Below are 72,089 nucleotides of genomic sequence, written 5' to 3' on the forward strand. Positions count from 1 at the left end.
CAGCGGGCATGCGCAGCGCGCATGCCCGCGCCCGCGCGTGACTGCCGCGTCCTCTACCGCGACAGCGCGGACGTACCTGTTCGTACCTGTGCGCTAGCGTACGTTCGTATCAAACGTCGCGGGGTGCAAATCGGTTCGTAACAACCGTACTCCAATACATTGCAGGCTAATGGGCCTTGGCCGGGATCACAGAAAACTTCGTATCACCCCGAAATTCGTACGAGCCGTGATCGTATCACCGAGGTTTTACTGTATCTCAAAGCTTCGATGGTTTATTTGCATGAAGAACTTATATTCTCCTATTCGAGACAACCACCTAACTCCACTAATCAAACAGTTAAATAATTTAACTTTCTTAACTACTGTCCCAAATGACGTTTTTAACCATCTTAAGATGCCTGCGGCTACAGAAGTAATAGTGAAAGCGCCGAACAAATATCGCATTTGCCTGATTTTTGAGGATTTTGGACACATTTTTGAAACACCCGGTATACACCACTGAAAAAATATTCCCAATTTTTCGTTCCTCATTCTAAGTAGCGCCTGCCTGTGAAAGCGTGCTTGCGTGCTCTGGTGTTGAACGAAAACTGCTGACCCGCCCAAACTCTGCAGTTGTATCTGACGTCACTATTCATATCACGTCAGGGACAGAAAGCCCGTGCGTGAACGGGCAAATACGCATGGACGTCTTTCTTGCGTTGCGTTATGTCGGCCGAAAAAATCCGAGCACCCGAAAGTCCAACTTGGACTGTGAAAAACAAAAACAAAAACAAAAAAAAAACACGCGGGCCGATTCTGCATATTGTGCATTACCGGGGACCCAAGGCCTGGTATTGATTCATTTCCCAATAAAAGGGTAGAATGCGTGCTAGACAGCGGCCGGAATGTGTGGCGCAGGGGCGTAGCCAGAAATTTTTTCTAAGGGGGGGGGGGAGGGTAGGAGGGGATATCAACCATACTTCATGCACGTTCGTTCGCGCGTTTGTATGTGCGCGTCAGTCTAATATACATACGCGAAATTGAAAATTTTTGAGAAGGTGGGGGCTTGAGCCCCCCCCCCCCCTTCCCTGTCTACGCCAGTGGTGTGGCGCGACAATGACGTATATTTAAGTGTCATACTTTATCACCCCTAAACCCACCTGTACTCAGTAAACATACACCGAACTCGCGCGAGGGGAAACACGCGAAAGAAGTGCGAGGCGCACGCAGGGCGAAAAGAGAAGACTACGTGTACGGGGAGGGAATGTGGAATGTGAAATACAAGACTAAGTGAGCGTCTTTTTTATACACGGTCTTTAATGCCATACGCAAACATCACTATTCCCACAACACGTGTAGAAAACTGCCGACATAGCAGAAGAAACAAGCGCGATGAACTTAACGCTACGTATACCTCTGGGCTCATTTTCGCATCAGGGAAGTCCCGCTTAATTGCTATCGTTTTTGTCTGCCAGGGAGATGCTTACTAGTTAAGATGAAGAAGAAGATGTTTAATGGCAAGAAGGACTATAGTTAATTATGCTGTACTGAAATGTGCCTGTAGATGCCTTTGCGTACACTCTTTCCATGGCTAAAGGAGCGCCAGAACAGATACTGTGTATCGAGTAGAGGAAACATCTATGGTACGATACCGTGGGAAACCTAAGCCCCGACAGCGCCGGCGGCTACAAGCCCAGGAGCAGGCCCAGGCCCCGCACCGAGACTGTATGAACGAGCCACGCCTATAGCCCCTAGGGGCAACTCAGTGTTCATTTCTTAAATATGTCGTTGTTCAGTAGAGCCGCATTAACGAAAGGCGCACGCAACGAAAACACCATTATTATAGAACCCGTGCAAACGAAGTCGAAAAAGCCGGTAGAAGCAAAGCGGTCAAAAGAATTCTAGCAAGGCATTTATTTAGAACTCTTAATGTTGTAAACACTTACGCATTTAAACACTGGTAAATAATTTAGCAGTTACGTCCGAAAGCTAGTCAGCGACAACAAAGAAAACATCATCGTCCGAACCGAAACGTGGTGCATTAATAGGGAAAACAGAATGTATTGGAAAACTAAAAAAAAAAAAAAAACTAAGTTTAGTAGTCTTACCGGCCGTATATATTGCAGCAAACATTCGCAAATACTAATTAGATTAACGAGCATGTTGTCACACGCGCACAGCTGAACATGAACAGATCTCGCTCTATATGACCGGTAACTCTCGATGCATCGGCATCGGCATGACGAACAGCACCGACAGGGCTGAGCAAACGCATCGCTTCGACTCTCGCGTCAGGGCGGCTCCCAAATTTCGAGATTACGCAACTACAAACACTATAGCAGCGCGTGAAGACAGCGCATGACGCGGATGATGCGCTCAGCATATACGAGCAAACGTAAACGCACCCGGAGCCCTGTTGGTCAAGTGTTCTACAACACGCTGCACACTTGAAACGACGCCGGCAATTGCTTAATGTAGTATAGGGGTAAATGGGGCGATGGCGTCCGCGCTTATGAAATACGTGTTTTCCTTTACGTGTGCGCACCTACACACTCAAAAGCAATAGCACGAGTGCTTCCATGCAATGGGCAAATAAGCCCTGGCGGTATGAAAGAAAACCAAGCAATGAAGCAGTTATGCATTTCTTTTTGAACAGTGTGTCATCTCGTTTCCCGTGAAGCTCGGATGATTCGCGGTGACATTATTATTATTATTATTATTATTATTATTATTATTATTATTATTATTATTATTATTATTATTATTATTATTATTATTATTATTATTATTATTATATAATATGAAATATGATAATATAGAAAATTACAGACCAATTTCTATTTTGCCTATACTCTCCCATATACTAGAAAAATTTCTTCTTGAATGTATGACGTCCTTCCTACAAAATTTTCGGTACTAACACTCCGGCAATTTGGATTCATTGCAAATCGCAGTACTATAACATTATTAGAAGAGTTAAGCGATGAAATATATTCGGCTCTAGACAAAAACCTCTTTTGCTGTGCTTTGTTCTTGGACTTGGCAAAAGCGTTCGAAACTGTGGACCATGCTATTTTATTAGAAAAGCTATTTCGTTTGGGCTTCAGAGGACCTTTCTATGATGTGCTCCATAATTATCTGCAAGACAGGTCACAGGTGGTAAAGGGAAGTAGAGAAGTAATTAGCAATAGAAAATATGTTACCGCCGGGGTGCCACAAGGATCGTTGTTGTCACCATTGTTATTCAATTTATTTATGAATGACTTTCCCTCAGGAATTTGTAAAGCGAATGTGTATCAGTATGCAGATGATACGGTGCTATTAAAACGTCACACACGTTATGAAGGAGCTATTCATGCTCTCCAGAGTGCTATTCATAAGGCAATGCTATTGTTTGAAGAAAACTGCTTAATTGTTAATGAAAAGAAAACCAAACTCATTTGCTTTCGAATCCCTCTAAAAATACATAAAATAGATATGCCTATTTTTCTGCATGCTGAACACTGCATTCCATGCAAATGTACTGCAGTGGAAAATGTTGAGACATTCAGATACTTGGGTGTCATTTTTCACAATGGTATGTCTTGGCAACATCACATGGCATTTATATGTTCCAAATTGAGAAGTGTTGCATGTCTGCTTTTTAACATAAACATCTTTGTGCCTCTGCCATTGAAGAAAATGATAGTTCATGCGCTAGCACATAGTGTTCTGAGATAAGGTATTACAATTTTCGCATTTTGTCCAGAGCGCTGGAAAACACGTATAGACAGTTTACTTCGTAATATTCTAAAAGGTGTTGTTTACGGCAGTAAGTTAGATGCCAATACTATTTTTCATGATTTAGGATTTTGTATGTTCCAGGATTTATTTACCAGAACGGTTATTTTGAGATACAATTGGTGTGATGATTTCAAAGTTCCGTATGTTGCGCGTCGACCACTGAGAAAAAAAAAGCGTTTTATTGTACCGAGGTCTTCTACCAGATATGGAGAAGCGTGCAGAAATGTATATATCCCTAAAATCTTCAATGAACTACCGCAAGAGTTTTTTTTCGGCTACATAAAAAAAGCAGTTGAAGAAATTATTCTGTGAGCTGTGAAATTACATTAGGAATGGTCTACTTCTATGTTATATATGCTCTTGTCCCCTATTTGTTCCATTTTTATTTGCTGCCAGTAAACAAGCACTGGTGTCTATTATCCGTCTGTTCGTTGGCAAAAAAAAAAAAGTTATTTTGTGACCTCGCAACCACATCGCTGTGTCCGGCTCTGCCGGGCCTAGTCACACAAGTCTTCGGAGACTTTGACAGGCCCGTTTCTTAGTACTTTTTATGGATGTGTACAATAAAGTATTATTATTATTATTATTATTATTATTATTATTATTATTATTATTATTATTATTATTATTATTATTATTATTATTATTATTATTTGCGGTGATAACATGCCGGATACCTCTGTGATCACGCGAACTAAACAGACATCACGAGAGAAACTGAGACCGAAATGACACAATCGATTGCTTAATATGTCCTAACGTTCTTTCCATCTTCAAATGTCATCAGTCGTCATCTCATACAAACACCACGGACTGTAGAGGGCAGCAAAATTATTATCAGCTGTGCTGCCGTTATCACCTGTTTGCGAGCCACGACAAGCTGGTCGCACCGCCGAGCTTGAACAGACAAGTTGCGGAACCCTGACCGCCTTCACGCATCCGCAGGCATTCTCGATGATGCTGAGGTCGGCGCTATGAAGTACATGTATATGCGCTCTGGAGATGGTTCCGAACAGCCTTGGTCATGCATATTTATTTCTGCTCTATAGTTCTTATCACTGTGTGCCCATTTTAATTAAAACAGCATCTTAGATGGTTAGGTTAGGTTTGGGTTGGGCTATGCGTGGCCGGGTTAGGTTGAACGTGTTTAGGTTATGTCAGGTTAAGTTGGGTGACCTACCAGACAACAGGCGTCTGATCTACAACTTGCCTGAAGTTCTCGTCGGTTTTGGAGCTTAGTCAAGGATGACGTCAAGGTCTCCCTGTGTTCTGCTTTGTAAGACAGCGAATAGCCCTTACTAGCAGCGCTTTTTAACGACATGCTTCAGTTGGTTCCCGATAGAATCACAATGAGGTTTGCAACCACAGCAAAGCAGCGACGTATGGGGCTCTCGTGCGGTATTCCACAAGACACTGCGAACACCAATTTGAAAACTGTTGCAATCGCTAAATGCCCGTGTCCATTGCTGGGAATTCCCGTTGCAGGGACGCTTCACGCGGACTGGCGAGAGGAATGACAGTATTCGAAAGCTGGTAGCTCTTTCTCCGAACCCACTTCGAACTCTTGCAGGCAATTCAATGGACCGATACCGAATGAGGTGCACTGTTTCTTATTTTTTTTTTTGTTTTTACAGGCTGGCGCCATAACGAGGAGCAGGGCTTCATTATTCGGAAACGCTATTAATTACCGTGTGGTTTAGATAACACTCTCAACAATTGTTAAGTATAGGGATTCCAATAAAGAAAAAAGAACAAAACTCCACCAAATGTAAGCTTTCAGGTGCGGCGGACGTTCATATAGGCTAATATCGCGCTTAAGTAGAGGACTATAACTATCGAACTCTTTAATTAATTACATTATGGCACACATTTAAAATTGTAACCGGTGAATTCTGAAGGCGTAGCCATTTTGAGCTAATTTTCAAGGAGACGCCAGTTTCAAGATATGACTTCTCAAAGTGCGCGAACAAATGCGCGGGCGTTCCAGTTACCTTTGTCTTTCAGTGTACAAAACCACATTGCGTCACAAAAATACTTGGAAGAGCATTGCGTTTGTGCCGCTAGTTCGATGGCGCGTGTCTCGAAATCCGTTTTACCCTCAGATTTCATTGCAAGTAGATACGCCTTGTAAGCTCACCGGCTACAATTCGTAAAATACACGGTGTGCTTTAAAGAACTATAATTAATGAAGAAGTTAACGAAGCTTAGGTAATTGACTACTAGTTCGTGTTATCTTAAAAAAATATATGGACATCCGCCACGCCTTACAATTTACTTATGAAGGAACTTGTTTTTGTTATTTTTAAATCCCGGCCGCGGCGGCCACATTTCGAAGGACGCGAAATGCTTGAGACCCGTGTATTTAGATTTAGGTGCTCGTTAAATAACACCACGCGGTCGAAATTTCCGGAGCCCTTCACTACGGCGTCCCTCATAATAATATCGTGGTCTTTGAACGTAAAACCCTAACAATTATATATACAGAAAGAAGCTTGCTTTTTTTCTCTCGCTCGGGCACCCTATGTTTGAGAAGTTTTGAAAGTGTTTGCCGAACTGGTTGGTGGGGAAATGCTCTCGTATGCTATCCTTGTCATGTGGTGCCATGTGATTATATGGCGCTATATATGAGAAGTGACAGGCATATGGAATGTAAGAGTATTGGACTAAAGTGACTGACAGACTGTCGAAGTTCTCTGAAAACATTGAAGAATACAACAGAATAGAACAGAAGGCGGAGGGAGTAACGTGCGGTCGTCAAAAACATGTCAACCATAGTTCATTTCGACCATACTCTTTGATCTAGACCGACACGCACTATGTATGAACGACCGTGACCTTCAGAGAGCTTAATAAAGCAACAACTAAGGAAAGTAGACGAGATAATGGCCACTTTAGACCTCGCATAAGACACTAGCAAGAGAACAAAAACACAGAGCCAAGTTCGTGTGGGCTAAGCCGTTAGAAGACGAACGTTTCGGGGGCGCAATGACCGAACCGTCTCTACATGAAGGCGCACGGAGCACGCCGAAAGAGTGAACGGAAAAGCCAGTCACATCGGACGCACCGTGCGTTACGAATGGGCTATCCCTCAGCCACCTCTCGCTTTCGAGCATACGCGCGTATTGCGTTCACTTGTTGACCTCCCACACGACTAGGTTCCACCCCTGAATGCACGCAGCCGCTCACGTAGGCAGCCTTCCGCCGAAACATTACGACACCACTGTAGCTGGTGGGGAGAGAGGGAAAGTATGGACCAGTGAATGATGGCGGGAGAGGGCAGCAGCTGGAGTAAATAACCGGGCAGGCCCGATATGCCCAACTGGAAGGGTTTCGTTGTCAGTTGGAGCGGACGCCCCCGGCGAGCCAAGGTCCACTCGGGGAAGCGCCCCGCGCGGACCAGTTTAAAAAGACGGTGTGAGTGACGTCACAGGGGGCGCGCAATTTTGGAGTCTTCATTTATTGTTTGACCCTCACTCATTCGCATCAGACTTGGAAACGAGTAGCGAATTCTCGGAGGCCTCCTCTATCAGCGACGGAAACGAGAGAACGAAAGATGGAGAGAAAGTGAAAGAAAGAAGAGGCAGCACGGAGAGAGTGAGAGGAGCGGTCCTATATTATCCGACGTTTCCGCTCAGCCTGCTCTAAAGTGTAAGAAATATTGCAAACACGGCGGAGCAGTGTCCACCCCGCTGCACGCCATGAATACGCACCAAACGGCGCGAGCGTTATTATTGTTATGCGCCGTTCTATATTCATTCACCGGCATTGCCAGCGCGGTGGCCGGTGTAGAGACAACATCAACGACGACGACGACGACCGCAGCATCTCCGACAAAGAGACTCGAGGCTGATTTTGCTGAAGTGACCAAGGTGCTGGCCTCCAAGTTTCTGCCCACCGTGTCGGACCTGATTGGAAGCCCAGACCTCAGCGTTGCCTGTTCGTCGAGTGTTGTGAAGCTCCTGCTCGGATTAAAGAACAAGGATGCCTGGGCCATGAAAAGTAAGAGATGCAAGAAAAAAAAAAGAAGCATGCCGATCTATGCATAGCCCTTTCACTGGGACAAAGAACCTGCGACATATTGGGACGTATTTACTAGATGGTTAGATGTGGTGCCGTTGCGATTTGCTTCCACCTTGGTGGAGGGTGGGAGAGGGTACGATGGAAAAAGGAGGAGGGAAGAGAGGTTGGGTTTGAACCCGCTCTATTTTTTGCTGTAGCTCCTCAATATGACCTGGTGGATTACTACAGTGTAGCCAGCACGTCAGTCACTGTCCCCGTACCACTCTAAACAAGAAAAATGAGAGCTAACAGACAATAACGCCAAGGAAAGTACAGGGGGTGTTATCTGTTATCTAGCCATGACGGCGAGTGTGGAACACTCTTTTTCTGCCTTTTTGGCGTCACGTAGCACGTGGTCTTTTGACGAGCATTATTGCATTATTGGCATTATTGTCTGTTAGTTCTCATTAATATTGTGTCTAACAAAGATAAACGAGCCCTTGAAAAATAATCTGCTTTCCTTCATTCATAGCGAGGGTCTCGTCCTGGCAGACTTAATGCCTTCAGGTAGTATGCGAGGGATTATTGGTCAGCTGCCAGCTCGTAAAAAGATCACGTGCTACGTGACGCCAACAGGCAAAAAAAGAGTGTCCCACACTCGCCGCCATGGCTGCGACTGGCGCTGACTAACACTCCTAGGTTTAAATCAACATATATACCCCAGAAGTGGACGGAGGATGACCGCCACCGTAGCTCAGTGGTAGAGCATCGGACGCGTTATCCGAAGGTCCGCAGGTTCGGTCCCTGCCGGTGGCAAGTCATCTTTCGTCCACTTTACTTTCTTCACATTTATATTCTAATACTACAGTAACACACCCCCTGTACTTTCCTTGGCGTTATTGTCTGTAGCTCTCATTAAATTGTGTCTAACAAAGATAAACGAGCCCTTGAAAAATAATCTGCTTTCCTTCTAAACAAGAAAGATTTTCATAGTTGCTACCCTTCTGTTGCTAACTGCTTGTCATATATGGTACAACTGTGTTAGTAATGGCAGCGTTAGTAACTGTTACTAACAATGGTAGTAACCGTTACTAATGGTGCTTATGTACCGGCTCATAAACCTTGTAACCGTTATGAACGTACCTGAATGAGCACTACTAAAAAGAAAAAAAAAGTTATCTTCTGTCAGCCTCTGGGCCACAATTATACGGCTTGCATTTAAAGGCATGAAGACGAAAAAAAAAACGCGCTGAATTCACTTTTCCTTTTATTCATGAGTTAGTAACACATATTGGTCCTATTTTCCAAAATTACCATTGTTGTGTTTGCCAATTTCTGTAAATTACTGTATCAACGCAGGTGCGCAGCGAGGTGCTACAAATGTGTTAGTCCAAAATAATAATAAAAAAAACGCTACAGTTTAATTAATGGTGCAAAGAGATTACCGTCATTGAGCAAGCTGGACCACGGGCAACATGAGGTAGTATACATTGCTAAGTTACCTGGACTCCTGCTGTAAAGCCACATTACTGGCCATTTTGGGCATTGGAAGCTTTCCTTCATGCGGCACTAAAAAGAGGACACAAAAAGCCCGATGAGTGTGATTCCAACGAAGCAGCAGCATTGTTTCGTGTGACACACGAGTGCGTTCCAAACATACTGCATTAACCGCATTTTAATGACGTGCGTTGTCGACACCTTAGTACATCGCTAAGATGCTCGCTTGCCTATTTAAAGGGACTGTCTACCGTCCTTCATGGCTTTTCTGTTTTGTACCGCAATCGAAAGCATACAGTCTGAAGTGTCCAGCCTTGCAGTGTGGTTTCTCTGGGAAGTGAGTAGAAAGTTTTAAAACAGAATTTTTCGATCTGCGTTTGGTCTTCTTCTGTTGGTGTGAAACATGCCCATAACACTGGTTGGTGGACGCGATGACGATTGTACCGCCGGTAAAAATTAAACTGAAAGCACATGCGATTTCTGTAGGATTACTTTATTTTCGCTGAACACTAATGTAATGAATATAACAGCTGTTTCCAGCGCGCTAGCCATTAAATGAAGGCCTTATTATACAATTACAGAACACTTGTTTTGCCGTAATCACAGTCTATGCGTTTATTTTAGCGCTGCTTCCGCAATCCAAGCTAAGTTGATTAATCAAAAAGAGACGATAAATGCACGCCTTCACGGCACAGCAGATGTGAGACATCCTAGCAACAATACAGTGGCACGGGTACGACCAGCACGGAGGACCACATGGCATAGCGCATGAGTTGAAGCAGACGAAATCGAAGGCGGCGCTGCAAGGAGCGCCACCGGGCGCCTTTTTGGGCGCGTGAGAAAAAAAAAAAGCAAAAAATTACTCTCTAACGCAACCAAAAGATATTTCAAGTGCGTAAAATACAATTTCAAGTTATACATGTGAGTTTTTAAGCAAAATGAGTCTACCTGCGAGGATTTCTTGTCCTACCAGTAGATTGAACCACATCGCCGTTGGGTGACGCTAGCGGTCATTCTTTCATGATTTTCAACATCAAATTAAAAATATGGGACAAAAGCATGCTCGTTGCCGCCGATATGACGATCTTCTCATTTGCACCACAATAAGAAATTTTTTTCCGAGCGGTAGACAGTCTCTTTTTAAGGGGCAACGATGCAAGTTGCACTTAGGTCGCAACTTGAGCGTGCGAACCTCTTTATAGACGTACTCACTATGAATGAATGAATGAGCTTAATTAAAGTATTTCATTAATTATTTATTTTGTGCAGTAAGAACCTTGTAGGGCTATAATCAGGGGCGTAGCAAGAAATTATTTTTGAGGGGGTGCGGGGGTTCAATCATGCTTTACGTATGTACGTGTGGGCGTTTGTATGTGTGCGTGTATAAAACTGAAAATGGCTATAATGGAAGGGAATACAAACACATAAACAGATTTAATATACGTACAGAAGCTAAACAAATATTTTTTCTCAAGTATATTAGATAAATACAAACAAATGCACATAAAATAGATATGTGCACTCAATGTGACATTTTGTTTCATGGCGGTTGTCACAGGGTTTGTTAAAAGTGGCTTAAGAGGAGGGAAATAATAACGTAATAAGGGAAATCCACGATAGGGGGGGTTAGCATGCCCGAGAACATAATGACGCCGATAATAATAATAATAATTGCTGGTTGTTTACGCGCTAAAACCACGATGTGATTATGAGACACGCCGTAGTGGAGGGCACCGAAAATTTCGACCACCTGGGGTTTCTGAAAGTGCAGCTAAATCTAAGAACACGGGCCTCTGGCACTTTCGACTCCGTAGAGAATGCGACCACCGCAGCTGGGATCGAACCCGCGACCTACGGGGCAGCAGCCGAGCACTGTAACCGCTGTACCACTGCGGCGGCCTGTCAGCGTTGGTCTGGCTGACCATATGATGAGCGACGGGACGCGATGTCTGAGGCATGTTGCCGAAGCGCTCTGAAAGGCCGCGTAATAGCACGCATACAGGTTTTAACGCATTATTGACTAAGACATGCACTGCTACAGAAGAAATTTTGAATTCTTTTTGTGCTGCGAATATTGTGGCTGAATCAGCCGATGCTTAATGTCTGGAAAGCTGCGTTTGTACCCGCTTTCAATACACTAATGGGCTTGTAGTGCTTATGAAGATGACGTGTAGCGTCATAGTGCTGCTGGGAATGCAACGTCTGTCCTTGACGATCAGCAAAGTTGGTCAGTTTTCCACATTCCGTAGCCCATCCCGACAGGTTGTAGATTATTATTATTATTATTATTATTATATTATTATTATTATTATTATTATTATTATTATTATTATTATTATTATTATTATTATTATTTTGCAAACTATTGTGATGCAAATCTTTTCCATGGGAGATAAAGCAATGACAAGGCAGTTAATTAAACATTAAACATGTGAAATTAATAAAACTAGTCGCTGTTGGACGATTTCCTCTCGTATTGCGCGGTATTCGCCCCAGGCCGCTATTGCATAGGTCTATGCCTTGCAAAATCAACGTCAACGTTTAATGTTACAAGAAATTGACAGAGTGTGTAATAGTGGACTCAGGCTTTAGCAAACCGAGTAATAGCGGGCTGGCGCAAATGGCGCGCAATGCGACGATAAATCGTTCAACGGCAAGCAGGCGCGCGCTTCGCAGCCAGTCGCCCTTGCCGCTTTCAACGCCACCGTATTCTAGTTACTCTATAACATACACCCATAGCTACAGGTACCTAGAGCGCTATCACTACACACGAAGACGGCCAACTGTGTTTCTTCGTCAGTTACTCTATAACATACACCCATAGCTACAGGTACCTGGAGCGCTACCACTACACACGAAGACGGCCAACTGTGCTGCTTCGTTAGTTACTCTATAACATACACTCATAGCTACAGGTACATAGAGCGCTATCACGACACACGAAGACGGGAAACTGTGCTTGTTCGTTTTCGCTCAGTCCGAGTTCTGATTTCTTCCTTGCTGTCACACGATGGCACGCAAGCTATAAAAACCGTCACAATAGTTGCGCTCTTAGCGTACAAACTTTTGTGCTAAGAAATTGCGCACGAAGGGCGCAGCTTCGTAAATTCTGGACCATGGGGCGAAAGTGGCGAAGTGCCATCTGCTACCATGGATTCTTGGGTGCTTATGCTTCGACATCTGCGTCGCGATGCCCGTTATTGCGTTGCCTCTCAAGGAGCGGGCTGCTAACGGCAGCAACGAAAACAGGAAACGCAAAAGGAACAAACAGATAAATATAAATAGAGGCTCCGGTGTGCAAGTTGTTTATGAATTCAAGAGTGCGCATCATACTCGCTTTCGTGGGGCGTGTATGGGCGTAATGATAATGTTAATTGCGACTTATGTACCTCTAAAGCGAAGCACGTGGCCAGGAAGCTAGAAAGCGTCGACGTTCCACCTGGCAATTAGGCGGCATGCTTTCCAAACGAAAAAAAAAAAAATGCGATTTCAGCTGTTCCACTCTTGAGAGGTGAGAGGGTGGCGATGGAACGTAATGAGAGGGGAGAGGGAAGACGAGGAAAGAATGCCTTCTGCTCAGCTGCCAGCTCGTTTGCTACGTGCTGCTATGGCTGCGACTGGCGCTGACTAACACTCCTGGGTGGATTACTATCAGTGTCGCAGCAAGTCAGCTACAGTCACCCCCTGTAACTAGCTCTCCTAACGATAAACGCCACTCTAAACAAGAAATTTTCATAGTTGCTACCCTTCTGTTGCTAACTGCTTGTCATATATGGTACAACTGTGTTAGTAATGGCTGCGTTAGTAACTGTTACTAACAATGGTAGTAACCGTTACTAATGGTGCTTATGTACCGGCTCATAAACCTTGTAACCGTTATGAACGTACCTGAATGACCACTACTAAAAAGAAAAAAAAAAGTTATCTTCTGTAGCCTCTGAGCCACAATTATACGGCTTGCATTTAAAGGCATGACGACGAGAAAAAAAAAAAAAACGCGCTGAATTCACTTTTCCTTTTATTCATGAGTTAGTAACACATATTGGTCCTATTTTCCAAAATTACCATTGTTGTGTTTGCCACTTTTCTGTAAATTACTGTATCAACGCAGGTGCGCAGCGAGGTGCTACAAATGTGTTAGTAAAAAACGCTACAGTTAATTATGGTGCAAAGAGATTACCGTCATTGAGCAAGCTGGACCACGGGGCAACATGAGGTAGTATACATTGCTAAGTTACCTGGACTGCTGCTGTAAAGCCACATTACGGCCATTTTGGGCATTGGAAGCTTTCCTTCATGCGGCACTAAAAAGAGGACACAAAAAGCCCGATGAGTGTGATTCCAACGAAGCAGCAGCATTGTTTCGTGTTGACACACGAGTGCGTTCCAAACATACTGCATTAAACGCATTTTAATGACGTGCGTTGTCGACCACCTTAGTACATCGCTAAGATGCTCGCTTGCCTATTTAAAGGGACTGTCTACCGTCCTTCATCGCTTTCTGTTTTGTACACCGCAATCGAAAGCAGTACAGTCTGAAGTGTCCAGCCTTGCAGTGTGGTTTCTCTGGGAAGTGAGTAGAAAGTTTTAAAACAGAATTTTTCGATCTGCGTTCGGTCTTCTCTGTTGGTGTGAAACATGGCCCCTAAACACTGGTTGGTGAGACGCGATGACGATTGTACGGCCGGTAAAATTAAACGAAAGCACATGCGATTTCTGTAGGATTACTTATTTTCGCTGAACACTAATGTAATGAATATAACAGCTGTTTCCAGCGCACTAGCCTGTTAAATGAAGCCTTATTATACAATTACAGAACACTTGTTTTGCCGTAATCGCAGTCTATGCGTTATTTTAGCGCTGCTTCCGTAATCCAAGCTAAGTTGATTAATCAAAAAGAGACGTATAAATGCACGCCTTCACGGCCACAGCAGATGTGAGACATCCTAGCACAACAATACAGTGGCAAGGGTACGACCAGCACGGAGGACCACATGGCATAGCGCATGAGTTGAAGCAGACGAATCGAGGCGGCGCCTGCAAGGAGCGCCACCGGGCGCCTTTTTGGACGCGTGAGAAAAAAAAGCAAAAATTACTCTCTAACGCAAACCAAAAGCTATTTCAAGTGCGTAAATACGATTTCAAGTATACGTGTGATTTTTTAAGCAAATGAGTCTACCTGCGAGGATTTCTTGTCCTACCAGTAGATTGAAACCACATCGCCGTTGGGTGACGCTAGCGGTTCATTCTTTCATGATTTTCAACATCAAATTAAAAAAATATAATTCCTTTTTCCTCGGGACAAAAGCATGCTCGTTGCCGCCGATATGACGATCTTCTCATTTGCCACACAATAAGAAATTTTTTCCCGAGCGGTAGACAGTCCTCCTTTAAGTGGAGCAACGATGCAACGTTGCACTTAGGTCGCAACTGAGCGTGCGAACCTCTTTATAGACGCACTCACTATGGAATGAGATGAATGAGGCTTAATTAAAGGATTTTCCATTAATTATTTATTTTGTGCAGTGAGAACCTTGTAGGGCTATAATCATGGGGCGAGCAAGAAATTAGTTTTTGAGGGGGTGCGGAGAGTTCAAAAAAATCTGCTTTACGTATGTACGTGTGGTGTTATGTGTGCGTGAGATAAAAAACTGACAAAGTTCGGGTGAGGGAGGGTGGAGGTTCAAACCCTCCCCCCCGCCCAGCTACGCCCCCGGTGGCTAAGTGGAAAGGGCAATACAAAACAACATAAACAAATAGATTTAAATATACGTACAGAAGCTAAACATAATTTTTTCTGCTCAAGTATATTAGATAAATACAAACAAATGCACATAAAATAGATATGTGCACTCAAGGTGACATTTTGTTCATGGCGGTTGTCACAGGGGTTTGTTAAAAGTGGCTTAAGAGGAGGGAAATAATAACGTAATAAGGGAAATCCACGATAGGGGGGTTAGCATGCCCGAGAACATAATGACGCCGATAAGGCGCCGGTAATATAATAATAATTGCTGGTTTGTATTACGCGCTAAAACCACGATGTGATTATGAGACACGCCGTAGTGGAGGGCACCGAAAATTTCGACCACCTGGGGGTTCTGAAAGTGCAGCTAAATCTAAGAACAACGGCCCTCTGGCACTTTCGACTCCGGAGAGAGTGCGACCACCCGCGCTGGGATCGAACCCGCGACCTACGGGGCAGCAGCCGAGCACACTAACCGCTGTACCACTGCGGCGGCCTGTCAGCGTTGGTCTGGCTGACCATATGATGAGCGACGGGACGCGATGTCTGAGGCATGTTGCCGAAGACGCTCTGAAAGGCCGCGTAATAGGCACGCATACAGGTTTTAACGCCATTATTGACTAAGACATGCACTGCTACAGAAGAAATTTTGAATTCTTTTTGTGCTGCGAATATTGTGTGCTGAAATCAGCCGATGCTTAATGTCTGGAAAGCTGCGTTTGTACTCGCTTTCAATACACTAATGGGCTTGTAGTGCTTATGAAGATGACGTGTAGCGTCAATAGTGCTGCTGGGAATGCAACGTCCTGTCCTTGACGATCAGCAAAGGTGGTCGTTTTCCACATTCCGATAGCCCATCCCGACAGGTTGTCGATTATTATTATTATTATATTATTATTTATTATTATTATTATAATTATTATTATTATTATATTATTATTATTATTTTATTATTATTATTATTTTTCAAACTATTGTGATGCAAATCTTTTCCTAGGGTAGATAAAGACAATGACAAGGCAGTTAATAACATTAAACATGTGAAATTAATAAAACTAGTCGCTGTTGGACGATTTCCTCTCGTATTGCGCGGTATTCGCCCCAGGGCCGCTATTGCATAGGTCTGTGTCCTTGCAAAATCAACGTCAACGTTTAATGTTACAAGAAATTGACAGAGTGTGTAATAGTGGACTCAGGCTTTAGCAAACCGAGTAATAGCGGGCTGGCGCAAATGGCGCGCAATGCGACGATAAATCGTTCAACGGCAAGCAGGCGCGCGCTTCGCAGCCAGTCGCCGTTGCCGCTTTCAACGCCACCGTATTCGAGTTACTCTATAACATACACCCATAGCTACAGGTACCTAGAGCGCTATCACTACACACGAAGACGGGCAACTGTGCTTCTTCGTTAGTTACTCTATAACATACACCCATAGCTACAGGTACCTAGAGCGCTATCACGACACACGAAGACGGGCAACTGTGCTTCTTCGTTTTCGCTCAGTCCGAGTTCTGATTTCTTCCTTGCTGTCACACGATGGCACGCAAGCTATAAAAACCGTCACAATAGTTGCGCTCTTAGCGTACAAACTTTTGTGCTAAGAAATTGCGCACGAAGGGCGCAGCTTCGTAAATTCTGGACCATGGGGCGAAAGTGACGAAGTGCCATCTGCTACCATGGATTCTTGGGTGCTTATGCTTCGACATCTGCGTCGCGATGCCCGTTATTGCGTTGCCTCTCAAGGAGCGGGCTGCTAAACGGCAGCAACGAAAACAGGAAACGCAAAGGAACAAACAGATAAATAAAAATATAGGCTCCGGTGTGCAAGTTGTTCATGAATTCAAGATTGCGCAATCATGACTCGCTTTCGTCGGGCGTGTATGGGCGTAATGATAATGTTAATTGCGACTTATGTACCTCTAAAGTGAAGCACGTGGCCAGGAGCTAGAAAGCGTCGACGTTCCACCTGGCAATTAGGCGGCATGCTTTCCAAACGAAAAAAAAAAAAAAGTCTTGTTTCGTTACCTAGTAGAGGAAGAGTCTTTTATTACAAAGTGCTTTCCTCTGCCGCAAATGACTGCACCTCGGCCTAAGTGGCTTTCTCTGCCGCAAATGACTGAAATATTGCATGATATTCAATTGAATGTCAACAGACATTCTGTTGATGGCACTAAAAAGTCAATAGAAAAGAAACATTAGCTCCATAACGATAGCTGCATGGGTTAAGTAATGACGCATGTAATTATTCATCCTATTTTAAGGTCAGCCAAGCAGACTGTTGGTGTTGTTGGTGCCGCATGGTTTAGCACAAAGAAGCGTCGTTTCTTTGCGCTAAACCTCAAACTACTCGAAGGGAGTATACCTTTACCCAAATTCATTAAGAAGTAATTACATGCAGTACACTCTATAGTTCTTATGCGAAGTGACTGAGTGACGCAAGTTGTGTCAGACGCTTCCGAATGGCCTCTTTTGGAATGAATGAGAGGAAAAAGCGTTGGCAACTAAAAAAAAATGTGCATAGCACCTGGCTTTACGACAGCGAAAGCGAAATCCCACATTTATGCATCTGCGCACCTATTTTCACGGGAAACTTTGGCATGCGCTACTTAGTGATATTTCTGCTTAGCACTGGATTGCTGCCATGTTCAAGGTTTCAAGGTTGAAACAACAACAACAACAACAACAACAACAACAAAACAACAACAACAACACAACAACAACAGAAATGAAAATAAAAAGGAAGTGGCGAAGCTGAGAAATAACTGATAATGTGCTGTCCCAAGGTGGGGGTAAACTGCTGATTCGTAAAAAAAAGAAAAAGTAAGTGGACTGCAAATGCAAAACGGGAGGTGGGTGACAACAGTTTCTACAGTGTTTTTGCCTGATAGACCGGCTATATGATATATAATTGAATGATGATGACTCACTCAATGGCTATGATGTGCGCAGAGCCGCGGCCCACGGAGATGCGGCAACAGCAACGCCCCGCAAAAGGCCACGCAGCAGGCCTCTGCTATGATACAGAAGAAAATTATATATGGGATCCTATATATCCTCACAAGCACCCTTACGCATCATCATAATCATTACACGCAACTACTCGGTTGACCACCGCCACGATTATAGCCTTGTATACATATATGGCAGGCCAGTCCAGCGACCCGAGATCATTTTTAACGCGTGACATGCGCGCCGGCACGTGCAGCGACATTCAGCGCTTTCAGGCTCGTTAGCCTCGCCGCACCCACTCACGTTTTGTGCATCGTGATCGGTCACTGATTCTCGAATGTATTTGGGTCTGCGAAGGCCAGTTATAGCCACAGGCAATAGAGGCGAGCCACTGACGTAGCCAGGGGGTTTCCCTCCCCGAAGTTTTTAAATTTTGCATGGGTACACACACACACACATACAAACACACGCACTAACATATATAAATGATGATTGCCCCATCCCCGCCTCCCCTCGAAAAAAATTTCTGGCTACGCCCCTGAGGTGGATTACCTCGCCGTCCGTGGCTGCCACAATGCGTCAACAAGAGTTTGTAAATTTCGGTCACGCATGTAACGGCCTAAACGTACGAAAGAGTTAATCTTACGTGACGCGTCTCATCAACGGTGGGTTTGGGACATACCGACTTCTTTCGCGTAATGGAAAAGAAAAAAAAACGCCTTCGTGCGTGCGTTTTTTGTAAGATAACAAATCAGTGGACAAACTAGGATAAACCGGTCGCTTCTTTGCAATAATAACCACGTTGCACTTGCTTCGATGGGACAACAACAACAGCAAAAGGAACATGGCGTGATAGTCACTGCAGGCCGTAAACATGCGTGGGCGCTCATGCGTTACGCAACAGAAAAAAAGCCAGAGCAGCAATATACCGCAGATGTGAACACTAATCTCGAGCGTTCGTATAATCACTGCCGCAATAAAAGGGGCCATTTTAAGTAAACGCGTAGAGGCCCATCAGTATACTAGATACGGGAAGAAACCGGAAAACAGCGGGCTAATGAGAAAGTCGAAACGAAGATAAAGCAGGAAATGCGTATTACACGTCTGACGTCTCCTTGGGCGGGCCTACGCGGCGCGCTTACAAAACAGCGAAACGGAAATTCCCTCACCCTAGTGAGTTTTGTGATTCTTTCATAAGCCGGTTTTTTCGGCCCCAACTTCGGCATTAATTCCGTTGCCGTCGTCGTTTGGTGGTGTCGGTGCCAGCGCGGGATTGCCCCTGGCGATTCACGCTACACGAACCGAGTTCACGGGCGAATCCGCGACGTCATGACAAATGGCCGCGCATCAACCACCTGAATGGATGCGCACGAAGGGCAGAGGAATGAACGTCATAACAGGCCTCCTTACACTCGACAGGAGGCCTACGAAAAGGAGCGGAGGACGTAGAAGGAAGGTTATATTTAATTATAGCTTTTTTATGGTGCCGAAAAGTGTAGTCGTCCCCAGTGACGACAGGCGTGTCGACACGCAAGTGCTCTGAGAGGGGCGATTAAAAAAAATAAGAACCGTTGTAGTTGCTTGTTTTCATGTGTTATCTGCTCAAAAGGAAGAAGGAAATCTTGGTTGCCATTGATGCGATGCAATCTGTTGTACTTTACGTACGCGTCAACAAGCTTGCCAGTTACTTGAATTCGATCGTTCATTGGCCGGTTCTGAGATCGTGCAAACGCGAATCAATTACCAGACATTGACAGCGTCGCAGTGCGCCCTCGTGCGCTTATACGCCTATTGAATCCACTTGAAAGTGGCATCTCCGTTGAGGTACGCTGCGAGTTTTTGCACAGTACTATATGCTACCTGGAGCATAGTTTATGCTCTTAGAGAGAAACTCGCAAAGGTTACTTAATTAAGGGTTTCACGTTGGCGTGCGCTTTCACTGCTAATTTGTTCGCTCTCGCATTTTCACTTCCGCCGTCCGTGATAAAAGATACGAACGACGTAGTAAATTAAGGCCCTGGATTAAGGCTACACGGTAGGTAAAACAAAAACAAGTTATTTTCGTGGACGCCCTTAACCAATGGCGGCAGATGAGACGCCATAGCGGTATTTCAAGTGGTCCCATACAGATAACGTAGGTCCCATATATTATTTAGTTTCTGAAAGTGAAAAAAAAATAAATAATTTGCTACATTGCACTGAGACATATACTTTACTATCAACGCACCTTCAGTGAAAACAGTCAGCAGATTGACCAGCTGATTTCGGTTGAGTTTTTTTTGCAAGCAAAAAATACATCAGGCGTATTCTTGCAGACTTCAGCGTACGTGAAGAATTCAGGGGCGTAAGAAATTTGAAGCTACTACATTACAACAGGTTTTGGTTGCTGTGGCATGCCATTCTCAATGTTTACCGGAGAACGCAAAAAGCAAGAGAGAGAGAGAGAGAGATCGTTCACGCGACATCTGAAAGAAAAAAGTGATGACACTGTTTTTCTTCGTGCACACCTATTAAAACACATCAATTAGACATACTGTCTCTGCTTTGACTTCATGGCGAGCGTTTACAATGCTGTGAGAAGCGCTCACGCTGCCCCATTTCGGATGGTCCCTCACTCGAACTCCGCAAACCCTGATGACATGTGCACGACTAAGAGTTTTGAAAATACTGGACGTCGCCTGTTTGCTTGCGCCACAAGGTATACATTACGCCTTGCAGTGTTTCGGCGCTGCTAGCATTCGAAGCTGCGCAGCAGCATTGCGCATCCTTTGTGACGTGCTTCTCCGTCCTCCTGTTGCGGCGCTCTCGCTGGTTCTCAGCTAGAGCGCGCATCAAGGCACCCTATAGTCTCGGCAATCCTGCGCCTCCTTTCGTCCGCAACTATTAGATTCAGCTGGGGGAATCGGCGGCGAAGCTTCAAACGTTCACTTCTTATACCACTTGAGTTCACATGGGCAAAAGTGCCGCGATTGCTACGGATTATCAAAAAAAGAAAAAAAAAATGCTGATGTGCGTTTTGTAACCATCGCCACCTCCTTAAACAGACCTCATAGCACACCCAGAGCAGACAAGTGAGAAGATCCCTGTACTCGGAGATCAGAGGAGATAATATCCCGAAAGCAGCGCAACACGGTTCGAGCTGCCGGCCTTACGCCGAGCATAAACTCTTGCTGAAGTCCCCAGCAGTAAAATAGTATACTGTATTGCATATCACACTTAGGTGGAGCTCCAGGGAATTCGCTTCTCACGTGACCGCTTTTACTTTACAGTGCTCTTATCCAACGGGCTTCTCCCTAGCAACGTCTTTGAGGGAGGACAAGTGAACCTCGGTTCGTACGAGCAGTGCCTGCACACTAGAACGGTCAACAGGGAGGGCCAGACTACCATGAAGGGGCAGTATTGTTCGCTGCACCTCACTATACCCCACGACCTGATGAGTGCGCTCGTCGACAGCTTCCACAAGATTGGGGAGCTCCTGGTAAGTGGCTGCCAGTGTATGAAATTCATTGTATGCCTTTCTCTGTTGAGTAACGTTCGACCGGTGTGGAAACACGAGTAACGTAGGAGAAAAGTGAATGCCCCGGTGAAGTCTGCAATATCTATATGAGCGGGCGTACGTGTCACGTGGCATTTTTTTTTTTGTATTTCGCGGACATTTGCAGTAAGCGGAAAACCACCAATACTTAATAGATAAAATGTTAGAAACTGTCTAACCGGACGTTTTGCAAACCGATCTACAAATTTACAGTTGTAAATTTTTGTCCGGTTTCGTTGCTTTACAAGCTAATTAATCAATCTTAAGCAGGACACAAAAATAGTGAGAGGCACACCATGCAATAGTGAGCAGCACACATTTGGTCGCGCCGTCATAAAGCCCGTCGGCGTATTTCAAAACTCCGGCTAGAGTTGGTTTTCTTAGGGACCTGTCGCTGATCCATGGAGAAACGTTGTCAGACTGTGACGTCAAAGTGTAGCTGGTGCGGGCACCTCAAAGCAGCGTTGTAATTTGCGCATTCTTCTTATTCTCTTTTACTTCAGAAGTACACTTTCAGCATGACCTCATTTATATTTGGGAAGCGTAATCTGGAAGTCTATAGCTGAAATTAACGTCAAGCAGCTGGTTCAGTTCTCGAACGAGACTCTCGCGAGTGACATGCAACGAACCGTGCCGCAAGCAGCTGGCGTCTGGCGTCCTTGGGCGTATCGCAGTTCAGTGGTACACTCGTCCGCGGAGGCAATCAACAAACCCGTCCGGCGTTTGAATCACGTGTACACGGAAAATCAGTCACTTGAGTGACATTAGCAAGTGACCTTTCTACTGTACCAATACAGTCGCTCGTACCGTGAAGCGACGCTTAATAAGGAGGAAAATACGTGCTCTTCTCGTCTTCTGATACATTTATAATGTGCACTCCTCGGCTATAATCCTTAAATATGTCTAGGTTTAAAAGTATTCGAAATAAATAAATAAATAAATAAATAAATAAATAAAATAAATAAATAAATAAATAAATAAATAAATAAATAAACGGAAGACGTGTGGCGACGCCTCCTAAATGTTCTCGTAGTGACGTCTTGGCGTATACCTAAATCCCTGTCGGTGAAGATGGGCTACACTGTACTCGAAAATAGCCAAAGATTGAACGTTATCAAGTACCAAGAAACCTCCGCCAAGCCACAATAACCTAGACGTGTAAAACTAAATCTGTGGTCATTGCCGCACCGGTGATGAGGTTTCGCCGCGAAATTTCAAAAAAGGAAAAAAAAACGAAATGGGACTTTTAACATAGTTCTTTTAACAATCATTCACTTTGCCTGATAGTAATGCAAATGGATATTTAGTATAATTATTTAATCGGTTGAAACTAATTCTGTTTTTTAGTGCAGTCTTGCAAAGGAGCCATGAGGTACTGAAAGCAAGGCTTCTTGTTTTGCAGGGGCGTAAGAACCCGCTTACTCGGACCACGCACAACAAATTTGCCAGCATAGATTACCGCATCGGGATCTGCTCCCCGTCGGCATGCACCACCGAGGACCTGCAAGTGTTGGTCACGAAAAGTATGTCCATATAGGGGGCGGCTAGTCTCGCACCGTGCCTGGGCGCCAAGGCACCAGGCGGATATGTATATAGTGTAAAGCCTGGGGTGCCTGTGAAAAGTGCCACTGCTAAAAAAATGACATGATTGTCACTTTATGTTGAAACAAACTCTCGCTATATACAGGCCCGTAGCCAGGAATTTTTTTCGAGGGGGGGGGGAGCACTTGGTGAAAGCCTTGAAAAACACCTATTAACGCGATAGCGCTAAAGAGCTCGTATCGCAGAAATTCCGCCGTCGGTGTCGGCGCCGTTGGTTGTGAGCGAAAATCATCCACACAACCACGCCTCTGCTTGGAGCGGCACTGAAAGTAACTTTCATGCTTGCCAAAAATACGTGTCCTGTATACAAGTGTCACAGTACGAGATGTAATATCGCAGTAATATTGCGTGGTACAAGCGTACATTGCCATTGGGCGTCACACCATGTCAATATCATAACGACTTGGTGGTTTAAAGGCAGCCACCCATTACAAAAGGAACATGCATTACTGCGCGTATTCCCTTAAGACCACGTAGTGGGTGCATCGCAACTTGAAAAAGTTTCTTGCGCATAGCTGCTCCTTGTTTAAAGCATGCTACCCATTACATAAGGCACACACCTTAGTGCGCGCATTCTCTTAAACACTCGTAGTGTTCGAAGTGCGCACTTGGGGCAGGATATCGCTATCGCGTTCAACTCTTAAAGGCGAAGCTTAAGTGCCCCTCAATTTTTTGTATTATTTTTTTCTGTAAAACATCCCCCCCCCCTCCATCAGAATTTCGAGGGGGGGGGAGGGCCCTTGCCCCCCCCCCCGGCTAACGGCCAGGCTATATAAATATAAATACCAGGGGAAAAAATCTACAGCGCTTATGTTTATTTGCTTAACAGCTTCGGCTTACATAGTAGAGATAATATAAAAATAGTTCGTTTCCTAGAAACACTCATAATGCGATATTATTTTATTGCGCTATGTCACCTTTTCTTCCCTTTATTTATATAATATTTTGGCTTTCCAGCTTGAATTTGTATATGTGTATTCATATATAGTATGTTAGCTGTATGTGTTCATGATTTAGGCACACAAACGAAATTAACGAAGGGGGTGGATTGTTCTAAGTGAGACGCTTGAAGTGCAGTCCTCCACTTAAATTCACAGCCTTAGAGGAAAATCTGCCTCATCGCGAATACCTGGTCATTATATATCCCTTGGATTGAGTGGTCTACGACGAATGCCATATCATATGGCGAAAATAGTGCACACAATTTTTAGCCGCTTCTTGCTTTGCTCTCCATAGCATATGTGGTATACAGCAGCGGCTTTTCCCCCCACCAGTCTAATTCGTCGAGTTCAGACAACACATTTATTCGGGACGATAAATAAATGGTTTACTAACTCTTTCTTTTTGACTCTTAGTGCTCGGCCAGTATGGGATAAACTCTACCGTCAGAAGCTGTCGCACGGACTCTCCTAAGGCCATAACCCTACTCCAAGCAGTGTCCATGTAAGCACCCTGCGTTCCCACTATTTATTTATTTATTTACAACCAGTAAAGAACGCATGCACCTGCTAAAGTACGAAAAATCAAGTTGTCCTGTTCTTCCTGGAATGACACCATGGCCAAAATCTTCAAAGAGACTCCGCACAAGACGGTTCACCTGAACTTCTTCTGTCGTTGCTCACATTCTGCGAAAGTAGAAGACGGGAAGGCAATGAGCAGTTTAAATCAGCATCGCTTTAAGAAGGCCGAAAGGTCTGCCCCAGTTCTTCCTGACCGTAAAAGGCAGCCGCCGCATTATCAATGGCGATGCCAAGGTTTTCTCATTTGATCTTATAGGCAGACGTAACCCAGCGTATTTTAATGCACACACGTTTCACGTCAGCGCCTAGTGAGAGGGTGCTGTTGTGGTTGCGCGAATAATCGTATACAGTCGGGAGACATTCATGATATGGATTGTTCCAGTGTTTTATCCTTCCAATTACAGGGCAGTACTGGGAGCTCTTGTACTTACGGTTGTCGTGGCAACGCTTACGGAATGGATAATGGAAGCACGCGGAGGCTGCGACGTCAAGCGCAAGGGTAAGAAAAACTTGGCTACGGTGGGAGGGGCCGGATGACAGGGCCATTATAGCATTGCATATTCATTTTTCTATACGAGCGCGGTCAGTGTGTTTGAACTACCAGGCATATCCCGGCCGTGGCGGCCGCATTTCAAGGGAGGCAGAACGCCAGAGGCCTGTGTGCTTAGATTTAGGTGCACGTTAAAGAACCCCAGCTAGTCGAAATTTCCGGAGCCCTCCACAAGGGCGTGCCTCATAATCATATCGTGGTTTCGGGATGTAAAACCCCAGCAACTATTAGAACTACCAGGCATGGGCATATATACATATGCACCTTTAAGAAAAATTCCAAGCAGGCGTGCTGCTTGTAATTTTTTCCTAAAGATGAATCAATACCAACTCGCCCAACTTCCGCTACTTGTGTACATATGCTTTTCTTCCTGTATAGCGATAGCATGCGTGACACATTGAAGGTTCATGGTTGTAATAACAACATCGCTGGGAAGATGTTCACGATGGACAGCCCAGACAGAGCGCAAACGCTTTGCTGTGTCTACGCCTTCCTTCGTCTACGTTTTCTGTGCGCCGTTGTTACCATCCATGAACGAATAACAGCTCGAGCTGCGTCTACTATTGTGGTGCAACTTGGTTTAGGCCGCGCGATTGACAAACACCATGGCGTAGATGTGCGTGCTGAGAAAGTTGAGAAAGACTACTGCGGTGCCGGTGTCGTCCGTGTTGTTGTTGTACGAGTCTTGTGCTCTTGCGCCGTTTCCCTTTTCTTTGTTATACGTATGTTGACGCGAACGCAACGCCGGGCATTACGCCAGGGTTCCTTAACATGAGCTAAAATGCCGACGGTGTAATATCTACCTGGGCGGAACCGCACACACCAATTGCTCAGCGCACCGACAGCTCCGTGCATTGCGTGAGCCTCGAGCTGCCGAGAATGCTGCATTCAAGTCGGCATTATAAGCATATTACCTATTATAGTCACGTGAGTGCGCCTGGCGCGTGCGGCCACGCTTGCGTGCGTAGTAGTAGTATCTGGGGTTTAACGTCCCCAAAACCACGATTGCGTGCGTAGTAAGTACACTTGTAAAGAGGCAAAGCGTGAAGTTTCCAATACTTTTCGATATATCTGCACCGTCGATGAAATTATATCGTATGAATAAGAAGGCGTAAGAGCTGTCGTAATTTATCGTGTGGTATAGGCTTCACCTTGAAACTGCACCGTCGCGTGCGGATCACACCGTCGCGTGCTATGAGGGGTCGCTCATTGGACTTGTGGGCTGAAAAAGAAAAAAAAAAAACCAAGTGATGATTGCAACAGCATCCCGCGAGCCATGGAAACTTGGAGCAGCCTGCAAGGGCGCCTGCATAGCAACGCACCTGGTGTCAGCCGGCCGCTCAGTTAGAGCGAAAAGCAATAAAGAGGCGTCCAGAATACCAGACTGCCATCAGCTCCTCATCGCTTTGTTGAAACTCTGAATTTTGTGGTTTTTTAGATGCGAAGTATCTTATGGCGGAGTTCAATCCGGTGGTGGTGGTGGTGCGCGGCGTGACCACCCTTACTGCGCATGCGCATACCCTCTCCCCTCCCCTCTCCACTTCCCTTCTCCCCTCCCCTCTCCCACCACCTCTCCACTTTCCCTCTTCCGTCCCCTTCTCCACTTTCCCTCTCCCCTCCCCCTTACCACTCTTCCTCTGAAACGCGGGCTAGACATGCCGAAATTCTCTCCTGCGCAACGCCGCGATGAGCACCGGCGCATGCGCGTCCCCTCCCCCTCTCTCTCCTCCCCTACGCTGCCCCCCTCTCGCACGCCTGCCGATGCGTTCCCGCTCGCCCTGTGAGAATTAAGGGCCAGGCTAGAGGGAAGACAAGACGAGCGTAGCGTTCCTCTTCGCGTTCCACGACGCGAGGTCGGTAGCATGCCCAAAGAACACCAACGGAACGCGATCGTGGAAGTGCTCCGGCTTCACATCGCCTCATGGTCCCCTTTAGCGGGAAATGGTGTAATTTTTATTGCGATAACAATTATATGGACAGTCTCGGCTGATTTTTGCCGTCGCCGTCGCCGCCGTCATGCTGCGTATATGTATAAGTATGTATATATACATCAATATCCCAAAGAAAAATGAATCAGAAAAATGCTTCCGAAGCGCGAATCGAACCAGCGACCTCTGAATGCGCAGCGCGGTGCGCTAAGCACTACTCCACAAAGCGTACTCCCTCTAGCACCTACGGCGAGCGTTATATACACACCCTTACCGTTTGCAGTCCTCCGAGACGGAGGCGCTTATAAGCGTTTCTTCATTACCAGCGAGATGGCGCTAGGAGCGCGCGGGCGCACTTAAGGCGTCGGCCAGCTCTCTCACTTCTTCTTATATTTGCGCAGCGAGAACCTTGCCCTTCCGCTGTCTGCTCGCGCGGGCGCTCGAACAAACTACCGCCAGTGTTCATGATTCTCAGCAGATCGAGCTACGTGGTAGCTCTCACCGCGCGTCGCGTGCGTGTAGCTAAAAGCGTTTCAGATGTCGGCACGTAACGTACGTGTACTTTTCACGTTTGCGTATGAGAAGTCCCTACGAACGTGAAATTTTTTTAAAAGAACTAAGTTTTACTTCTTGAGTTCACGAGCACTACGGCGTCTCTCATAATCATATCGTGGTTTTGGGACGTTAAACCCCAGATAATAGGCAGTTTTAGAATAGCGTACGCTAAGTTAGCGTTAGCATTTGCGGCCCGCTATTTCCGTCACTTAACGGGAGCCCGCAAGCGGTTAGCGTACGACGCATGCGCAGTTGCGCGAAAAGCCAACGCAAAGCTTTGCGTACGCTATTCTAAAACTGCCTAATATTATTATTCTTGAGTTCACGAGATTTACTTCGTGCGCTGTAGCTGTTGCAAGAAAAAAACCGGATGTATGCTTCTCACGTGTCGATCAGATATGCGACACGGTAACTGTACAGCAAGTTTAAAATAATAAAGAAAATGCTACCGGGTTGGCAAGGGGTCTTGGTGGCTTCTTCTTGCACTGAACTTTTAAATTTTAGAGTAACCGAGAGCTGAGCTAGTTGGTAAACATTCATTCTAAAAAGACAGGGCGTGCAAACACGATTACAAGAAAGAAGTCACGACACCACAAACGCCGACTAACAACTGAAGAGACGCAGAAGGGCGGAAAAGAAAGAAGGCACGAAAACTTATCTGCGCATGCCTATGCAATAGGCGAACCTATAAATCCGGCACGCATGGGGGTCTATGTGAAAGATAACTGATTTCATCTTTATGTAATTTAATCGAAGTTTGGCTAACGCACGCGCTACCACTATTATCGGTATATCATGCCTCAATCATCAGACGCCTTTCTTCACTCCTCTGCCGGTACAAACTGCGCATTCATCGAATTTCGGCGTGCGCTTACACTGTCAGCAATGTCAAAGATTAAAAGGTGAGCCTGCGGTTAGCGATCTCTTATGTTCTAATAATCTCTAATTAATGCAGCGGCCCGTCTGTCCTGCGTATATAGAAGCAGCCGCAGCTGATAGGGACTTTATACACCTCACTTGTCTTACGAATGTCGGTCCACTTCTTGTCTTTTACTCGCTCATTCTTTCTATGCACAGCGGCACAAGTCTTACGTAGCTTATTGGCAGCCGTAAAAAGAGCATTAACGTCCGTTATATTAACGTGTCCGCGTTTGCACGCCCTGTCATTTTAGAGTGAACTTCTAAATACTTTTTCCGCGCACGTTCACTGCCCGCATATTTATTTCAGTCGCTGCACATTACGTTAGCGATCTTAATGATTCATTTTGCATACATGTATTCACCATGTATACGTGTGGGTTTGCTAGAATTTCATAAGAATCAGGCTTTGAAAAACCAGTGGCTACTATAGTATCGCCTGAGAAAACGCGAGTTGTTTTCTCATTTCGTTAACATTTAAACTGGAAATAGAAATGGAACATGAAGCACGCAATGAAATTAAATCTACACATAGGCGTGCGCACGAGGGGGCAGGGGATGGCGCGCTACCACCGCCCCCCCCCCCCCGATCATTTAAGGGGGGACGCAAAGGTCTGCCCCATACTCAATCGGACCTTGTCCCATGTGTGTTTAAAGAGCAGGGCCACGCAGGTTTTTGACAATAACGGCTGCCGAAGGCCCCTAATGTTCCATTCCAAGAACTGTTTACTTCCCGTCTTTACTTCAGGAAAGCCAGGGACAAAAGGCAGGCCATTGTGAGAACCACGTCATCGCTTCCTTTTCATTCTTTTTTCATCCATCTTGAAGCATGTGGTCCTTTGGGCTCGACAAATGGGGGAGGGGGGCGCTGCGAAAAAATATTGCCCCCCCCCCTTCCAATGGGGAACCCTGCGCATGCCTGTGAATCTATAGTGACGTTAGGCCATGAACAGGTCACACAATTTACTGCAAAAAAAAAAAAAAGAAGAAGAAGTAGCACTTGCGCGCACATATCCCCCTACCACGGCCGCTGGATGAAAAGCGCTTTTTCATCCAGCGGCCGTGCCCCTACACACACACACACACCCACACACACATGCACGCGCGCGCGCGCACACACATAAGCACAAACACACACACGTGCACCCAGAAAAGAGCAAAGAAGCAAACACTGAAATAAGAGACGTCCGAGCATCATTGTAGGTACACTATAAGGAAGAAAATCGAGAATTTGGGGAGTATTTCTGCCACACAGCTATAATTAAAATCCGGCTTGCTCGCGTTTCCTTTTTTTGAAAACCCGGCTCTCGCCACTTTTATATAAATAATGCTATGTCATGCTGATAGCGCGCACGTCGTTTGTGACCGGTAAGTGCCGGGACTGCGGTGATTAAGCAAGGTAAACACGCGAGCTGGATGACGACTATAGTTGTGTGGCAGAACTACTCCCCAAATACTCGATTTTTCTTAGATTGTATGACCGAGTGTTGAAGGGAACGCCTCACCGACAATAAGGTCAATATAATCATAACATTTATTCACATTTATCGGGGCTGACGCGATTCACTGAACGTATATGGAATAATAGTCCGTGGACCTTTATGTCCTATCTGTGTGATAAAATAGAGCAGAATGTTGTTCCTTTCACGGTAAACCGTAGTGTACGTATGACATGCATTGGGTGCATACACTTTCTCTTCTCAATGAAATAAATAAGCGTTTTCTGACTGTATTTGCATTATACACGGCAGAACGGCATGTGTTTATTTGATGCCTCTTTTTGTTCATTGCTTACAACCCAAAGCAAATCCGAGAAGAATACAATAAAAGAAAGAGGCAGTCAAAGACTTGTTCACAACTCTTACACCGCTCTTCCTTGACCCATCTTCACCCCCCAGACGGCACGGTGCTTGGAACGTTGCTGTACTTCTCTGCTTTGAGCAACACGCGCTACCTGCTGCGCGTCGAGAACACGGAGAAGAACCGTCCTCTCCTTTTTCTGGGCGGCTTCAAGGTGCTTCTCATCCTGTGGGTTATATACGGTCATTCCTACATAATGGTGCAACTCGAATTCTCAGGTGAGTGCCAGCGATTATTGATTATGCAGAAACTGCTCGCGGGCCAGCCTGGCACACCACACCACTGCCAGTCGTTCTAATGCGAACTATATTTCAAGAATCCGGTACTGCCCGTTGAAATTACACGTGCACTTTGCCCTTGCGTAGCACTCAGGCCAGCGAGGCCTTCGCGTACACTTAATTTTTCTCCTCCTTTCCTTCCCCACTCCTCCATCATTGTAGAGGATGTGTGTTGGGCTCCCACGGCAACAAGTTGCTCTTTTGTACATTTGCATTTTGGTTTGCTCCATGATTTCTACAGCTGCGCATAAAGCGACAATAATATCAGTATTAATAGGCTAAAAGGAGGTGTGACCGACGACAGTCGAGTGACTCCCCACCTCCGCCCACCTGTTTCGCTTTCCTCCTTTCTTCTCGCTGATCTCTTTTGAAAGTTTTTTGTCTCTCATTGTTTCATACGCAGACAACCTGTTCAACATCGGAGATATCAGCAAGAAAGTTCTCTCGCAGATAGTTCCCAATGGTTTCCTCAGCGTTTCCACGTTCCTCTACCTAAGGTGAGAAATGCATGAGACGATGAAAGAAGGTAATCGTGTCCAGACACGGTCACAAGAGAAAACCTCACAGCACAAACGTCGGTGTTCATGTTTTCTTTTTTCTTTTTTTTTAACAGCGGAGCATTTTAGCAAATCATTGCTTGTGAGTCGATCGCAGAAAAATATCATCTTAACGGGTATGTGCGGCTACCAGGGAACGAGAGAGAGAAAGAAAGAAAGAAAGAAAGAAAGAAAGAAAGAAAGAAAGAAAGAAAGAAAGAAAGAAAGAAAGAAAGAAAGAAAGAAAGAAAGAAAGAGACAGACGGAAAGAAATATATAAAGAGAAAAATTCATGCTGAAAAAAGATTCTTCACGACGCGGAATCAGACAGTTTCAGACTTCAGACACTTTTTACTGTAACGTGGATCCCGGTAATCATTCCATCGATAACAGACCGCTGCTGTTGAGATACCATGCCATCTTTCGCGCTGCCTGCAAGTTGTCGTAACAGCGCCTCCAAGCAGGACGGATAGCGACCGGCCACCTCCGCGGTTCTGACCACACGAAGCCCTTTAAGAGATTTTAATATTGAGTTGAGTGGTGGCACTTGCGTAATGTATTAATTCACTAAAATTTCTGCGCCTTTCACACGTCTAAATAACACTTTGAAGCAGACGCCCATTAGATCTTGTAACGACAGATGAGAAATTCATGCAAACCAAACGACGATAGGAAAATGAGCGTTACACGTAATCATTGAATACCGTTTAATGAACACGTGTGTCGTATTATATAGTTATGAATTGCGTATACATTTCTTACGTATTTTCTTTTTTTTTTCAGTGGCTTCGCGTTAACGTTCTCCCTTCTTGGCTTTCGGCAAAGTTTATACAAGAAGAACTTGCTCATCGTTTTCATCATTGGTTGCTGCAAGCGTTACCTAAGGTACGCATTCTATGATTCCTGGATGAGCATCAAAAAAAAAAAAAAAAAAAGGAGAAGAAGAAGAAAAGGGACGTTAACTGTAGACCAAATATAAAAGGTTGATGCATGAACCCTAATCGACCGATCGATCTAGTTACTGTCTGAACTAAAGGCAGATTCATCTCCATATGTTATCAAGCGACAAATTCAGCACTTGGCTGTTCTGGGAGCATCGAGACACTTGTTATAATATTACTTAATATAATCAGAAACTTACCATGGGAACGTAAAGGGGCCATGACGCTGTCGCTATCGCACCGTGTTCTACGCACATGAAGTGGGCATTCTGTGAAAAATTAGTAAATATGGTCGTCTAGATATCTTAAAGGAATTTTTTGTTCCCTCCTGATTCCATTAGTAGTCTGGCAACTCATGAGCGTGGTACGCTGCGGTGATTGGTGAATGGTGCGGTGATTTGTTTACTTATATAGTTTCATTGGCTCGAAGAAGATGCTCGTCACTCGCTTGACGTGAAACGTTAACAGCGCTTCGCTGAAACATCATATGCATATATATGTAAATTGACACTTGAGCAAAACGTGCAAGTTCACTCCACCGTTTAGGCTCCTGCCATGCCCGGAGAGTTCCTCAACTTCTGAGTGACGTGCTGGGTCTCCTATACTTTTCTTAGCCATTTAAATATTCATGTCCGTCGAGAATGTCTTGTCCCGTTTAATTATTCGTTGAATTAGTGTCTGCTGGGCTTTTGTATGGTTATTTACGTTGCTTCTAACCTGTCCGCATTTGCCAGGTTGACATTGCCAATAGTTGGAATTATCCTCGGCACGTTTTTGCTGCCACTGCTCGTCGATGGCCCAGCCGATCAAGATTTCGTGGCGAGTGAAGTGCAGGGCTGCATTTCGAAGTGGTGGACTGTGTTCGTGCACTCCAACAACTTCAACTCGATGAATGACATGGTACGTATACACGGTAGCTATACTCGGCGTGCCCAGTGTGAACGTTTGAGATTATTCTAACAATCCGTGGCGGCTACGTTTAGCACTGTGGCGATGGACTTCAGTTTAATATTGTAGGGTTTTGCGGCTGCAGCCAGCCCTGAACCCTTTAGAGATGAGGCCGAGACCCAAAGAGACACGTCTTTGCTAGTCCAAGCCTCGGACGCCACTGCCCGCTTGTTTGTTTGTTTGCCCGCTGCCAGCGGCTGCCGCGTGACACGAGCGCACAAGCGATCGTCGTTTTCTTCTACGCGCTCACAGCCGCCGAGCCCCTCCCCTCGGAAAAAAGTGAGCGAGAAGTACGCGGGCAACTTCACAACGGTAGCCCGCGCAAGTGTCCTGGCTATCCTTGGCCACGGCGGACTGGAACGTGGCACGTACCACACGCCGGCGCTGTCCGCCCACAACTCTCTGTGGGACCTCATGGGCTGCCGGTCGCAGGAACTGCTGACGCGCGCAGCGGAGGCAACTCTGCCGCCGCTCGAAGACGGAGGCGCACCGGACTCGCTCAGGTTGACGATCACGGTCGTCAGCATGATCACGGTAGAGAGCATGACGGAACGCCGATGCTTCTGGTGCAGCACCGGTCCCAGCGAGCCATGAGTCGTTGTCGTTGTCGTATGTCGTTGCCGTTGTATCTCTCCAGACCATTCACGTGCGGGTGGCGACCACTCCTGCAGGTAGGAGTCGTTGAACGCCGGTGACCTCGGCAGCCACGGAAGCGCGACGTCCCCAACGAAGCTCCGACTGCATATGCCTCCGGCGCTCACGTCTCCCTCGTTGATGTTGCGCTGCGGGTCAGAATAGGTAGATTACACCGGTGTTTCCACTATAATTTTAGGTGCCTTCACAAGCGCATGCGGTTTCCGAAGCACTGCTGAGGCGTAGTATGAAACGTTTGACTGATTAGAGAGTTTAAATGCCCCACGATCCCAAACTGAAGGTATAAATGACGATATAGATAGGATTCAGTGCTATGATCAAGTGCTACATCGCCAGTGCTAGAGTCAGTGCTGCGACCTTTTGCTCGCGACCAGCCAGTGTCCATGACCGGCTACTGCGGTGGAGCATTCACAACGTTCAGGCAACATGGCAGAGTCTATTCCCGTTCTATCCGTTTACATCTTGCATTTTTTTTATTCGTAGTGGCTTCTACCTGTCTCGCAAATCGCCTATACGTGAACGTATGTGAAATGAACTATTGTCTTACGCGGAAATGTAATAGAAAAATGTAAACGCGTTTTCAGCCCAGAACAACAACGACGACAAAACAGGCACGACAAGATGAACTAGCATACTTTTATGCACAACCCGAAGGCGTGCCCTGTCAAGCATTTAATTCGATAATGAGTAATATATTAGAAATATATTTCATTTGAAAGCACCACTTGGCTCTCCTCCTACGTATGAAACAGTACCGCGTTGCAGACAAGGGATGTTTAATGGGTCCGGGCTCCCACGACATAGGAACTATGGAAATGCATGCGCAGTAAGGGTGGTCACGCCGCACACCACCACCACCACCGGTTTGAACTCCGCCATAAGATGCTTCGCATCTAAACATGCTATAGACCAGAATTTTCATCGCTTGCAGGGGGCCGCCATCTTTGGCGGGGGGCTGATGATCACATGGAACGGATGACCGCGATGATGCCCGGCCGGCCCTTATCGCATGCTGGCTGTGCTGGCAGCGAGCGTTGGTTCGCCATCAGTTATGACGTAACCAAGCCCGCAGCCTGTAGAGCTGGCGGCGCCGACAGATGATAGCTGGGGTCAAGGTTTCTAACGTGGGTGTGAAAGTAGAAATAATCTGGTCTATACTAAATGCGTGTTGAAGGGAATCCACTTATAAACTGTGTCTTGTTTTTTCCCCTACAGTGTCTGCAACATCTGTGGTACGTGAGCGCCGACATGCAGCTTTTCGTCTTTGTGGCACTTCCACTTACCCTTATATTTATCAGGTAAGCTTTTCGCCAGTTATTGCAAATCGTCAGCGGTGCCTAGTTAGTATTATATTTTCTGCTTTGCTTAAAGTAATGACGTTTAAGACAGGGATCCGTTTTTAGGTTCATTAAAGAATGTTCCCTATACCAGTGGTTTGTACAATTATGGAGATACAGATTTCTGTTTTCGCAGAACACTCGCTCTGATGACTCAGTGGCTGTATTTAGATTAAACTGCACGTAAAAGAGCCCAAAACGGTGAAATTTATTCCTCTCATACGACCTCGTACATGGAATTTTGCGTCGTAAAACCCTCCTCCATTGCTACGTTTACATGAATCAGGACTAAGGTGCAGACGGTGCGCCACTTTATTGAATTTAAAGGAAAACAGCAAGGGGCACACATCGCACTACAACACGGGCGAGTCCTGCAAATGAAATGTTTAGATAGTAACTGCGTAGAATCGTGGTGACACACGTTTGTTGGCATTAGAGCAAATCTCTACATTATCGAAAAACGAAATAAAAAAAAATAGGAATTGGCTCCATGAATGCGCAAACCCAAATCATATTTATTCTTTACTTTATCTTAACTAGAACTTGAACAAAAATTTCAAATCCACGCAGATGCCATGTTTGATGTAATCTTACGTTTGCGTTCTTAGTGATGTTTTTCAAGTTATCGACAAAACGCAATTGATAGCTTGCACGTGACGTCATGGACGCACAACATGGCTCCAACATGGTGGCTTTGATGACGTCAAGGCAGTATAATCACGCGGCGATTAACCTACTTCAGTGTGATAGCGACATTCCTGGACCATTATTGGGCCTCTGTTCATGAATAACGAAGGAAACAGCATGAGATTTATTGATAACACTATCGTGGCATCACAAAGCTCGCGTGCAGCGATGTAGGTGCTCCAGTGTGGCCGTTTCAGTGACGTCAGTGAAAGCCATCTTTACTCTGAGGGCCCTGAGCGTCCCATTGTTGTCGCCGGAAGCTGATATCGTCATTTCAGTGCGTTTCGTATTTTTACGTCAACGTGGGCACGCCCCGCGTCGTCTTGCCATCACTGCTAATGTGCGGTTGAGCGTCGTAACACGAAGACGGAATTAATTTAACAGGCCAGTCATCACGAAAGGACAGAGGACAAGTAGTCATGAAAGGGGAGACGTGATCAATATGAAAAAAAAGAAAGAAAGCTTAGCCGCTACCTTGGGCCCCTCACAATGAAGGTCAAGGTTCCTCATGCCATTTCAAGTCATGTGAATAATAAAAAAAAGAACTGGAGGTACATCTTTCGTTTGGTAAGCGTACATGGTGACCGAGGTACGATAACCACCGGAAAAACGAGCGAGTGTTGCTGTTGGACTTATTGATAGATAGCAAATTTTAATGACATACCAGAAGATGTTAGCCTGGTTTATCGCCTGGCTTGCTACTCCAGGTGTCGGGTGACAGGGGCGTAGCCAGAAATTTTTTTCGGGGGGGGGGGGGGGGTTCAACCATACTTTATGTATGTTCGTGCGTGCGTTTGTATGTGTGCGTGCCTATATACGCAAGCAAAACTGAAAATTTTCGGGGGGGGGGGGGTTTGAACCCCCCCAACCCCCCCTTGGCTACGCCCCTGTCGGGTGATGACAATGATATATACAATGGTCACCTATACACACAAATAATACGTACAGTCACAAACACGCATATAAATGCCAAGGTCATTCATGAAGTTTCGTTAAGGCGAGTAGTCCTAAAAAAAAAAAACAACAGCGCTTTTGTGTTGCGCACCGCGCAGGCGCTGCTTTGCCACGGCCCGAGAAGGTGCCGTAGGTCCAAGCTCAAGACGCGTTGCATGTGTAGCGCTGCCTTCAGAATCTGTCGTTCTGCGCCGCAACGGGAATAGTCACCCAGGACGCACTTAAATTCTTCCAGAGTGCTAAATGTGGTGTGGTGCGTTGATGGCAACTAGAAATAAGCTCGCATAACTTTGCTTGCACACGAGATCTCTCAGACGGCGAATTACCTAAGGACTTTCTTTTGTAATACCCATGTTACACAGGCAAAGCAAGCGCGGTTACGACCAACCACGGTTGACCGCGTTGAACCGCGGTTAGCGCCAACCACGGTTCGCCGATGTTACACAGCGCGAAAGCATCCTCGGTTAAGGTGGCTAACGCCATCTGGCGTAGAACAAACTAACTGACGCACTAATCAACAGAGCGACGTTCTGTTTACAAATATGCCACTTATTTCTTGCATAATGTTTTTCAAACGTATAATTATGCTTTGGCGTGAATTGGTCTGCGTCAGGCGGAAGTTCGGCGTTTAACTCGGCTGTAATTGCCGCGTACACCTTTGCATTGCGTGACGTGCTCCGCAGATCACGCAAATGATTTTCCCACAACCTTATCAGGCTTTCCGTGGTCCGTGTCGTCCAGTTCGTTCGTTTTTCACGCGCGCTCGCCGGCATGCACTCATCGGTGGTGGGCGCCGCCATTTTCTCAGTTATCTGCCTAACCGAGGTTGCCAAGCTCGGTTTCTTAAAACCGCGGTTAGCGGCATAACCGCGGTTTCGTGTGCCGTGTAACATCAGCGAACCGCGGTTAACGTAACCGCGGTTTAGGCTGCCTGTGTAACAAGGGTATAAGTTCACGCGAATCTGTATTTGTGATACATATAACCTGAATAATTTGAATTGGCCTGAGACGCGACCCGTTGAAATACGTATTTCCGCACGTCGCTTCGACAAAGATTCCTACCACGCCGTAGTTCATATCCTTGAGCAAAGTAGCGATTTGGGCGAGTTGGTATAGTCAGCGGCGCTCGTGTCGCTGGTTCTTTCTTTTCTTCTTTAGTCTTCGTGTGTGTCCGCTGTTTTACGATAAATTCATATCCACTATTGTCGTGCCACCGAAATTCACTGCATAAAGAAAAGTATGGCGAACAGACACCGAATAGTTTACCATCTTTTCTTTTCTCTGTTCACGCAGGCACCCTAAGATTGGCATGGTTTTGTCTGCTGTGGTAGCCACTGCTTTCACTGTGATGACCATTCTTCAGGTTTACTACTGGGACGTTGCATACTCCATGAGCGTTGCGACAAACGACCAAAGGTGAGGCCACCGCCTATATGCCAAATGCGTACCTCCAGTGCTTCTATGATATGCTCGCTTTCCGAGTTAATCATATGCAATAAACCACTTTCATTGCTACCACGCACATGCGGTATGAAATTTTGCGCTAAGGAATTGCCCCTTCTAAATTTCATGCTTCGTCTAACGGCATTTTATTGCAAAAGCAATTATATGGTCAGTCTCGACGGGTTTTTGCCTTCGCCGTCGCCGTCATGTCCCTCCCTTATGAAGTCCAAATTGACAAGATCCCCGCGCATCGTATGTTCTACCGCGGGTAAAAGCACGCGAGCGGGGGCAACGAACGCGGCCGAAGCAGAGATCAAACGAGCCGGCCCATTTCCGTCGCTCGGAGGGTGCATGCGATAAAATCACCCTGCTTGGGAGACCTGCCGTCGAAGCAGACAGGAAACGCCACGCCCTTCTTTAACGAGCATGAAAAGACGCATGCACCCTCCGTCGCTCGGAAGGTGCATTCGCTCGGAGGGGGTGGGGTGTTTTGTGTGTCGGGGAGGGGGTGGTGTTGTCGTGCGGGCAGCAACTTTGAACTTTGAATTTAAGGGTGCGGTCGCGATCGCTGGCGCGCGCGCTATCTCGAAAGCCATTACAGCGGGCGGCTCGTATACCTTTCTACGTGCTGCGCTCTCAACGCAAAGTGACTATGCGGAGAGCATCTCTCCCTGGAGCGGCCGTATTCTCTTACACGAGCGTTTTGCAGTTACGCGAGATCGGATAACAAACAGTTAGCTGCCAGCCTCACTTAGTATAACACTACAATTTGTTGCTATCGCATTCATTGCTTCGCCCTTGCGGTGAAACTGTGACTTTGTTTTTATACATCACTTAAAAAGCATCAGCAGAGTGTGACGTTGGGCGAGTTGGTGCATAGCTTAATAAAATATTTGTGGCGCAACTGAGACAAGCAAGAAAACAAGAGAAGAGAGGATAAGGTGCCATTCGCCCTATCCTGTCTTCTCTTGCTTTCTTGCTTGCCTCAATTGCGCCACAAATATTTTATTAAAATAAAAAGCATGGTTTCTCTTTTCTTCCCCCAGGCTACGCCCTCAGTAGTTCATGCCTTTCTTTTTTTTCAGAAAAACATACCTTTCCCTAGAATTAATCTATTACAAGCCTTTTACGCACGTCGGTTCGTATGTATTGGGCCTCGTGACGGGATACCTTGCTCTGGAATACAGAACCAAGCCTATCCACAAGGTAAGAGCTCGCTGTATTACGGATTCATGACACTCATTGCAAAATGAAGAAAAAAAAAACTGTACTGATGGGCTAGTTGGTGAGCCATGATATTCGAATAGGCAGCGCACAAAAGGGCAACGAATACGTACACATACAAAGACGCAAACACAAGCGCTGTACTGCAACTGGTGATTTAATGTCGAAAGGCCCGGCTTATGTATGTGAACACGCACATGCGCTCTGACAGCAGTGGATACGATGAGGACCGAACAAAACCCGAGGAAACCGCACGAATAAAGGCACAACAACAACAACAAAAAAAAAAGAAAAGACGTGGTTCTGATAAAAAGTTTGCCACACAGTGTGTGGTTACATACCAAGGTATCGCCGTGCTTTTTCAGAGAACGCAACCGAAGGGCAACTGATACACTTATCTTTCCGTTTGTCAATTTCCATGACCTCGATTACCTCTCTAGTTTATTCTTGCGTTCCTTGCGCACAATCTCCGTATCTGTTAAAGTGGGAGCATAGCCACAATCCCTACAATGGAAGGCCAAATGCCCAGAATCTTTTGCTGCAAAGTGGCGGTTGTGTTCCGTTAGCCGTGTGTTCATGCACCTGCCCGTCTGACCAATGTAAACCTCGTTACAGGTCAGAAGGATCTTGTAGATCACCTCTTCTGTGCATGCGACGTAGGTGTTGCGGTGCTTTGTTTCACACGATTGCGTATGCCTCTTAGCGCCGTTCACCTTTTTGCACAGGCCCGACAATCGCACTGGTGCCGTCTAAATCACCAGTTGCAGTACAGCGCTTGTGTTTGCGTCTTTGTATGTGTACGTATTCGTTGCCCTTTTGTGCGCTGCCTATTCGAAGGAAAAAAGTTGTCAAACATTTTCTCCTGTGAGTTGATATTGCGAAATGCAGGCATGGCATGGCATGGCATCAACTTTATTTTAGTCCAGAGAAACTACGACCCGAGGGCAAAGCCCCCAGACTAAGTCGGTGGCTCCGCCCACGTCGGCACCGGTATAGGCCAAAGGCAGGCTTGCCGAGATATTTAATCAGAAAGCGCGCGATCGAACGAACGCGAGAGGGCTACAACAAAATAACTAAAACAGGGAGATTACGTAAACTTTTCGTGCATTCTGACCACACGCTAACAGTTACAGTGCTGGCATAGTACATATGGGATGTTTTTTGTATTTTGAATGTCCATTTTTGATGGCGTCGAACGGTTACAAATACGCATGGGACCAAATAATGCAAAAATGTAGCAAAAAATAACAGACCACCACGGATTTCAGAAAGTCAGAGTTCAAATGGTCCAGTGTTTATCGTGCAACGTTGCTAAATGTAATACATTTTCCCAAAGACGCAGAGCTAGATTATGAATTTGCTTCGACAAATTACCCTCCTAAGGGCTCTTTTTGTTTTTCTTAAGCCAGAGGCTTTACAGCGAGCGAAACTTGTTTATCATACAAACATTCGTTCTGGTTGTGTTATGCACAACCAGAAGCCAGAGCGCCGAAAGGAGACAAGCTTTAAAGGTTAATGTTAAGAAAGAAAAAGAAAAACGACACAAAATTCCGTTCAAGATAGGTTGAATTATGTGGTCAGACATCCCGCAACTGCCTAGCTAGGTACGAGGCACTCCGTAGTGGAGTGCACTGGGCTAAGTTTAACCACCCGATTTTCTTTATTGTGCACGCAAAGCGCTGCTATCGAGCGGTATTGCATTTCCTCCCCATGAGAATGCGGCCGCGAATCGTGCCCCGCAATCTCGTGCCCAGCAGCATCGTAACTCTACAGTCACAGAGTCGGTGCGATGCGGGGTGTAAAGAAGCGCATTTTAGCTTTTTTTTTCGTAAAAATATCAGAGCAGGTTTTTGGAGGCAGCCGATCATGCTGCGGGCAACAAGAGCGAGGACTGTGGCTTCACGTATAGACGGCATCAGCGAAATCTTCCATGCGGCTGAAGCCGAAGTGAATGCATTAGGTGCGGCCGTGTTCCTTCTTCGAAGAAGATAATGAGATGACTCATTCCGTACGTGCCTTGAATAGCGAAGTTATGCCTAAACCCCGTGAATCCAATTGTGCCCGACGCTTGTGTGGGGAAAAAACGGCTCAAGGTCATTTTCTTGTTTCATAAAAATATAAAGCTGCTTTTAAATTCGGCGTTTCGGTCATCGCCTGAGTTTCGTTAGCGGACAGTCAACGCATAGAATCTGTGATCTCTTCATGTATGACGCGACGTTTTCTTGTCTCGTTTCTTACCATTCCTCGTTCCTCCCCTCTTTTAGGCTATCCAGACGGCGCAGTGGTTGTTGTCCATAGGGCTTGCGTGCTTCGTGATGTTTGTGACTGTATACTGGAACCAAGGCAATGCACCAAACGACGTAGTAAACGCCTTGTACGGCGGCTGCCATCGGCTCTTGTGGGCGCTCGCGCTTGCTTGGCCGTCGTTCGCCTGCGCCACAGGTAGAGGAGGTGAGTTAACAAACTGCTTAGCTGAGCAGGTAGAAAGTAAGGATGCGTGTTAGTAACGAGCGTGGAAATTTACATTGACAAGGATACAGAAACAAGAAGAACATGGGCTGCCTATATTCTAGTTTTTTTTTTCTTTTAGTCAATGAATTTCTGCGCTGATTACTAATATGAAAAAGATTTTGAGGCGCACTACTTCTGACAAGCGCCTGCTCTTCGTACATGCGAAGGGGGCTACGGAAATGAAGGCATCACTACGCTCTTATTCCGTGCCTAACTCAACAACACTGAGGTGACGTAAACCCGTGGGGAGTGTCGAGGTTCAGACACCGGTTAGTAGTTTAGTACACAGGGCATCGCGCTGAGGGTCTGCTGGTCGTCGTAGGTGGGATCCATATACACACTGTGATCTGCACCTAATTTCGTAAAGCATAGCAGACGGGCGATTAAACATACGTATAATGAAAACGACCTGAAACGGAAAGGTGCTCCGGTACAGACAAGCAGCCTGACACAGCGGACTAAAAACAAGTGTTCACAAAAATGTCTTACGCTAAAGAAGCTCGTTAGAGAATATTTCAGCCAATTCTGATGCTGGACATATAATTAGAAAAGCCTGCCAGCCAATGAAAACGAGCACTTACTAAAGAGAAACTGATGAATTCGGCCTCTGATTTGTCAGCTATGAACCAGTCGGAAATTCAAGAATAAAGGGAAGGCGTAATAATATCCATACATAATGACTGTTTCTTCATACTTGTCAGTGCGATTTAGATAGAAGTACACGGCCTGAAAGTGCAATGACGTCCAGTGTGTTGAGCATTTCCTTTCAGTCTGGTGGAGTGGAAGTTTTTCCCCTCGAAAGTCGCTTCAGCGAATTCTGCGAAGCTACATCTGGAAGACTACACGCAGTCTTCTTGACGTTGAGTCATTTGAGAGTGCTTTTTATGATCAGCAAATAGAACGAACAGTTTTGTGCTACGCGAACATTGTTGCCAGATCTTCGAACTACTGCATAATCTTACGTGTGGCGTATTTTTTTGTTTTGTTTTCAAAATGTTCCGCAGGCATCTTGAACGGTTTCCTCTCGTGGAAAGCCCTGAGGCCTCTGTCGCGACTCACTTACTGCATATATCTTGTGCACTTGTGGTTCTTCCTAATTCGCATGGGAAACATGAGAACAAACTTCGACCTTGGCGAATATATGCAGGTGAGTGTTTACTGGTCATGTCATACTGCAGTAGTGATCACGAAAAAAAAAAAAAATCTCAATCGCATGCCTTCCGGCGTCGATAGGTCACATTTTTTTTGTTATATCGTGTTGAGGAGATTTTGGCACTTTTGTCTAGCGCAACTTTTCGTTGCTACAGGCAACGAAAACAAAATATACATAAAATATCAGCTATATAGGCAGAGTTCTAAATTCACATAAAAAAGGGAGAAACACACACACACACACACACACACACACACACACACACACACACACACACACACACACACACACACACACACACACACACACACACACACACACACACACACACACACACACACACACACACACACACACACACACACACACCTTCCCATTTCGTAAATTGGCACATGACGCAGGTCCTCTATTTTTTAGGTGCATGCACTGTCTTAGATTATTTAAATTTTTTAGTACTAACCAAAAGCACTCAGTGTTCAGTAAAGCATATAAGTTCGCGCAACCAAAGTGCGATCAAAGGGGAGATACTGCGTCTTCCCTATTTCATTCATTGCACGTCTCATAAGCTTCTACATATAGAATATGAAACCTTCCCAATGTTCCACATGCAAGCTGCAGTGTAAAAAAAGAAATGGTAACGTTTACGACACTATGCAAAACAGCAGTCTAATAATCATGACGCTTACGCTCTCCTTGAAGTCCTTACAGCGGCTTTACTACAACAAATTGGGCGCCCTAAGTCGTTTGGTCACTTTTTCAAGTATAAAGTTACATACATTTCAAAGTGCATGGGGTGTCTTTCTATAACATTTTACGCTATACTAGATAAAAAAACCAGTGTCCGAATTTGTCCATAATACTTGTTGCAGAAGGGTAATAAATTTGCAAAATATTCAACCATTTTGCTAAAATAGACCGGTATTGTAATTAACTTCACCGTTGCATTAACTTCATCTTAACATTGCACCATAGATGTGGGCTCGGGTCACACTTATCTGAACGAGGGATACTGCAACAAATTATAATACAAAAGCGGAAGCAGCAGAACTTGCATATACCCATTTGTTGTTTTTTTTCTTTCAGCTAATGATGTCACTGGGAATATTCTGCTACAGCGCATTTTTCGGCTACGTGCTGCATTTGTGTTGCGAAGCACCAGCCTACCACCTGCAGCGGATTTTGTTCGATACGTCCACTAGCTCAAAACCATCGCAAAGAAAGAGCGACGACCTCTCTACTACGGAAGTCGACATCGAGAAAGCCGGCTCCGAGAGCAACCACAATGGCCAGTACGAAAAGAAGAGCGCCATTGATAACGCAGGATTTGTGGCAGACGCTGAGAAGTCACATTTGTAATTCTTGCCTGTGTAGGCTCTCATGGTATATGCGGCATTTTGCGTGTAAGCGTAAGCCTTCCTATAAGTGTATGATTGTTGCAAGTGGCGCCTGCAGTGTGCTGTAACTTCGGGGAACTAGCTATGACTGTTGAGGTCGGGATGGTGATTATACTGCGTCAAGTTGCCGAATGTTGACAAGCATAAGAGGGCAATCATTGGTTTTGTATCTTTCAGCACATACTTTTGGCGATCGTTAGATAAGCACAGGACCGGGTTGATTGGCGGAACATGGGAGAGGCCTTTGCCCTGCAGTGGGCGTAGACAGGCTGATGATGATGATGATGGTGATGAGATAAGTACGGTATGTGTAGTGAGTCGTTGGCTGTACCGTGACTAGGTATGCGAATTTGTTTCATTGCTGTTCATAGGGTCACTGGGACAAGTGAGTTTTTTGGGAAGTACTTTCTAAGGAAACGATGAATAGAGAATACCAAGCACTAGTTGGTAGGTGTTGCTGCAGTAAAAGTCACAGACAACCAATGGACAAAAGGTATTAGTAACTACATCATTTTAGCATCTTGTATCATGCGCAACATCTTACATCATCTTACGTTTGCATCACATCATCATACATAATCTTAAATCGGCGGCCACGTGTTCTCGCTTTGGTCTCATCGTTTAGCGCGCCTCTAAAAGTTTCAAAGCACCAAGGATCTCAGGTTTTTTTAACCATTTGGCATGTTAAATTGTGTTTAGCAATGAGATTATTACTTTAATTGTAAACGCGAACACATTTTGCAAGAATGGTGACCGCCAAGGTCGCTGCTGTCAGAATGCCTTTCCTCAAGTGCTTCGTTTCTTTGTAAACAGCTCACACACAAACAAAAAATTGTTCCATAGAAACTGGATTCAAATATTTCTAAATAATTCAGTCATAAGTAGAGAAGGAGTTTTTGTGGGCACAAAAAGCCCACTATAAGAATTGAGTGTGTCCTCTCTCTAGAGGGTCTTGCAGGAAGGACTAATGGATGACATTTAAGCTTAAATGCACCGTTCTGTTTAGTGCCGTTTTTTTCATAAGACGCCGACATATCCTGAAAGCACTTGACACGGATATCTCAACCGCCTACATTTCACCTATAATCACTGATAGGATCGATTTCTTCTTCCGTCTTTATTTTTCTTGTCTGCCAAAATAGTTAACGAATGAACAACAAGAAGAAGCTAGAAATGCTAGACTAATTGAGTCTACGATTTCAAGTGGAATTTGAAGCTGTTATGCTAAGCGTCATATGTAATGTAAGGAGCCATAATTGACAAATCAGTTATCTCAAGAATAAGAGTCATACGTTGGGTTTCTGTTGAGATTCGCGTAAGTGTAAAAACAGACGTCGGTTAAGGGGGACAAACGCGACTTTTGTTCTTTTCAAATTGTGTTTGTTTTTGCCCAAGCAGACGCGCATCTCTCTACAAGAGGGGTGGCGTTGGTGCTTCAGCAGAATTTCGGTTTGGGCGAGCTGGTACATGGTCAAACTTTCGGGGAGGGGGAAAGAGGGGGCAGCGCTAAAAAAAAAAAAAACACATGGAAGGAGACACATAGGAGACATTGCTGCAAGCGCCCGTCGTGTGTACTATGTGTCTCTGTCCGTGTGTTTTTTAGCGTTGCACACGGAAAGTTTGGGGCTTCAGCTTCCGACAGAACTTCATGTTCTTAGTTCCAACAAACCATTAGGAGACACTTACGTGATTTTCCTTCGCGTACCACTCGCAAAAAAGACGAAATTAGTAACTTGAATGAGATTCTGCAGTTTTTAAGAACTTTGTCTTACAGACAGTGCAAAAATTTTGCATTTTATACTTTTGGCTGCATCGGCTTCTTCATTTTCATAACGTTGACAAAGAAATGTGTGGTCTAGTCATGAGGCATATGTCTCTCTTAGCCTTTCCTTCTTTTGTATTCTACACTGAATGTCTCCGTAATAAATGTATTTTCAGTTATGTTTTGCGTCTTACCCTGTTCTTATTTATTTTAGGGATGTTCGGCAGTTCTGCACAATAAATGGCACAACGTATTCAGTTGGAGCTTATTTCAGCCCAGTTGCCTCGCGATTGGCTGTTGTGCGATATTTGTTGCGTCGCGCAGTCTGCATGCATTGTAGAAGATATGAACGCTGGACACTTTGTGAATGCCGCATATCCTCGGGCAGTTCAATAGGCATACAAAGAAGTCCAGTGATATAGCAAGTGGTGAAGTATAAGATTTGCGGAAACTTGGAGGCGTCAAAAGAAAAACCACAGGGGAAACCCGGTTTTTCCGAAAGTTTTGGAAAGACCGGAAAAAATATGCTAACCTTTCTGAAAATATGGAATTGAAAATACCAGCATACGAGGGTGCATGCAAATACTTCTTTTCAAAAGTTTCGGCAAGATGTTGACATTGGACAACATTTTCGATAGCTAGGATTTCACACCTACACCGACCACGAAAGGTGCAGTCTCTCACCTTGTTAGTCAGGGGAAGACAATGTACTGCCAGCACATTCCCGTAAATTAAATTTTCTAATTTTGGATGCCACGTGGGCGTGGAGTGGTGAGAAAGGATCTGCAGTAAGTATCCTTGTCTTCTGTGATCCGATTGAAACCTGTTAAGCACAAAATACTTGCCCAAAACTGCCTCTATTTATTCTGTGAGAAAAACGCTTCTCAACACTACTTGATAAAATGAAGACCGAACTTTGTTTTCTGGACTTCTTGTACGTGAAGTCTGAATTTAATTCTTGTTCTCGTAAATGGGCAATTTTTGGCACAAGATACATTTTCAACACTTTTTAGGTTGAACCTCTTTCTCAATGAAATTTAATATACTTACTGTAGTTGTTTAAAATGAAAAACAGTTAACATTATATTCATGCAATAGCTGTGAAAATCCTTGACGTCCTTACATTCCTGTGCGTAAATCTTCAGGTTTGACCAGGGTTCACTAACTGATTTTTTCTTTCTGCTGCCTTAGTTCTTGCTGTACAAAAGACAAATTTTCGACACTTGCGAAGCACAGCGTACGAACAGTGCTTACCGTGTTTCTTTCATAAATTTAGGAGTTTTAAATACATTCACGGCATAGAATCTACTAAATGAAGTTAACTTTCTAGGTTTTATACTGAAAATGAATCACTTCGAATTATGCAGGCAGAAAGCCCATCATCATGGAATACGAAAACACGAATACTTGCACCGAAATTGAGAGTCAGCGAAACGCTGGGGCTTCTGCGGAAGTTTCCTTTATTAAAGACAAAAATTGAAGCCAAGCTGTTAGTTACATTGCCGAGAAAGGCTTCTGGCTGAATTTTTCTAAAAAATACAAAGGGGGTGGGATGCATTTCCTGCTATCATAGCGAAACATATATGCAACTCTAACCGGTTGCAGCGCTCGCTTTGACTCCCTGAAACAAATGCAAGGAGTGGTTTTCAGTGTTGTAGACGTTACCGAAAAAAAAGTAACTAAATACGTCACTCGTTACGCTAACAAAAAAGAAACGCGTTACCCCCCTACGTTACCTCTTAAAAAAGGTAACGCGTTACCGTTACAGTTACCGAAAAAAAAAGTAACAGACGTTACTTCTGCCGTTACTCAGTAGTCAGAAATTTTAATAACCACATTTTCGCGGTAGGAATCCCAAAGAACAGGCTGATAAAGCTACAATTTTACTGAATAATGTACTGATTTAATGACAATAAGTTTCACAAATGTGTGTACCTTGGCAAGAGTTTAGTGACCTAAAGTCGTGTCTACAGTTACATGTGATGGCTTCAAACTCTGTAGCACATGGTAAAGCCATTTTTCTCATTGTGACGTTAAACATAAAATACACAAAATGAAGAAAATAACACAAAAAAAACAAGACGAAATGAAAGAAAACAACACAACACTCAGCAAATTTACACTAATTCTGACGGTGTTCTTCTACTAAACAAGACAGATGCTCAAATAGTCATAAAGAAATTCTTAGACGGCTTAGTTCCGGGGAAAAATATTTACACACATGTACAATTTTTCCCCTTTAAAACGTATAATTGTTGCAAAAATTGCGAGCGTTTATGCGAAGGTGTTGAAGGTCAGCCTCGTTTGTGGAAAATTTTAACAACTATAGAAATGTGGACTCGCAGTTGCCGACAGAAAGAAGCAAATTTCATTTTGAAAACAAAGATAACGCGCTAGATTATTTCAAGGAGAACTTTCTAATACCTGCCACTTGTATAATTTAAGCAACAGCTGCGTCTCAAAGCTGTCATCGGAAAGATTGCCTCGCTTCTTAGCGCATACGTCCGCACCTGCATAGGCGCTCGACGGACGCTAATGCCTGGCGGGCCGAGAGCAGACGCCACTGCGACAAGCGAACGTCGGGCCGAGCTCTGCAATAGTGGCGCCTATGAGACGGAGTTTTGTGTAAATCCCCTGGGATAATTGAAAAAAAAAAGTTACGAGTAACGCGACACCTCACGTTACCGAAAAATGTTAACGTAAGTACGTTACCCGTTACAGTTCCGAAACGGTAACGAGTACGTTACTAAGCTACCGAAAAAGGTAACGCTTTACTGGTAACGCCGTTACTTGTGACGCATTACCGCCAATACTGGTAGTTATTCAAAAATGCTGCACTGAATTGTCGAGTTCCTCATACTGTCTTAGACGTCCATTGACAGACTAGACAAATGTGCAATGTGGCTCTAAATGCCAGTTTTCCTTGATCATTATAAATGAGAGCGCTACAAGGAATGCCTTTCTTGTTTTGCTTTATTCATAAAGGGTCCGATTCTTTGAACCACGATAAGCTATGTGACGGTAATGCGCTGCAAACGGTGGAGTTCAGCACACCTCCACCATTAAACACCTTAAACAAGCTGGATGAAAAAGATGCCACTTGCATGTTTATACTTATAAAGTGACACCGCCTTCCCTTTTGCATAGCTCACACGAATTCACATCATTTCGTCGGGTAAATTTGGACCGTTCATTTTCGCCCACGTTTTTTATGCCATCAAAAAAAAAAAAAAAAAAAAACTGGAGAAAAACATTGCCAGGATGAAGAGCGGATAAATGCCGATGAATAACCCCACCGACGCAAGCAACAAAGGTAATCAACTTGCAACAGGAAATAAAATAAGAATTGTTTGTGTTTAACGTCCCAAAACCACGATATGGTTATGAGGGACGCCGTAGTGGAGGGCTCCGGAAATTTCGACCACACCTGGGGTTCTTTAACGTGCACCTAAATCTAAGTACACGGACCTCAAGCATTTCCGCCTCCGTCGAAAATGCGGCCGCCGCGGCCGGGATTCGACCCGCGCCCTTTGGGTCAGCAGTCAAACGCCATAAACACTAGACCACCGTGGTAGGGGCAGCAGAAAAGACACTCAGCTTGCAATTGTGTTTTCTTAGGCTCGAAGAATAACTCGGACGTTTTCAGCGCATGCGCAATAAATAGTACGCCTCTTGTGAAAACGTGCAAAAAAAAAAGCACTACAAAGGAAAGAACGGAATGAGTTGATCATGACACGATAATATGCCGACAAGTTGACAAAAAATGTTATCTCGACACATGCAGATGCATGGTTTTCGACTATGACTTTAAACCTAGTTTAAAGTTGGCGTAAGGTGTGAACAATGACATGATGCAATGTAATTCACAAAAACGCCAGGTCTGCGTGCAACACGCGGCACAACCACAGCGAAAGCTGGAGAAGCGGCCTTTTTACAACCCGTTGTAAACTCTCTTGGGGCGACTACGAATACAGTTGCAAGGTACCCACTACACCACAAATCATAACTCTGCGAAGTAGGGAAGTAGCCACTATGCCATTATTCATCATTCTGCGGAGAAGCGAGGTACTCGCTACACATCTAAAAAGCATTATGTTCACTTTGTTGATGCTGTGGCTGATGACAACGAACCAACCGGCCCAAATGCGTACCCTACGGCACTGAAGAATAATGGCTGAACCCTTTCTAATAGTTGGAAAGATTTAAATCACCAACGCGTTACGTAATTCTCATTGTGTGACGCCTGCTTGTAATTTTATTCATCTGCCACGCTATATTACCTCTGTTAACGTGATTCCTTGCCCGACATGACGCCTGTATAGGGTCTTTTTGCGAAGCAGCTTCAAGCACCGGCGTGGTTCTGTGGAAGGATACTCGACTGCCCCACAGAGAGCCTGAGTTCAAATCCCGCCCGATCCCAGATTTTTTTTTTTCTGATTGTGCGCGATAGCGGTTACGGACATCGGCGGTGGCAGATGACCACGCCACAAAAATCGGCTGCTGTTGAGATCTCATACCGGCTTTAGCCGTAAAAAAGGGGTCACGTAGCTAATAAGTTCAACTACCAAAGACATCGGATCGTCAAGTAGGATGATTTCCTGCCTGTAAGATATGCAGAAGGTGCATTAATACACATCTCCTGTAGCTTTAATCGTCCCAGACTCAAGTACTTCCCTCTGCCAATCACCTTGGCATCATCGAAGACGGCAGAGCACCATCACTCCGTGCAGTGAGCGCACCGGGATGTGAGCACCGTTACTCTGAGATTTGAGGGACGTTGAACGTTCTCTCAGCCTGTCATTGACAGAGCGCCTGGTTTGCCTTGTTATATTGCTTACCGCCGCTGAGTGGTACCCTACAGGCTACTGGTACCCTTGGCACCGGTACCGTTGATATTGCATCCCAGATTGTGAGCCGTGTAGGATTACTTTGCGATATTTAGCTGCCATAAGAACACTTACGATAACACGAATACGTTGTGAATTAAACGTTTTACGATTGTTGTTATTATATATACGCTGGAGATTGTTGAAATCCTTGAGTAATAATTTGGGGTGCCGCATATGCACACCAGTGGAACAATACAGCCATGGCCTGCGCGTGCGTGGTCTTCCTGGCAAGCAAGCCTCACTCCTAGCAGACTTGTACACGTTAGAGAAAATACGTAACCGATTACAATTACAATTACTTCCTTTAAAACGTGATTGATTAAAGTGGTCAATTACAGCCCCAGAAACGTAACTGAGCAATTACAGAAATGTAATCGATTACTCTTGCATTCCTTTTCTTCAAATTTTTATTGCCATAACACAATAACACAAGTTTATTCAAGCTACGACGTATAGGGGCTTGCATGGTACAGAGAAGGCTGAATGCTTGCGTAAAATTTTGGAGCCTTACTGTGGCTTTTGTGATATAGTGTTAAACGTTGATAACGTTTAACAGGAGTTGTTTTTCAAAGTTGTCGTCGGTGATTCTTCCACGTTTCCTCGTTAAGAGGCCAGCTGCTACACTGAACACTCTCTCAATGCTTGCGCTAGAGGGAAGGCCGGTATTATAACGTAGGAACACCTTGCGCACCAGCTCCTAGTTGCGTTTCGATGGTGTCCATGTCCTCTATGAAGCGTCGCTGTTCGCTGTTGCTGGCGCTCGGGTAAGGCGTTGCAGGTAAGGTCAAGGAAAAGGTGAAAAAAATTTGCAGTGGCTTAACTCGGCTATGCCAGGATATACGTAGCGTTAGCCTAAGGTTCAGCTGATTATTCTTAGCTTTCTTGGTTGCTTGGTTGTCAAGCTTCTCCGTTTTTATGCGCCGCTTAGAACCATTCGCGCTCTCCTCCTCCATGGCTATACCACACTGGCAAACGCCAGCCAGCCGGTCTGAGAAATGGCTAACCTCCCTGTCCTTCCGTTTTTCTTTTCCTTCTCCTCCTCCCCGCTATATGTATACCCCCACTGATACGTCTGCGTATGCGCGCAAGATTAATGGGCTGATATACTCCAGCGTAACGTCGACGCGCGCGCACGCTCGGCACAGCGACGCTACGCTAACAAACGCGCAGCACTCTATAGTCAGACGCGCGGCGCGACCGACGCGTCCGGCGTCCGTCAGCGCGCCCCGGCTGCAGCCGGCGCGAGATGCGTCATGCTGCATTCCACGCCGGCGACGTTACGCAGACTGCACTGCGTCTGCCTCTCTTCGTGAATAAGGGGCGCCGAGTCAGCTCAAATGCGCATGCGTAAAGGCGACGTAGTGCGTCGCGCAAGTGGGAGTATAGAGTGCTCTGTTTTCGCGCCAACGTAACGTGACGAACCTGACGTTGCCAACTCCCGCCGCCGCGGGCTGACGCGAACGCACGTCGGAGTATAGCAGAGCCTTTAGAAGCACTATCAAACGGCTCCGGCGCAGTGTCAGACGGACACTGCGCAACGGAGACGCACAGCTGGGCGCGCGCCGGCGCCAATGCGTCTGCCACGGCTATGACGTCGCTCTTCTGGTATGCGCAGACCAGCAAGGAGCGCGCGGCTGCGGCGGCTCCGGTGCGCCAGCTGTGCGCCTTGTGACGTCACTGCTCCTCGCGCATGCACAGCATGGCTCTCAGACTGCCATGCGAAACTGCTCCACCTCGGCCAGTGTAGCTAACGCTATAAAAATAGGCTCTGTAGGGAACTCCCGTCTGACAGGACTGGGGGTGCCTACAGAACGGTCGCATATTTTACGGGATGAATACTGCTGCAGAAAACTGGTTACAACTGCATTTTTGAAGGAAAAAAGTAATTGATTATCGGTAATCAATTACAAGAAAATGTAATTGAATTACCCGGAACGTTGGTTTCGAAAAAGTAATCGATTATATCACAAAATTACAAGGAAATGTAATTGATTACAAGTAATCGATTACATGTAACGCGTTACGTACAACTCTGTTCTAGATACATTGGGGAGTGAGGCTTGCTTTCTAGGGATGCCGCGCACGCGCAGACCATGACACTATTTTTGCACGGGCGCGCTTCTCTGGCGAGCGGCCGCCTGTCCGGCGTTCTGAGTTATTTTGTGAGCACCTGTAGACAGACATACATGCGGAAAATCACGACCATGGTGACGGCGGAAGTTCACCTTGAGTGTCGATATATAATTGCGCAATAAAAACTCAGTGCCCGTGTTTACAAAAACCTCTCATGCTGGAATTGTTCATAAGATGAACTTGTTGATAATTGCGACTATGGACGTATTATTATCGAAGGCGACCGGCCAATGGCGAAAAGCACTTACGAAAGAGACGTTTTGTGAACTCGGCCTCACTTTTCACAACTATGACAGCGTCCTAACGCTCGCGCGTGGTATACTAGTACAATACGCGTAAGGAGTCTTGGCGTCGGCAAAACTGCGGTCCTCCCCAGACAGCAAATAATGAAACTGGAATACGTATTAACAATACCCTGCGTGAAGATGAACTGTGACCTCATTCACAAAAACACCTCACGCTAAAATTGTTCGTACGAAAAATTCCAGCCAATCGTGATGCTATACGTATTATCAGCGAATGCTATAAGCCAAATGACAAAGAGAATGCATTTGCGAAAGAAAAGCTTTGTTCCAGCACCTGTTCGTCAATGGCCAAACATTAGCCACTAGCATTTTCTTGGCCATAACTATTATTAGGCACCTCTTCTAACTGCGCTAGCGTACGGACTCTATTGTGAACACGTGGGCTGCTGCTGTGTCCACTGTCGCAAAGAGTGTCACCGGATTGCGTGGCATTCCCAATATACCCACAAGCGGACAGGTGAAAAGTTACTCTATAACTGTAGGTATAGGTGCTCATACAAGCGGAGGACCGACACGTATAGTGGTAATCGGCAAGAATAACTTAGCAACAGAATAAGAAAAAAAAAAGCGCATATACATGACGAAACAGTTCTGTGTACAGCGAGGGCTTCTTGAGCGACCGAGAGAGTGAGATTGGTAGGGGAACAAAAGATGAGAAAAAGCATTGATTGGACCCTTTTGCAGGACAACGTAGGCATCTCCCAAGTGACGTTGTAGATCTCAGTTCAAGGTAATATAATTATTAAGGCTTAGCGTGGACAGCCTCACTTCAGCACCTGTTTTTTAGGACATGATCACCTAGACAAAATGATGCGAAAATACCAGTTAAGCACTCTTCATTCCAACACTCGCAAAAAAAATATATATAAGCTTCCAGGTCAAAAACACCATCTCGTTGTGGACCGGTTCTTGAGACAGTTCGCTGTCTGGTAGAGGAGAAAAATTCTATCGAGCCGAGGGCACCTCTGCATAAGGCTTTGTCTCATCGCCCCCATGCCTCATTCCGTAATCAGGAAAAAGACTCAGCACCCAGAGCCACACCTTCCTCTTGATTTAAGCCGACAGCGGTGTAGCCTACGCTGCATGCATCGGCCTTTCCTTTTTTTTTTCTCTTCTCACTTTCCCGTCCCAGCGGAGCACGGGGGACTCCTTCCGACGGCGACGAATAATTTTCGGTGCTGCAAGCCTGTTCCTTTCTTCAGCAAACCACCGACATTATGGCCGCCGCCTACCGCGCTCTGCTTTGCTTGCTCTTTGTTGTTCCCGCGGTGAGTGCCCAAGCAGATCCTGTATTATCCATGACTGGAGCCGGTACCAAGAACTTGATGGACGACGTGGAGCGGCTGCTCAACACAGTGGTGCGAAGCGCGATGCCGGTCATGTCCGACCTGATGGACAACAACAACGTGAGCACCGCCTGTACTGCAAGCTTCTTCAAGGCATTCCTGGCACTCAGGAGGCACGAGCCCTGGGTTATCAGAAGTGAGTGGTGGAGGCCGGGACACAGTGCGGCGGGCAAAGGCGAGAGGTGGTTGGACATGTAGAACGGCAACATTTTTTTTTTACTGCCGCCTTAGCGCTTAACAATAACAACACGACATGTGTTATTAGTTTCCCATACTTGCCGAACCTTGAGTCTTGAGTTGTGCTGACGCTACGGTGCTTGCTAAAACAAGAGATGGCGTGTCCAAGCAGCCATCATGAAACTCAAGGTCCTTTACTTGAGGAATAATATCCTGACCATTGGTTCTATCCTGCTGCTGTCATCGTAAACTTTCGGTAACCATAGGCAGAACTATTCATTCAGACGTTCGGTGGCGCTGTTACGTGAAGTGCCTTTCCGGTAAACTCCAAGAGTGCCACTCTTATCTCATAACTTAATTCCCTTTCATGTCCAAGGGGCATTCTGGGGGGAATTTTTCGTCTACCAATCGATAACTAGACGAAAAGCCATAGTGAGCGAGCGCATCATCTCTGTGTAGAACTTGCCGACTCATCGCACAAAATTTCATTGGGGTCCGTTGAGCACTTATCAGAACGAGGGAGATATATATATATATAGAGTAATGAAGAGTGAAAGGCTGGGAGGTTGACCAAGGACTTGCTCGGTAGGCTACCTCATGCAATGAAGAAAGTGGAAGCACAACAGAAGTCAATTGTCCGTTTTAATTGAAATAAGCAAACATTATGGTGAAAGAAAATGAAAGTTGAGACAGAGATAACTTACCGAAGGGGAAAGACAACCCTAAATGCTCCGCGTTAAGTGTGGGGCGCATTACCCGTTAAGCTGACGGCCGTACTCCGTATCCTTTTGATAGAGTCACTTACGGCCAAGATATATGTTGCTTTGGGCGGGCGCATTCCCGGTTTACAATTCTAAGGCTTAATCAATGTACGTACCCAACTGTACCTCTAAAACGGACGGTAGTACGATCGCCGTGGTACTGCTCAATTGTAGGGGCGTGCGAATACTGAAATCTTCGAATACGAATCGAATAGGAATAAGGCTAAAAACTGTCTTAGAACATCGAATCGAATATGAAATATGCGTGTATCGTTAAAACGTTGCGAAACAGCAAGTAACAATACCTTTTATTATTCTTTTAAAATAAATTAATGAAGCTGCATTTCATGACGCTCCAGCACATTGAAAATACTTCTGCTAATGGGCTAATTAGAAATTATCATGAAGAAAACTTAACTGCTTTATATGTTCAGAAAGTAAGCACCCTGCACGTGCCGTAACAACATATCTGAAAGCGGGAAAGACCTTCTCAGTTGTAAATATCAGGCAACAGGATGTTGTGTAATGTTTGCCCAGAGTCGTTTCGTTTTCCAAACATTTAAGTATTGTTTAGGTAACATTCTTCATTGTTATTTTATTGTATCTATTCATAGAACGCGCAAGTATAGAATAAGAAAGACGCAGAATAAAGCTGGATGAAAAAAAAAATCGGCCGCTTCCTCCCTGCGAACGTGAACTTCCAGCGAAGCTGTATCAAACACCACAAATGCTCATGAGGGGGGGCGGGGGTATTTTTTTTTGTTACTTTAGAGTAATGGTAGTGATCATCGCTTTGTGGTCGCTGTGGTGGGCCGTGATTGGTTCCGCGACCATTTTCAGCAAGACGAATTTGTTCCCTTCGTCGAGCACTGTATTCAAGCTGTTCTTCTGGTGCCTTTAATTTAGGTGGTCTAACCACGACAGTCTTGCAATGAACTGAATGAGCTGCTAGACAGGTCTCCCTTTTATATATGAAAGCGGGATACACACGCGGGGAGAAGGAAGGGCCGTTTGACGTCATTCGAAGCCCTCGTGTGAAGTTCAAAGCAGCTGCAACCTGATCTTTACAGGGAACGCGTGGGAGGGTGTTCCCATTGTTCACAGGCTCCTTATCATCAATCAAGCGGCTTTGATGCTTGTTTTGTGGTTTTCTTTATTCTTTGTGGTTTTCTGACTGCAAAAAAAAAAAAAGAAAATACGCCGTTTGCCTTCAATTGTTAAAGGGCCCCAAACTACCCATATTGATTGATTGAAATAACTAATGAGATCCTGCGGGACGCGCCCTAGCACGCCGTGGGCGACTCCCACGTCGGGACCGTCAGGCCAAGCCTGTCGGCCGCTTCGCGGGGCCGCTGGACAGCCCAAAGCTGGTCGGCCAGGAGCGGGCTGCTGATGGCCGCCTCCCACTACCCATATGTCCAAATTTAGTTGTGGCGCTGAAGTTGTGCACGAGTCTACAGCGAACGCCAGCGGAGTTGCACGCGTTTGCTCGTTTCGCGCTTTCCTTCGCTGCGCTGCGTTCGTCGGCTTCTCTGTGGACCTCTCAGAATGCACTTCCGCAGCGTCCGAGGTGAAAACTCAAGGAGCGACCGCATCTGTTAGCAGAGGAGCACGCCAGCGCCTGCGGTGAGTAGTGGGATTTGCCCAATTTCTGTGGCGCATGCGCGCTATAGAAGATTTGTGCTGACGCCACGAAATGTTCAGACCAACGGGAGGTATGCAGCTTGGCTGTAAAAATTCTAGCCAATTCCACACCGTGAAAGCCGCAGGACAGCGAAGCTGTTGCCCCATTCATTCGGTCCATTCAAGTCTCTTCTTTCGTTTTGTCCAGTCTCTTCGAGGTAATTTCTTTGTTTCTTCATTTAAGCTAAGTCAGGTCTTCGGTTGCAGTCGACGGCTCTGGTCAGCGTGGGTTACCCTAGACACTTCTCTCTTTCCACTAAGTCTGTTCCTGTCGCCCCCAGTCTACCTTCTGCAATTTCAGGGGCAAGAGCTTCGCTGTCCGACGGTTTTCACGGCAGGGCACTGGCTAGACCTTATTTCGCACTGCATAGCAATATTAGTATTAAAAAGCTGTGTTCATATTGAGTTGCTTGGTCTTGTCTTGATGCTGACCCGCAGGTCGCCGGATCGAATCCAGGCCGCGACAGCCGCATTTTCGATGCAGGCGAAAATGCTTAAGGCCCGTGTACTTAGATTTAGGTGCACGCTAAAGGGACACTAAAGAGCAAAACGATTTTTCTCGCATTAGTAAAGTAGTCTTCCGCGATACCAAAAACACCACGCTTTCTGCGCGAAGACGCTTAATAAGCGAGAAACCGCGCAAAAAGAAAATACAGGTGGCGACGCCACCTTGCAATTCCCGCACCATTTGCCGTGACGTCACATTTTTTTGACGGCGCCTGCTTGGGCCTACGTAGTTCCTAATCGGTTAAATCGAAGTAAATTGTCCTCTAAGGGGGCCAGAGACTTGACATAACGAGTTTGTGCAAATTTCGTCGAGCCAGTGGCGCCAAAATACGTTAAGTGCTCTTTGAAGTCTTTTACGTCACGAATTACAAAGTTCGGCGCGAAATGTAAAAATGAAACTTTGAACTTGGTTTTCTCCTCTAATAATAAATCTATGGTGGTGAAATAAACTACACAAGAGTTCTCCGAGCACACTTTATCAATATAAACCAATTCATTGTTTCTCTTTAGTGTACCTTTAAAGAACCCCAGACGGTCGAAATTTCAGGAGCCCCCTACTACGGCGTCTCTCATAATCATATCGTGGTTTTGGGAATTTAAACCCCAACAACTACCATTGGTCTTGTCTTGATACGCTCGGCGAACAACTGGAAAACGGAGCTACATCACGCGACCTCCCTTCCAGCCCACTCTTTGAATCACCCGTCTTACGTAAGCGTCATCACGTGACCCCCTTTCCCTCTCCTCTTTTAATCAGACCCCCTCCCTGCCGACGGCACAGAGTCTGCGTAAACAGCTTCGCTTTAAAGAAAAACCGCTCCTCTCGCATGCGGGAGTTAAGGCTCCTAATAGTAATTGCTGGATTTTTACATCCCAAAACCAAGATATGATTATGAGGGACCCCGTAGTGGTGCGCTCCGAAAATTTCGACCAGCTGGTGTTCTTTAACGTGCATCTAAATATAGGTACACGGGCGTCGAACATTTCTTCTCAATCGAAATGCGGCCTCCGTGGCCGGGATTCGATCCCGCAACCTTCGGGTCAGCAGTCGAGCAGCATAACCACTAGGCTACCGTGGCGGGTGGAGATAAGGCTCAGACGGGGAAAAATGTTAATGCTCGCGTCATGTGTATTTCTCAGTGATTACAGTAAAACATAACCAATTGCCGGGGATGCAGCGTAACTATATATATCCACTGAACGGTAGTATAGTATGCAGTATCCGCGATAGGGTTGCGTCGTACAGGCACGTTCACCGGCGACCGTCGTCTTGCTTTTCGTGCTTTGCGGTGCTTATCTGTAACCCATCGCCACACAATTCATAATTGTTGGGTTTTCACGTCCCAAAACCCCGATATGATGATGAGGGATGCCGTAGTGGAGGGCTCCGGAAATTTTGACCGCATGGGGTTCTTTAAAGGAGCCCTGCAACACTTTTTCAGCATAGTCAGAAAACACTCCCGATCAGTAGTCGAGGTTCCCGAGAACACGCAAGCCAAACATTATAGCGCAGAACGCGGCCTGGAATTTACAATAAATTCTCAAAGTCAGCTAAAAATCGCTTCTTCTTCTCTCGACAAATGATGCTATTTACTCAAAATCACTGCGTCGTTGACTCGATTTCCACGCCATTGGGTGATTTGAGTTACTGTGCCCGCGCGCGCGCGATCGCATTGAAAGCAAGCAGCGCGTTCGAAGAAAAAAAAAGTGCTGAAGGTCACGAGGCGTGCGTGACGTACCTTCTCCCCCGTGCCTTCCCTCCCTGCTTAGCTTCCAGCGCTTTCGTCGGGTCGAGAGAAGAGAGAAAGCAATTACAGCGTGCGACTAATCCTTGTAACTCCGCTTGTACTGGACGGATTCTAAAAATTTTCGCGGCGGTCGTTTCGTGAGGCAATAAGCTCCTTTAGTGAAGACATTCCACGACCACTTGAAAAAGTGCTGCAGGGCCCCTTTAAACGGGCACCTAAATATAAGTACACGGACCTCTAGCATTTCGCCTCCATCAAAATGCGGCCGCCGCGGCTGGTATTCGATCACGCGACCTTCGCGTCAGCACTCGAGCACCGTAACCACTACACCACAGCGGGAAGGCATCGCGACACGTACTGGAGCCGAAGTCAGAAACATTGATCGGCCTTTCTCTGTGCGCTTTCCGAACAGACGGAAGGTTTTTTGCATTGTGGCGTCGGCCACACTGCGAGTCAGGGGCGTAGCCAGAAATTTTTTTCCGGGGGGGGGGGGGGGGGGTTCAACCATACTTTATGTATGGTCGTGCGTGCGTTTGTATGTGTGCGCGTATATATACGCAAGCAAAACTGAAAAATTTCGGGGGGGGGGGTTGAACCCCCCAACCCCCCCCCTTGCCTACGCCCCTGCTGCGAGTTCAGTGACGCGGTTGATTTTTATGCGACAAATCGTGATCACGGTACGCGCTTACCGCTACGCTTAGCGGGTATTGGTTGAGTCACTACAACAGCGGATACATTGAGCTCTTTGGAGTCTCGGTTGGGGAGTCATCGGAATTAAGTTTTAACCGTGGTAGGTTAAAAACGGGTACGTATTAGTGACGCTTTACTGAAAAGATAAGAAGGCTCAATACTCGTAATTTGTGACTTGTTCGAATATTCACCTCTTTAAGCGCACAATCGGCCGTGGTCGAGAATTCGGGGAAATGCGAATATACATAATTTCAATAGAAAATGCTTCAAATTAAAAAAGCATTCGATTCGCATCCGAAATTTCGAATATTCGAACTCCGCTACTTCATACACACTCCAACGCAGAAGGTTTGGGTTCAGCACTCATCTACACGAAGTTATCTTTTCACCCGCTCTAAGTTCCCGTTACCTCAATGCTTCCACACTTAAATGAAACATAGCATTAAACTTCTCCAAGGGCATTTTTTTACTTGTTTATTCTTGCGTTTGTTACTCATCGTGGTCGCTCTTTTTGAATTCAAAGAGTAAGCATGGAACAGCTCTTCGCGCGTCGAAACCCTTTACCGCCCGCGCGCAAACGTCGGCGTCACGACGGTTGTTTGCCGTGGTTCCTAGATGGCGCCGCAATGCTGTAGTTGTGCGACATGCGAGGGCACAAAAGAGAATTGCAAGAAACATTTACAGATTAGCTGTTCATTGGAAGGAAGAAGGCTTTGCTAGGAATTGCATACCTGTGAAAAGGTACACAGTGCTAGCCGAGATCGAAATAGAGAGTTCAGTGACTGTGTTACAAATGACCTTAGCGAGTTCACGCTGTCGGGCCAGGCAACATCAATCGGAGACATAAATGCGCATATCGACAATCAAGACGGATATACTGATTACGACGGTTAGCTCGTGCAGGATCTATGCGAAGAACAAAACCTTATCGCAGTTAACAGAAAGTATGAATGCCACGCAAAGATAACATATCAGTGCAGAAATAAAGAGTTGTGTATCGACTATGCCTTGGTATCGGAAACAGTATACTAAATAATATTAATATCCGGTGTTTTACGTCCCAAAACCACGTTATGATTATGAGGGACACCGTAGTGTAGGGCTCCGGTAATTTCGACCATCTGGTGTTCTTTAATGTGCATTGAAATCGCACAGTACACGGGCCTCTACCATTTCGCCTCCACCGAAATGCGACCGCCGCAGCTGCGACCGAACCCGCGACCTTCGGGTCAGCAGCCGAGTACTGTAACCACTGATCCACCGTGGCGGGCTACTACATAAGAGACCAAATGATGATAGATGAAAACGGAACTGGTAGCTTGGGTAGCGATTACAAATGTATAATTTTGCACTTTGGGAGAAATGTTCGTGCCATACAGGAAGCAATGACTCCAGCATACTTAAAGTTAAATGAAGAGCAAGCAGCAGATTTCGTGGAAAACAGCGAAAAAAAAAATGGATACATTTCCAACAGCCTTCTGGGATTCCGAGGAAATAGAAAAGGCCGTGCATCGGCACAATCCGAGCTAAATAAATATTGGAGTGAGATAAGAAAACCACGCAAACGGCGAAAGAAAGAAACAAAGCAAGATATAGAATGGCGTAAGAAAGTGTCTAGGAATATAAAGGAGCTGAAAAGCTCGGATTACAAGAAGAGGTAACGCTTAGGGAGGGTTGCCGCTGGGTCGATTGGAAAAGGAGCCAGAACTCACACTAAAAGTAGCCAAAGTAGCCATGCCATTTGATTTTATCGCCAAATTTGTAGCCAAATAGAGCAGACGTGGTATTATGAGTAGCTTGTTTATTATTCAACGATAGATAATAACATTTTGAATAAGCAATACCGGAGAAATAAGAGCACAATCTTTTTCCGCTTGCTCGGTCTTCAAGCCACAGATCAGTTGCAAAGAAAGGAATAAATTATAATAAATTCAGTGAGGCTGCATGTAGCTTATGTAGAATCGACAGAGTTATACTCAATAACACATTGAACAACTCAACACATTGTCATGAAATTTCAGGATATTCACTTAACAAGAACCGCAGGGGTGCATTTTTCGGAGGCGCTGGGTTAAATTGAAAAGGTTGGCTGGTCAGCAAAAGACGTGTACAGTAGGGGTGGGCAGAAAATACGGATGAGCTTGGCAAAACAGAAGTGATGACAGGGCGTAGATAACAGTACACCATAAAAACAGGAGCTTCTATGAAAAAAAAAAAAGCTTGCACTGGGGCGCGAAAGGATGGGGCTCAGCAGAGCTGGTCGGCACTCGGCTGGTCCTAGCTTGACTAGGTACAGGTGTATTCACACCCTGATGCACGAAGTGTTCACGTGATCACATTGTAAATCATGAGTATTGGACAGGTATCGATCGGGTTCGGTTGGGTGTCTATGTTTCTTCTATTTCTTTCCTTCTCCCGTTTTCTCTCCCTCTTTCAATCTTTTTTTATATTTCTTGCTTCTCTTTCTCTCTCTCTATTTCTTTCCCTTTCTTTGTTTCTCTCTCTTTCTCCCTTTGTTTCTCTTTCTGTCTTGATCTCTTTTTGTGTCTGTTTCTTTTCATCTCTTTCTCTCTCTGTCTATTTCTTTCTCTGTCTTTCTATCTGTTTTTCTCTTGCTTCCCTTTCTTTCTCGTTCTTTCTATGTATTTCTCTCTCCTTTTCTTTCTCTCTTTCTCTTTACTCGTTCTCTCGCCCATCCGAGGACAGGAAGAAAGAGCGTCAATACTACAGGTTTGGAATGGTTATGTCAATATTGTACGGTAAAGCGAGACTGCATACGCTGGAGAGCTTCCTGCAAGGAAAGGTTGTACTTTCGGAGAGGTAACGCACTATAGCTTAGACAAGAGCGATGGATATACAAAACGTGGTTTATACAAGGAGCTGTTTTTTTTTTACTTTTTACTTGCAAGGTGAACAGTGCGCAAAGATATTGGACTGCCTATGTACCGACTAGCCCAAGCCCTCACCGTGTTTCAAGCAAATGCAGATTTCTTACAAAAAAGCTCTGACCGCAAGGCATCTGTCTTCTTTGCTGAAATCTACGTCGAGGCGAAAATACTTTGCCGCTGCTAAAACTACTCTGAGAAGAGTAATTACCAAATAACTCGTTAATTAACTTTTCATTATCAACTTGAGGGCTGTTGCCTTCATGGAAAAGTTGGCGTCACAATGTATGACATCCTATTTTTTTATAAATAAAAGAACGCACGTAATTTGAGGCGTCCATATTATCAATTCCAGGCCCCGAACCAGGCAGAAACTCACAGGGTCCTTTATGCATTCGCGTAAGACGACTCGATGGGCGGCCGCGCCACGGTGGTCTAGCGGTTAAGGCGCTCGACTGCTGTCCGGAAGGTCGTAGGATCGAATCCCGGCCGCGGCGGCTGCATTTTCGATGGAGGCGAAAATGTTTGAGGCCCGTGTACTTAGATTTAGGTGCACGTTAAAAACCCAGGTGGTCGAAATTTCCGGAGCACTACACTACGGCGTCTCTCATAATCATATCGTGGTTTTGGGACGTTAAACCCCAGATATTATTATTATTCGAAGGGGAAAGCCATGTGTTTTTTTTTTCTCAGTCGATGTATTGATCCTTCCACGCCCCCTCCGATAGCTTTCTGCAAAGTGGTTTTGCATCGCCTCCAGGATCGGAGGCATTGCAACCTTTCTGCACCTCACCTGTTTTTGCCCTGCCTGCGTGATTGGCCCACCTCTGACAAAGCGACAATGTCACGTGATGACATCATCATGTGACGCCACGCTATGTGACATTATGACGGCGTCACACATTTTAGCGATCTGCGACTTCATGATGACGTCATGTGGTGAAGTCACCGCGTCACTGATGATTTTTTTGCATCACTTGTGTTGACGCCGCCGTCGCGGACGCCGACGTCGTCGGTCAGTTTCCACGTTTGATGAGGCATCTAAGGCTTTCGCCTTAACATCGAAATCGAGCGCGCCGGCAGCGCAGGAAAGGCGGCCGCTCTGTTCCGTCAGGTGGAAACGCCTCTTGATGATGAAGGGACGAAATTTGAATGAAGGTGCGTCGCAGCAGTATTGTGCTGCGACGCGACAAACGAAAACTGCAAGTCGTCTGACTTGCACAAGTGGACTGTTTATTTGTTGCATGTGATGCGTGGCTCTCATCTGTTTCTCTCTTAACTATAAACGGGCTCAAAGCTCCCCTTCACCGGTCGCACTGTCTGCAATAAAAAACGCAGCAATGTATTCCCATTAATATTGCGCTGTACAACGAGGAAAAAAATAAAATGTGGAAAGGGTGGTGTTTTTGGCACAGCTCGAGATAAACAGATAAGCACCAAACATCGCATGCAAAAGGTAAACCATGAACTGGTGCAAGTCCTAGTTTGACTTGCCTGCTCCGTGCTAGTACACTGCCGCGCTGCGCCTTCAATCAAATTTCCTCACTAATCGTCACGGGGAATTTCCGTCCGACGTAACAGAACGGCAGCACTTTCTGCGCACCCTGCGGGCTCGGGTCCTTGAAATTAGATGATCAATATCTCAAGCTACGTACAATTTTTTCGAGTTCTAAAAAATAAGTTGTGGCGCCCTACAACGTTTCCACACAGACAACAGCCGTACTAATTAAAACTCTAATTATCAAATTCTGCTAAATTAGTCCTCTCAACGTAACTTTTTGCTGCGGCAAAGTATTTCGACCTCGACGTACGGCCTGTCTGTGGAGACGACATGTACTTTACTATCAGAGATATTTTATAAACAAATCTGTACTTTATACATACACAGTGTTTTTTTTTATAGAAAATACAGATTTTTATAGAAATTCTATGAGAGCCACGCTCGTTTTCGCGCACGTACTTAATGCCGAAGCGGAAATGCTTTGCCACAACTAAAATTACATTGACGAGAATAATTAACAAAAACTCGTTAATTAACTTATAATTATTCACTTGAGGGCAGGTGTTTATATTAGAAAGTTGTATTGCGCGCCAATTTATGGCACACCGATTTTTTAGAAATCAGGAAAGTTGCACGTAATTCGAGATATTCGTCATGGAATTTTAAGGGCGAAAACAAAACTGATCGTGCCCGGCGCACAGAAACCACGGCCTCTCTGTTACGTCAGACCGGAACTACCTGTGACAAGGAAGTGACGAAATTTGCATGAAGGCGCGTCGCGCCAGTGCCTTTTCGTGAAAAGCGGCAAGTCATCTCGTGTGCTCCAGCGGATCGCCTTACCTTTGCGTGTCGTGTTTGGTGCTGATCTTTTTCTTTCGAGCTGCCTGCAAGAAAACCGCAATATCAACTTTTCTTTCTCTGTGAAGCATAAAACTCTGGGGCAGCCACTGCGTCGCCTCTTCTTGCAGACAGGCGAAGTAGTTTTTCGTTCTTGTCTATAGTTTAAGAAAGAAACAGATTAGCACCACACATCGCACGCAAACATTACGCTATCTACTCGTGTATTTCAGAAGGCTTGCCGATTTTCCTGGCCATACCCTGCTTCGGTGCGCTTTGATTCACATTTCATGACTTCCTTGTCATGGGTCGTTCCCGTCTGACGTAACAGATCGAAACTGATCGCACTCCGGCCGCGATCAGTTTTGATTTCGCCCATAAAATTTGATTATGAATAGCTCGAATTACGTGCAACTGTCCGGATTTCTAAAAAATGGGTATGCCGTAACTTGGCACGCACTACCACTTTGGAATATAAACAACTGCCCTCAAGTGAACAATTAAAAAGTGAATTCACGAGTTTTGTTAATTAGTCTCTTCTATGTCATTTTAGATGCGGCAAAGTATGTCCGCCTTGGCATAGAGTACGTGTGCGAAAACGACTGGAGCGTAACTGTCATAGAATTTTTGCTTGTGTAAAGAAAGCATTTTCCATATCTCCTAAATGGACAATTTCTGAAGGGGATTTGGCGTCAGGATTCGAGAAACATATCCATACTGATGTCCAGAATGATTAAAGTCTTCAAGTCCGGACGCCTATTTTGAAATATATAGAATTTTTTCCGTGGTTATGTGCCAACACGTGGCATGGGATGCTTCACGAAAAAAAAAAGAAGAGAATGCTTGAGACCAGTCCCGTCTCTGTAGCTTACCCGAACAAAGCGTTATTGATCGCAATAGGGGATAGCGCCTACCATTTAGCAAAGTCACAAACGTTTTATTCCTTGTGAAGCCGCGGGTGGCTAGCGAAACGTCCACGGGCCGCGTGTTTGAGAAATCTGTGCTGGAGAATCGGGCTTCGGTGCTAGAGGCCCCGAGTTTAATTTACGCCACCGAAACGCATTTATGAACATTTGTATTTACGTTTGTTTGGTGTAGTACATACTCAATACTCTGACGCCAGTCAAGTGTGTGTGTGTGTGTGTGTGTGTGTGTGTGTGTGTGTGTGTGTGTGTGTGTGTGTGTGTGTGTGTGTGTGTGTGTGTGTGTGTGTGTGTGTGTGTGTGTGTGTGTGTGTGTGTGTGTGTGTGTGTGTGTGTGTGTGACATCACTCGCAGTTAGATACCTCATCGGTGTGTTGGTAGGTTGGCAGCTTCATTAAATTCGTCGTAATACGGGGAGGTAGAAGAGAATTCGAAAGAGGGAAAAAGAAACACAGTGTAATTCGGTACACCTCTGTCGGGCCCGTGCAAAGTTATGCACCAGCTGTGAGGCTAGCCAGGTGTGTCCGTTGCGCACATTCGGGCTTGGATGAGAATGGTCGCTGTTGCGCCTCCTGCCTTGCTTCTATTGTCATCAGGTAAATAATGGTAGTGACTGGCTGACGGGGTGGTCTGTGTCCGGTTGCTGATTTGAATCTGAGAATGAAAGATTAAATACTCCGGATGGTTACGCCGTGGCCGCAAGAATAGAGCGGAAGAATGACGTTTCATGAATGAGAATGTTTTTTCTTTTTGTTAGGGGGGGGGGGGGGGCACGAGGGCTGCGAATCTTATAAACGAGAGTGGGGGACTCTCGGATTCACCATCGTTATCAAATAATGTGTCGAACGCAATACAGTAACACGCGGAAGAAAATTCTGTAATAAACGTGATGGCAGTGGGCCCCACCCGTCTTATCATATTACATACGTAATTATCTTGCCAACGTACATTACGCATTATTCCGTATATTACACGTTATACCTTGAATACGTTAATCGTGAAAGTCCGAATTTCCTGCGCTCAGAGCTATGATTCGTTAATTGCTCCACGAGACCACGTACCTGACAATACCATCCATATTTGAGAGTGACGCACCTGGACAGTCCAAAATTGTTCAAGAATCGCAGCAGCAGGACTTCGCTGCGTAGTTCGCAAGTAGTTTGCTACGTTTGAGCCAGTCGCCCCACTAGCTTTTTTTTTTTCTGTGAATAGTTTGTCGCCTCAGAGCCTTATGCAAAATAAGGAAGCCTAAGCCATAACAGAACGGGAGAGGGGCAATTACTACGTGTAGCCTATTCACAGTGACGATCGTTGTGCGGCTGGCCGTTTCAAAATATCCTAGAATGCCTACTGCAAGTGCAGTTGTTAAGTGCCCATTACGGCATAATTTTTCCCTTTGCGAATCAGCGAAGAGCTCGCTACGCATTCGTAAGGCAACACGCCAACCTACGCAGCTGCTTGCTTTGTTGATGCTTTTGCGGCTGATGATGATTAAATATGTCTGAGCGCTTTGCAATGGTTGGGCCTTTAAACCACCCACTCGTTGCGCAATTCAGATATTTTGACGCCTGGCGCGATTCTACGCTTCTACCACGCAATATTATACGCGTTAACGAGACTCCTTCCACTACGTGACATTAATATAGTGTTTTTTTCCGAAGCAGTTTCAAGCTCGACAAGGTCTGTCTTTCGAGAAAAAGCAGCTAATGTGCGTAGTGTTGCTGAGGCTTTTGACCCGGTTCCGAAGTGCCTTGGACTTCTAGACGCCTGTGTTTGTTTATCGGACTTTTGAAGATTCCTTGGACTGTTTAAAATTGTGTGTTTTGTGCACGTGCGCATGTGAGTGTAATTCTGAAGTGACGAATTCTATTGGAATAGACGACAAGATTTGATGACATTATTCCCATGATTTAAATAGCATAGCTCTGTGGTAAAATACCTGCTTGCCACGCAGATGGCCTGGGTTCGATTCTCACTTGAGCCGAAGATTTTTATTAATTACTTTATTTGCATGTTCCTCGATTTTTCGGTCACGGACAAGATGATGATCTTTCGCTTACAACCAACGACACCGACGTCGACGTAGGAATTTCTGCGAAATGAACTCTTTAACGCTCGCGCGTTAACATATATGGAGGATTTAACAGCAGAACTGTTCTACACATTAGGTTTGACTTATCACGTAATGGCGCACATTTTTGTCTCAAAGCGTCCAGCGTTAGGTACCACGGGGACACTTGCGTGTGGGTTCGCGAAGCGAGGAGAACATCTTTGTTGTTCTGGCGTTCAAAGCACCAACATGCTGAAAATGCGAAGCATGCCCTTGATGGAAAGGAGATCTCAGGTAGGAGATGGTGTCCTCCGGCTATTTGGTTTATGGCAGCTGCAGCTTATCCAGGCGACTGCCGAGGCAACGCGTATTTACCGCAGACACTTTCCTCGACGTGTATAAAAAAGCGGTACGTCCTTCTCTTCTTGCGTTTGCTTTTACTCCTCTCCAAGAAATCTCAACATTCTGTCTTTTCCGTCCTTATATAGCGGGACACCGCACCTCCTCGCACGTACCTTTCATGATTCAAACATGCGCTTACGCAGTGTGTGTCGTCGGGCCACACATGGGGGCCTTACAGACAGCTTACACAGTCAGCCTTGGTATGATGTGGTCATATCAACTGACGTGGTATATCAACACCTTGTGTGGAACTCCTAAACATGCGTGCATGTACCAGAATAGAGAGACTCGGAGCTCCCTTTACAGCCGAAATCGTTTGCTGTAGAGCCGACACCAGACGTTACGCGAGCAAGGAATGATTGACAGCCCCTCATTATTGACATGGCGGCTCGTTAGGGCGTCAAACGCTGCGAGTAGAAAGCGCAGATTCATTGGTGTACGACGCGTTGCCTAAGTGTAGTGTATGCTCCTACATGCACACGGGCTGCATACGATCGTAGCCGAGGCTCAATGGCTCGACTTACTTGCGACTACGAGAGATAAGTACCATGCTCCTATCCAGATGAAAGGAGAGACTACGCGTCAAGCAGTTGGGTGTATTGGCACGATGACGTTGATACGTCTGACGCATTTTATGTTCCAGTGATATCCACGGGAAGCACCGACAATTACAAAGGGGAAAAAAAAGCAAGAATTATCCTTCACAGGGTCCCTGTTTTAGGAAATATCGATGGGGGCTCATATAGCCGCGCTAAGTTGAAACGAATAGCCGTTTCGATATCGCGCACAGCCGATAATGAGCATCAGAAATATAATTTGACGAGCAGATAAGGCAGTCACTTTCCATGTAGTGAAGCATGATCAACGTCCTGAACTACGAGCATACCCAGCGGATAACTCGATCCACTGGTTTGTTGCTGATGTTCACGTCCCCCCCAAAAAATGTTCGCCATTTTGCTTATCTAGAGCGCTCAATTTTTTTTCGGAAGTCTGCGCGCCGCTGCAGGTGAACCTTTTGAATTGAAAGGCAGAACAAAAGCAGTCACTCAGGGGTGCCGATGCAGCGCGAATCAGCAATGCGTGCTTGTTCGGTGAGGTCCAGTTATGATTCGTTTTCGGCGAGCTCCGTCACTCTTGCCTACTTAAACGCTAGGGCAGATAGCCGAACTTTTGTCAATACTTGTCTGAAGAAAAGGCTACATGGAAATAATGTTTTATTTTGCTCAGTTTAGTCGGTGGTATGGCCGGCGTATACGACGCATGTTGCATATCAGCATGACTGCACGTACACGGACAATCCAGCACGTGAAACGCTCTTTGCCCTACGAGTCGGTGCGTGCCTTTTTATTTCTTCCAGTGATTTAGAAATGGGGACCGGGTATAAGCACATAGGAGTGACAAAAACACCTCTCTGCGGATATTCTACAACCACAACTACGAAAACAAGGATATCGTCGGTGCTGTATTGGCAGGTAATACGAATTTCGGACTCAATAGCACGACGCGATTGACCACCCGCTTGTTTACGATACGCCTTCTTTCCTCTTTCCGGCTGCAGCCTTGGCACACAGGCACCATCTTTTCTTTGTCTACCTCATCTTTTCGTTCCATCCCTGTATGCTTCGCGCATGAACTCATATTTCGCGCATGAACTCAACTTGTCGATCTCGAATTGAGTAAACCGTAAACAAGGGAGAGACAACCGCATTCCTATCATACCCAGTGTAACTGGCCTGAGCCGCTTGAAGAACGAGGAAAAATAACGTGCCATTCTCGCAGTATTGCACAGGCAGCTCTCATGTATACAGTCATTCATTTACCTTTGATAAAAGCGAACGCGGAATCGTAGAGGAATCGTCGGGACCAGTACTCACAGAAAGCTCCTAACGCTGGAATTATCCGGGAAACAGAGAAATTACGGCCGGTACTAATGGTGGGCTTATTATTTGTGAACGCGACCGGCCCGAGACAAAGAGCAGTTAGGATAGAAAAAGATTGGTGAATTAGGCCGCTGGGTCGTCAGTGGCCGCATTATGACAATATTTTCTTAATATTATCCGCATGAAAGCATTGTAGCTACAAACCGCCGCCCTCTATTGTTCGACCAATGAGCTGTTGAGTGCGCGTAGCTTATGTAAAAATAATGAAATTGCTGTAGTTAACTTTCTTTCTTAATGGTACAGAGCAGGGGCGTAGCCAAGGGGGGGGGGGTTGGGGGGGCTCAACCCCCCCCCCCCCCCGAAATTTTTCAATTTTGCTTGCGTATATATATACGCACACATACAAACGCACGCACGAACATACATAAAGTACGGTTGAACCCTCCCCGAAAAAAATTTCTGGCTACGCCCCTGGTACAGAGGACAGAGGTACACCTGTCTAGAACACCGGAACGGCGCTCTCCAGACTACACAAGCGACGTTTGCCCGTAACTCCTGGTTTGAAAAAGTCCAAATTTTAACGTGCATGGCCAGTAAGGATGAATGCTAAAGTTTCGGGTATCTCAAACTACTTGTTATCGGTGAACACGCCGCGGGAGCGTGCTGGAACGTGTCGGAGCGTTCGAGTGTTCTAGACGAGTGTGTTGACCTCAGTCCCTGTGGCACCGCTGTAGCGGGATTAACTGGAAGGCAGATTATGCCAAATGAGGGTGAATTTTGATGAAAAGCAAACAACGAAAGAACAAATAGTTATCGCCATCACTGGGAAAATTCACAGTAGTCCGCAATATGTTGAAATTGATGGAGCTTAACCCACCCGAAGAAAAAAGATGACAGTTTCATTGAATTCGTTAGCAACAAATTGTAATGTTATACGAAGTAAGACTAACAGCTAACTTTTCTGGATCCGATCTCGTGTAACTCAACAAAACGCTGGTTTAAGGGAATAAGGCCGCTCCAGGGACCGAAGGGGTTTTCGTGCCGTCAGTCCTCTGAACGCGAAGTAAGCGTTGAAAGCACCGCAAGTTCACGAGCCCTCTCCTGATGCCTGCTGAGATAGCACCTTTCG

General features: G+C 45.6%; 2 protein-coding genes across 2 annotated transcripts; both read left to right on the forward strand.

The window, feature by feature from the left end:
- The first annotated feature begins 7,397 nt into the window (after nt 1-7,397).
- Nucleotides 7,398-31,200, forward strand: LOC119399172 (uncharacterized). Its single transcript, XM_037665990.2, has 7 exons — nt 7,398-7,761; nt 21,223-21,431; nt 22,891-23,011; nt 24,446-24,533; nt 25,015-25,109; nt 30,460-30,639; nt 31,103-31,200. Exons 1-7 carry the CDS (start codon nt 7,461-7,463, stop codon nt 31,198-31,200), a joined length of 1,092 nt encoding a protein of 363 aa, XP_037521918.2. The 5' UTR covers nt 7,398-7,460.
- Nucleotides 31,201-32,869: 1,669 nt separating this feature from the next.
- On the forward strand, nt 32,870-46,422 carry LOC125757037 (nose resistant to fluoxetine protein 6-like). Its single transcript, XM_049412112.1, has 7 exons — nt 32,870-33,076; nt 34,994-35,076; nt 38,050-38,172; nt 39,285-39,405; nt 41,688-41,874; nt 42,939-43,081; nt 44,171-46,422. Exons 1-7 carry the CDS (start codon nt 32,870-32,872, stop codon nt 44,441-44,443), a joined length of 1,137 nt encoding a protein of 378 aa, XP_049268069.1. The 3' UTR covers nt 44,444-46,422.
- The last annotated feature ends 25,667 nt before the right edge of the window (nt 46,423-72,089 follow it).

The sequence above is a fragment of the Rhipicephalus sanguineus genome, chromosome 1 (genome assembly GCF_013339695.2).
Source record: "Rhipicephalus sanguineus isolate Rsan-2018 chromosome 1, BIME_Rsan_1.4, whole genome shotgun sequence".
In the NCBI taxonomy this organism is placed as follows: Eukaryota; Metazoa; Arthropoda; class Arachnida; order Ixodida; family Ixodidae; genus Rhipicephalus; species Rhipicephalus sanguineus.

Bases quoted from the DNA above. Each gene is read 5' to 3' on its own strand.
- LOC119399172 (XM_037665990.2), top strand. From the start codon at position 7,461: ATGAATACGCACCAAACGGCGCGAGCGTTATTATTGTTATGCGCCGTT. The intron at 7,762-21,222 runs GTAAGAGATGCA...TTTACTTTACAG, and splicing joins GGATGCCTGGGCCATGAAAA to TGCTCTTATCCAACGGGCTT. The intron at 21,432-22,890 runs GTAAGTGGCTGC...CTTGTTTTGCAG, and splicing joins ACAAGATTGGGGAGCTCCTG to GGGCGTAAGAACCCGCTTAC.
- LOC125757037 (XM_049412112.1), top strand. From the start codon at position 32,870: ATGGTTATTTACGTTGCTTCTAACCTGTCCGCATTTGCCAGGTTGACA. The intron at 38,173-39,284 runs GTGAGGCCACCG...CTTTTTTTTCAG, and splicing joins GTTGCGACAAACGACCAAAG to AAAAACATACCTTTCCCTAG. The intron at 43,082-44,170 runs GTGAGTGTTTAC...TTTTTCTTTCAG, and splicing joins ACCTTGGCGAATATATGCAG to CTAATGATGTCACTGGGAAT.